This window comes from Callorhinus ursinus, unplaced genomic scaffold (genome assembly GCF_003265705.2).
Source record: "Callorhinus ursinus isolate GAN/ISIS: 27379988/994484 unplaced genomic scaffold, GSC_fseal_2.0 scaffold6, whole genome shotgun sequence".
Taxonomy (NCBI): Eukaryota; Metazoa; Chordata; class Mammalia; order Carnivora; family Otariidae; genus Callorhinus; species Callorhinus ursinus.
This window is the reverse complement of record NW_027397068.1, coordinates 61,318,452-61,390,540: the sequence shown is the minus strand read 5'-3', so window position 1 is coordinate 61,390,540 and position 72,089 is coordinate 61,318,452. Positions and strand designations below refer to the sequence as shown.

The window sequence follows — 72,089 nt, the reverse complement described above, 5'->3', positions numbered from 1 at the left end:
TTTCCCCAAAGCTCCTTTAGAGTTATGAGCCTTCAACGTGGATTAATTATAACCATCATTGACTAAGGTTTTTTTTTATATTCAAAAATTCTGTTGCAACCCTGTTATAAACTCTTATTTAATTATTGTCATTCATTCATTAAATAAGCATTTTTGAGTGTCTGCTATGTACAATCCAAGAATCACTTGATTCAATAGTGTATAAAATAAAAAAAGAAGAAGTTCTGTCCTTATGGAACTTACATTCTAACAGGAAGATATATAAATAAATATAATTTTTAAAAAGTAAAATATATAGTATGTTAAATGAATAAGAATTTCAAGAAAAATAAAGAAGCAAAAGAAAATAGGGAGGGATTTTTTTGTCTTTCGCAAGAAAATAGGGGTTGTGATTTTAAACCAGTTGGCCAAAGAAGCTGACACAAGAAAATGACATATAGGTACACACCTAAAGGAGGTGAGGGAGAAAACCATATAAAAATCTGGGGGAAGAACTTCCCAGCAGTGGAAATAGCAAGTGCAAAGGCTCTGAGGTAGGAACAACACAGGGATGTTCCAGGGAGTGGAGACTAGTATGGGAACAAGGGAGTGGTAAAGTTAGAAGAGTAATAGGGGTCTGATCCTATAGGGCCTTGTAAGACTTGGACCTAGAAGAATGGAAATCATTAGTAAATGTTGAAATGACCAGACTTATAAGATCTTGTTAAAAATCACTTATATATGTAATATAGTGCCTGGAATTTAAGTTAATAAAGTGAATGGATCATCTGCCAGGTAGGTGGAAGCCTGCTTATGAACAAAGGCAGAACTGGAAACTAGAGAATCAGGAACATGAGGGTGCGTGTAGGAAAGGAGTTACATTAGTAACATGAACTATATATTTATAACATAAATATATACTTAACATGAACTTATATTTAATTATATGTATATAGTTAAAAAGTTCTAACGTTTTAAAATTGTTTTACTTCTGATGTCATGTGGTAAAAGTTCTTTAGTTGTTGGACGAGGCCGATAGAAACTAGGGACTCGCCATTAAGCTTTGAGGTCAAAGTTCTTTCTGTCTCTCCAGCTCTGTCTCTGTCTCTCTCTCTGTCATTATTGGGGCCAGGAAGATGTGACCCTAACTGGACATCCTTTGAGCTATGCCTCTTTCGTCTGGCAGCTGCACCCCAGGACGTGCCTGGGTGGCCTATGAAGATGGGGAGGGGTGGGAAGAGCGGGAGTTTCACTGAGGGAAAGCAGAAGTGCAGCTGGGTACCTGAGGCAGGGAAACCAGGGGCTCTGGGAAGGGGGCGGATGGAAGCAGGCATGCGGAAGGAACGGCAACAAGAATCTCCCAGAAAAGACAGAGAAGCTGCGAGGAGGCCAGTCCCACGCCCACCCTGGCCGAGCTTGCGGCAGGGAAGCAGCCCCATTTCGAGTGGTAAGGCCAAGGGTTAGGCCAGGGGTGGGACGGGCAGGCAGAGGTCCCTTACTCTTTAGATTTATCCGATCCGTGCGCCGAGTTGATACGATGCACCTCTTTCTTTTTGGTTTGTTTGGAGGCCATGGTAGAGGCGGCCCCGGGCCCCGGGCCCCAAGTGTGGACTGAACTGTGAGCGAGGAGCTGGCTCCGGGACGCGCTCCGCGTCTGCTGTTGTCAAGGAGACGGCGGCCGCCGGGCCGCCGCCGAGGGGCGGGTCCCCTGCGGCTCTAGCGCCGCGGCTCTGGGGGCGACGACTGGGGACGCCGGCGGGGCGAGCTCGGGTCTGCACATCCAGGTGGCCTAGGGGTTGGGTGTCTGGGGAGGAATCCGGGGGGGCCGGCAGCTCTGATAAACTGCAGCTCTATCAGGTCCACTCTACCTGGCTTTGCTCTTCAGTGATTTGAAGACGGCTTATGATGCGATGTCGCCTCTCCCCAGGTCTTCTCTCCGCTGAACCAGTTCTTTCAGCTATAACTAAGGAGGCATTATGGACGCTCTGAATTTGCTAATGGCTTGAAAAGGGCGGGTCCAGAAGAATAGAGTGGGTGCGGGGGATCCCTGCAGGGAAGGCAAGATCATGACACCTTTAGTTGCTCAAGTTTAGCTAATAATGAATGAAGTCTGTGATGAAAAAGTCCAGTGTCTCCATTGTTCCTGAAAAAGAATAAATCCCAGTCATAGAGTGGAGAGGCTCTTGATACCCTCACTTGGGAAGGCACTGGAGCCAGAAGAAACAGAGCCAAGCAAACCAAGATCTATTAAGGTTCAAGCCTAATGCTCAGCCAGTCCATAGTGGTATTTATTAGTTGCCTTGGGCAAGTTTTTCCTTTTGAGCTTCATTTACTCATTTGTAAACAGGAGGTGCTAATATCTAACTCACGATTCTCTCGTGAAAATTAATATACATGTAAAATGCACACAATGAAAGCACGGCAAATAGGGGGCCCCTGTTTCTGAGATGAAGCTTAAATGCCAGCAAGGAGCAGGCAGATGCCCTGAATGAATGAAGCCCGGCGATGCTTAGACTGGAAACACTTTAAAACTTATTATAACAGGGTGCCTGGGTGGCTCAGTTGGTTAAGCGACTGCCTTCGGCTCAGGTCATGATCCCGGAGTCCCGGGATCGAGTCCCACATCGGGATCCCTGCTCGGCAGGGAGTCTGCTCCTCCCTCTGACCCTCTTCCCTCTCGTGCTCTCTATCTCTCATTCTCTCTCTCTCAAATAAATAAATAAAATCTTTAAAAAAAAAAAAAAAACTTATTATAACAAAGCAAAATATTGTGTGGGCCCAAAACAACCTCCCTATAGTGAGATCTGACCATGCACAGACCTGAGGTTTAGAACCCCTATCAAGCTCCTTGGACGGCTCCCATGACCCTAGAAATAATTAACTATCTTTAAAGAATGCCCTCTGCTCTTGGGACTGGGCATTGCTCAGAGTCCCAACTCCCCACAGGGGAAAACCAGCCTCTTATAAAGCAAATCTTTCAACTCTTTTGACAAATGAATGCCCAGCCCTCTGCACTCAGCATAGCCTTTGCTTGGCAGACTGTCCCAATCTTAGTGTTATTGGGGGTTACACAGATGACAATCAGACAGCAACTTTATTGTATTTCTATATGCAAGATAAATAACTTCAGAGTCCGTAGTGTTAATGTTGTGATTGAAGAAGTGCCTTATAAACATCTCCTATATACGTGAAGAAAATAAAGACATCTTGAGGGCTCTGCCTCATTTATCTCAGGATTGAAATTTCCAGAAAACTCTCCTGAGTGAAAATACACGACCAAACTTTGAGAAAATATTATTTAATACCAAACCTTATCAAAGTAATCAAATGCATAGCCAGAAGCATATACAAACACTGTTGGGTAAAAACAGCACAATTTTAAGCAACCAACCCACAAATGGGTGAGTTTCACCTTTAGCCTAGGTCATCCTTGAAGTCATTGTTAATGGTTCCAAGATGCCAAGACCCTTAAAAAAGAAAAGTCTTAGAAATCAAATCATCTTGGGTGCCTGGGTGGCTCAGATGGTTAAGCGTCTGCCTTCGGCTCAGGTCATGATCCCAGGGTCCTGGGATCGAGTCCCGCATCGGGCTCCCTGCTCCTTGGGAGCCTGCTTCTCCCTCTGCTTCTCTCTCTCTCTCTCTCTCTCTCTCTCCCCTCCTCTGTCTCTCATGAATAAATAAATAAAATCTTTAAAAAAAAAAGAAATCAAATCATCTTCAGCTCACCCATATTTTATAGATGAAACCCCTGGACCAAGAGAAGTGTCTGGCTAAAAGTTTCACAGCTACTGGTGTAGTCTGGATCAGAGGCATTAAAGGGAGGAGCACAGGTTTAAGCCAAACATATCACTACTCCCACTGAGACTGCTTTCTCATCTATTAAATTAGGACAAAAATAAGGGAGTTGACATAAGGCTGAAATGAGATAATAAAAAAAATTGGGGGGGGAAATATAAAGTGCTTATTGATTCTTAGTCCAGTGTTCTTTCTCCTTTATCATGTTATGTAGGCAGCATGCATAAACAGAATTTCTCTTCTTTCTGGAACTAAACTCTGATCAGGCCATGATTCTAAGAGGCAAATATGCTCCATAAACCATAAGATGGTATTCGTATGTGCCAGTGCAAAAAAAAAGAAAGAAAGAAAATTGGCCCTACATCTTTTTTTAAAAAGAAAATCAATATTATGTACAGATGATAATCATAGTCAATGCCATTTTGAAATATCATAATAACTGTGATTTATTGCATTCCTGCTACATGCCTGGCTTAGGGAGGGGTGCTAGCTCCTTAGGACATGTATAGGCTTTAGAGGGAAAAATGAATTTTAATGCTGACTCTTACTAGTTAAGTTACCCTGGGTAAGTTATTTATACCTCTGGATTCCATTTTCTTTGTTTGTGAAAAGGGAAAGATAATACTTAGCTCAAATATTGTGTTTGGGGACATCATAAGCACTCATATGATAGCTCATATCATATTTCACAGGTAAAGGAACTGAGGTGCAGAGAGGTAAAGAGATTTGCCTGACATGGGGTAGGTAGCCTTTGCTCTCTGCAGTGCTCTGGGCTAACTACCCTTGTTACAATCTTCCACAGTCACAAATCCAGATGATTGCCCTGCAACCCGGCTTGCGGATTTCCAAGTTCTCTGACTGTTGAATAACTTTTAAAGGCTGAGAAATAGGGCTTATATGTTATTAGAGTGACCCACAGCGCAACCTCTCTCCAATCTATACTTACCTTTTTGAGGAAGAGTTATTTGGCTTCAGGGAGCAGTAGCGCTACCCGGCTCCACAGGGAAGTCGTTAGAAATACTCACTTCCCCAAGCCCGCAGAAACAGAACAGGCAGGGCTCTCTCTTTGGGCTAGTTGGGGATCTGCTGAAATGGGGAAGGGAACTTTGGTAACCACTTCTCCACCCACTGTGGGGAGTCGCAGATGACTGGAACTGGGCGGGGTCGGGCAAAGAGAGGGGCAGCGTTCCCGTTTCTTAAAGCCTTAGCTCTGGGCGGCTTTCCCGTTGACCTCATTTTCCTTTATTTGCCACAGAGCTTTATGTGTCTTAAAATTCTCACAACACTCTGCCTTCTTTTTATCCCTCCTTATGCCCTGGCCCTTCTCATGCGCTAGCCTCCAAGGGCACGAGAGCAGGACCTGTTCGAGTTCTGCTCTTCCTCACCAAATTCAGTTCAAAGTTGTAAGCCCGCTCAACATCTCATAATCCGAGCTCAGACCTATTGAGAACTCGCTGTATGCTTGGCACTCTACGAAGCTCTTTTCCTGCATTAGCTCATATAATTCATAGAAACACCCTAGGAATTTGTTAATATTACAATCTCTTTTTTGTGTAAACCAGGAAACAGGCAAAAAGGTTAAATTAAATTACTAAGTGTCAGGCAGGATTCTTGCCCATGCAGTCTGGCGCCAGACCGATGCTCTTTACAATCACATTATTCTGCCTCGGGCTCAGTGATCACAGCCCTGTGAGGTACACAATCAGCCCATTTTACAGAGAAGAAAAGTGAGCTTTTGGCCAAAGTCCAAAGCACAGAGGGAGTGGACCCATAAGGTAAATGTGAGGAGTCTGGCTTCAGAGTGCACACACTATTATATCATGTTCTATTGCATTGTATCATATTGTATTTCTTTATTGTGGTAAGAATGCTTAATACAAGATATTAACATATTTCTGAATGTACAATACAGTATTGTTAATTGTAGACACAATGTGGTACAGCAGATCTCTAGAACTTACTCATCTTGCAAAACTAAAACCTTATACCTGTGGTCACTCTTCAGCCCTCTGCTACACTGCCCCCTTGGAATGGTTACTCTATGTCATGGAAAATATTATTAAAAATTGCAACTTACATTCAGTTTTGTCCCCTAATGTTCTGTCTCTCCAGAGCCCACTAGTTATGAAGGATTTGAATCTTGTAGATATGAAGCCAAATGTCCCTGCCTGAGATAGTCTCATTAGTCTGGGTAGACATTAACTTAGAGTTTTAATTATCTTTGAGAGGAAATTCTGAGTAGGGATTCTTTAAAAAAATGGGAGAATAGGGAAAGAAGATATTTTCATGATAGTGGCTGAAAAATAATTTCCATTTTGATTCATTGTTTAAATACGAAGCAATAGTTTTCCTGAGTGTAATAAAACACTTCATGGGGTTGCATACGAACCTGAAGGTGTATAATGTTGCATTGGCCTCTGCCGTGGGCTCACTGGTACTAATCCAGATCCCCCTTTTGGACAGAGGCATTCACACCCCCATGAGAGGAAGCTATGTCACTCAGGCCGAGGTCATGCCTTCTCCTGGACAGCGGCCTGCATCTTATTAGTGTGTGTAAGGGAGGGCATATAACCGTGACACCTCTGAAAGGTTCTTCTCTCCAGAGTTCCATCTTTATTGGTGGAGATCTCGGTCACACCAGCATTGCACTTTATCTTCTTCTGCCTGACCCTCCTGGCCTTGCATTCAGAGATGTTACCCAAAACACTCACTAATAAACATCATGCATGCAAATCTCTGAGTGTTAGAGTTCGTTTCCTGAAAACTATCCCAGAGCGGTCAATCTCAGGCATGATTCTAGGAAGCAGACTCTCCAAAGGAGAGTTAGAAAGGTTTCTGCTCCCAAACAAAAGGCAGTAACAGGCAGTGCATTTACCTTCTTGTGTGCAATAACTAATACACTGAATGAGATAGATGAAGACATTGGCAATGAAAGGCAGAGTTCCCCCAAGAGGTAGAAAACAAAAAAGACAGGCTCTATAATGGTCCTAGCTTACTGTGAGGCTCTGACACAGGGCAGGGAACCCTGGCAGAGCCCAATTGATGGTGCCCTGATTTGGGAAGACAGAGCTGGAATCCAGGGAGGCTTTGTGGCTAAAGTTCCCAGCACAGAGTAGGTGGAGGAGTGAGCCGTACAGAGAGGAAAACCTTGAGGGCAGGCCCTCAGGGTCCGTCTGAGTGCCAATCTGCACAAGCACATGAAGAAATGTTCTGAGGCCACAGAAAAACCACGGGAGACAATTACAAGGAGCAACCTCCTCTGAGTTCACATGGGGCCTGTTCCCACCAGCATGACTGGAGACACCTCATAATTCACAGGGAATGGGTCATGGCATTTTGCCTCAGTAGGGGTGAGAATTTCACCCTCTACTAATACTTCATTGTCCCATCTGACAAACCTTAGAAGCAGAACCTGAAATGATCACACTATTTCCAGCTTCCCTGAACAGATCTTAAGAACGTTCAGAGGAATACAAAAATAACCAACACCCAACAGGTAAAATTCAAACTGACTAGTATCCAATAAAGATTGCTAGGCATGAAAAGAAGCACAAAAATATGTCCCATTAAAAGGAGAAAAAGACCAACCAATTGAAAAGGACCCAGGGAAAAAAATGAATAGAGGATGTTAAAATAGTTATTATAACTGTGTGCCATGTGTTCAAGAAGCTAGCAGAAAAATTGAAAATGTTAAGTTCAACTTAACAACATCTAAAACTGCAAATACAATGTCCATGTTGAAAAAAGTACATATGGGATGGCAGATTAGATACTGCAGAAGAACAGATTAGTGAATTTGAAGACAGCAATAGAAACAATCCAAAATGAAACATAGAGGAAAAGACTTTAAAAAGAAGAAGAAGAGGCGGAGGAGGAGAGAATCAGGGAGCTGTGAAACAACCTCAAAGAGACTAATATATGTGCATTTGGAGTCCCTGAATGGTGGTAGGGAGGGAGGGTAGGCAGGTGGGAGAAGAGAATACAGAAAAACTTAAATGGAGAAATAATGATTGAAAATTTTCCAAATTTTGTGAAATCCATAAATTCTAGGAACTCAAAAAACCCAAAACCCAATACACATGAAAATTTCTATACCAAGGGACATCATGATCAGATTGATTAAAAATGCAAAGGGAAGATCCTAATTTGGAAATTGGGAGCTGACCAGCAGGCAAGGCGGAGCCCATCACAGGGGACAGATGGAACATCAATAGCCTGACATGGGTTTGCAGTGCAACTGCAGTAAACTAGAGCAGGATGTTTGTGGAAGAAAATGCACCAACAGGTATTTCTCAGGCCTATGAGAGGTTCCAGAAATAGTTATTATAAGAAAAAAAAACTAGAAGGCTGTTGCCATCTTAAAATATGAAATACAGTTATAATAACTGTTTTAATATATCCATCTATTGTCACCTCTGTCATTTCTGGGTCAATTTCAGTTGATTTAATTTTCCCCTCTTAATGGGATCTATTTTCCTCCTTATTTGCTACATTTTTTTATTAGCTACAAGACATTGTGAATTTTACCTTGTAGGGTGCTGGCACTATATACTACAAAAAATATTTGTTTCTTTTGTAAGCTTAACTTAATTGTGTTTTATCTAGAGATTTGGTTTACTTGGAGATTTAATTTTTATGCATTGGGTATTTCTAAGGAGATGAATAAGATTCGGTTCTGCTCCTGAAGAACTCATGACCTTGTGGAACAAACAGAAACCAGAACAAATACAAAATGATGCAATGAGTCCTATAGGAAAGATGTGAGTCAGGCACAGTGGAAGCCCCAAGTACAGATATCCAAGGGGATGTCCTCAGCATAGGTGACTGGAAACATGCATCTAATGAAAGTCAGTGACACGTGGGCACAGACACAGGAGAGATACATGGTGATAGTGGGAATGACGATTCAGATCTGGATCATGGAGCTGCCCTGAGTGACTTGCTGCAGCCAGAAGTTCTGGATGGTGAGAGGTGGTGCTTCGAGAGCCTGGGAAGAGTGAACGAGATGAGGAAATGGTACTTGTGCAGAGAAATGCTACCAAGTTAAAGTACTATAGACAGACAGCAGAGCATGAGTTTATTGGTGGGCAGACTTGAGCTTCAACCAAACTCTGGGGGAGGGTAAAAAATAAATTAGCTTGAAGTATAATTTTAGAACATGAGAGTTATAAGGAGAAAGGCAAGGCTTCTTGATTATAATAAATGTATATATTTCCACAAAAAAACCTTCATGTTATATACCTGATTAAGATAGTTAAAATTTAATTTCAATTTAATTTTTAGTAATTCTTTTTTTAAAGATTTATTTATTATTTATTTGAGAGAGAAAGACAGAAAGCACAGGTGGGGGGAAGGGCAAAGGGAGAGGGAGAGAGAGACTCCTCAAGCAGAATCCCCTGCTGAACGCAGAGCCCAATGTGGGGCTCAATCCCAGGACCCTGAGATCATGACCTTGAGCCAAAAGCAAGAATCGGATGCTTAACCAAATGAACCACCCAGGCACCCCTCTAGTAATTCTTTATATTCATGAAGCTTGTTCAGTTTTCCACACATTTATGTCTCATACATATTGTATGGATGCTATTTATAAATATATCATAGTGTTTAAAAATAATACACCTTTAAACTAATCAGAAGTGTGGTGCAGGGGAACAGTTTAAAATACCCTTTTATTCTGAAAGTATTGATTTGGAATCATAAAGTATAAAGACAAATAAAAATACTTCTAATCCCACCTTGCAGAAATGACCACAGATTTGATGTATAGAGCCTTCCCGTATATACACAAATCATACACACAAAATTGCGATTATACCACTTATTTTTTTTCACTTCTCTATGTTGCCAACGTTTACCCTTGTTATTTAAGAATCTTCTACATGATGATGTTTCATAGCTGTGTAGTAAACCATCATATGAATATGCTTAGCCATTGTCCTATTGTTGGACTTTTAGTTTATTTCTTATATTTAGTTAATGTGAATAACAGGCTGCTGAAACACAGTGCAGTCAAGACTAACAGGAGAGAGGACTGAAGCTTAACCTCCAGGGCCAGTTCTGCATGGTTTGGGGTAAGTCATTTCACCTCTCAGGGTTCCAGTTTTCTCACTTAGGTAATTGTCAGAGTGAACATAGATGCCAACACGTCCAGGATGCAAGAGCACTTTGGTGGGGAAGGTCTTAGGCTGGGTACTGAGGTGGAGAACTCTCAGCAATGGGGAGGTAGCATAAGGGCCTACACTTTGTGGGTTGTTTGCGGAACTACAACAGCAAGAAGTGAGCAGTGGCACTGGGAAAAGTGGGGAAGCATCACAATACCCCTGCTTCTGCTAGCCATTTCCTTTCCTCTGAGAACTAAAGAGGGCTGACATCCATCCAATCTTGCCATCCCTTCGAGATTCCAAGCATGCATGGGTCTGTTGGAGGTTGATGCTTACACGTGTGCTTGGGCATTTTACCCTGTTTGCATTTGTGCATATTTTCAGCTTCATAAACAAGTTTTTGAAAAACACAGTCTAAAAATACATGTTAAAGAGAACTCATTTAAAGTGAGTTTGCTTTATCAAGGAGTCTTTTTTTGTTGTTTAATGGAGCTGAAGACTAGAAGAGAAAGAAGAGCATTGGATAATAAAAGCTTTGTCAAACAAATGGATTCACTCATTCTCTCATTTCACAAATGTTTACTGAACATCTACTACATTCCAGTTCCAGTTCCTAAGGATGGAGAGATACAGGGAGGGTACAAAACAGACAAAGCCCTAGACCTCTTGAGCTTACATTCTAAGAGAGAGAGAGACAGACAACACATACACAAAATACATTATGTTGTTACAGTATGTCAGATGAGGCTAATTACTAAGCAGGAAAAGGAATTAAGGTAAGGAAAATAGGAAATGTGGGAACGAGGAGAAAGTTGCTATTTCACATCAAGGGCACAGCAAAGACCACTCTGTTACTGTGCCTCTGAAGAGAGACCTGAAATGTATAAGAGATCAAACCATTCCTACCTCCTAGGGAAAGCTGATCCCAAGGAAGTCAATAGCGGGTAATCTTTTGAGGTAGGAAGGTATGTGGGGCATTCTATTGCCACCAATGAGTAGAACAAACAGAACAAGGAGAAAAGTAGTAAAAGATGAAGTCAGACAGTGACCACACTCAATGGAGCACTCAGTGAGTCATGTATGGAATTGTTGAATCAATATGTTGCACACCTGAAACTAATATAATGTTGTATGTCAATTATACTTCAACAATAAAAACAATTCATCAAATTTACACTTAAAAAAAAAAGTTCAGAGAGACAGTAGAGTGGCAGATCCTATAGGCCCCTATCAGGAACATGACCTTTATTCCGAGTCAAGTGGAAACAATTTGAGGACTTGGGACAGAGAAGTTACATGATCTGGTGATTTAGGTTTTAAAGTGATCTTTTGGGATGCTTTGTTGAAAGTAGACATGGTGAGTATGGAAGGGTGAGGAGGGCAAAGGCTGGGGAAAACCAGTTAAAATGCTACAGTGGTGATTCAGAGAAATGTAGTATGGGAAAAGTTGTAGGAGAGAGAGACCCGTCTGATCCTTGGTGCATTTCAATGGATAACCAAAAAGGTATATGGGGTATGAGATAAAAGGGGAATCAAGGATGGCAGCAAGGATTTTGACCTGAGCAACTAAAAGAATGGAACTGCTTTCCACTGAGAAAAGAAAAATTGTGGGAACAGAAGGTTTGGGGAGAAAATTTGGAGTTCAGGTTTGAACATGTTCATTTTTAGAGGCCTACTCGAAGCATAAGCAGAGAGTTCACAGAGAGAACTGGATATGAATTTAGGGGACAGGTCTGGGCTACAGATAGAAACTTGGGGGTCATAATCATAAAATGAATTCCCTAAATAACTTCACCCATACCATAAAAATATGTTTTAATATTATAAGAATGTATGGAAAAATTCAACTAGGTCAGAAAATGATTAATATGATTTTATGCTGGAGACTTTCTGCAAGTAAAGTCATTCTGGTTTTTATTTTTAAATCAGTCTATACTACTTAGACAAAATTCCACTTTAAAACAATGTCTTTTATTGCTTCAGATGACTACTCTAGCTTATGAAGAACACTGCTCTACTGTTCTCCCTCTACGCAAAGCAGCTGTTGACTTAAATGAAATTTGTATCAGGTTTCAAAAGCAGTCATTACATTTTACAGCCAGAATGGTCTTAATGACCTCATTTAATGTAGGACTTCATTTTACAAAAAGTTTCAAAAGCAAAGTCATTCAGCTTGTATATTTACTAAATATTTACTTAGGACAACCAATATTTACTGAGTGCGAGGTGCTGGTGATGCTCTAAGGGTTGAGGGAAAACACTCAACAATAAAAATAAACACTATCACATGGAATTTACAGTCTCTTTGGGGGAACTGGAAAACAAACATGCAAATCTATACAATGACACACAAATGAAAAGTACCATGAAGAAAAATGAATCATGATAAGGGTAGGGTGGTAAGCAATTTAATGTCCAAATTGGGACACATTTTACAATAAAAGCAGTTGAAAACTAGGTGGGCTGCCAGGGCGACAGACATAAGCTGGCATGTCCAGCCTGGGCAAATGAAAATGTGAGTCACCCAGATAAATTGGACTGGGGGTGCAGAAGGGGTGAGTCAGGTTTATTTCAAGTACAGTAGTCAGGGGGTCACATGATATGGTGACATCTAAGGAGAGACCTGAAAACAATGAAGGAGAAAGGCATGGATGTACCTGGGGTAGACTGTTGCAGCCAAAGGAAACAACAATGAAAAGTCTCTAGAGGAGAGAGGCATCTGGAGAAACAGCAAGGGGGTCAGTGTGGTTGCTGGAGAGGGAACAAGGGAAAGAATTGTAGGTGTTGAGGCAGGATGATGTAGAAATTTTTAGTTATTAAAATAATTTTGCGATGTGGATGGAACTGGAGGGTATTACGTTGAGTGAAATAAGTTAATCAGAGAAAGACATGTGTCATATGCCTTCACTGATAGGAGGAATTCTTCATCTCAGGAAACAAACTGAGGGTTGCTGGAGTGGTGGGGGGGGTGGGAGGGATGGGGTGGCTGAGTGATAGACATTGGGGAGGGTATGTGCTATGGTGAGCGCTGTGAATTGTGTAAGACTGTTGAATCACAGACCTGTACCTCTGAAACAAATAATACATTATATGTCAAAAAAAAAATAATAAGAAGAAGATAGCAGGAGGGGAAGAACGAAGGGGGGGAATCGGAGGGGGAGAAGAACCATGAGAGACTATGGACTCTGAGAAACAAACTGAGGGTTCTAGAGGGGAAGGGGGTGGGAGGATGGGCTAGCTTGGTGATGGGTATTAAAGAGGATACGTACTGCATGGAGCACTGGATGTTATATGCAAACAATGAATCATGGGACACTACATCAAAAAGTAATGATGTAATGTATGGTGATGAACATAACATAATAAAAAAGTTCCAAAAAAATAATAATTTTGGTGTTTATTATGTTTCATAGAAGAAGTCTTTGTTGGTTATGAAATGGGGAGTAACATTGAACTTTCATTTTAATAATAATAATCTGGCTGCTCTAGCGACAGTAGATTGAAGTCAGGACAGGGGATCAAAAATAATACCATTTACGATGCCAGCAAGAAAAATCACTTAGTAATAAATTTAACAGGAGCCATAGAGGGCTTTTACCTGAATATTTTATTGCTAAAATTAAAGAAGACCTAAATAAATGGAGAAATACATCAGATTCATAGATTAGAAGGCTCAAATTATAAAAATGTCAATTTCTCCAAAATTCTATAGATTCAATGCATTTTCAGTCAAAACTCAAGCAGGTTATTTTTTGGTACTGATATTAATATAGAAATACCAATGACTTAAAATAATTTTTAAAAGTTTTAAGTAGAACAAATTTGGAAGATTCGTATTATTTTAAGAATTACCATAAATCCATGATAATTATTGATACGGAATAGAAAAGCAGATTAATTAATTAAAATAGGAAGCCCAGAAATATATATATATATATATACATATAATGAAATGTGATAAATTTATTTATTTTTTTTTGTGATAAATTTATTTTTACAAAAGTACCAGTGAAATTTAATATGGAAAAAGATTATATGTGTTTTTCAGCATATAGTACCAGAAGAACTGGATGTCTTCATGAAAAAAAAAATGCAGTTTGAACAATACCTCACTCCATATACAACAATTTACTCAAGATAGCATGCAGATCTAAACATAAAGAAATCTTGTCATTTGCATGTGGCAACATGGATGGATCTAGAAGGTATCATACTAAGTGAAATAAGTCAGTCAGAGAAAGACAAACACCATATGATTTCACTCCTATGTGGAATTTAAGGAGAAAAAAAATCAATAAAGAAAAAAAGAGACAAACAAAAAACCAGACTCAACTATAGAGAACAAACTGATAGTTACCAGATGGGAGGTGGGTGGGGAGACATGTAAATAGGTGCAGAGGATCATGGCGAGCACCAAGTAATGTATGGAATTGTTGAATCACTATATTGTATACCTAAAAGTAATATAACACTCTATTTTAACTATACTGAAATCAAAATTTTAAAAATCAGTCTAAAAAGCTCATTAAAAAATATTGGAGACTATCTTTGCAAACTTGGGGTCTTTAAAAATTTCCTAGAACGCACAAAGCCATAATAAAAAGTTTGATGAACTGAACTTTATTTAAAAATTCTGTTCAAAATAGTCATTATTAAGAAAATTAAAAAGCAAGCTTCAGTGGGATAAAATCATTGCAATATATTTCTATAACAAAGACTTTGCATTTACAATGCAGTTTCTAAAGTACAATAACAGGGGTGCCTGCATGGCTCAGTCGTTGGGCGTCTGCCTTCGGCTCAGGTCATGATCCTGGGGTCCTGGGATCGAGCCCCACATCTGGCTCCCTGCTCTGCGGAGAGCCTGCTTTTCCCTCTCCCAATCCCCCTGCTTGTGTTCCCTCTCTTGCTGTCTCTCTCTCTGTCAAATAAATAAATAAAATCTTTAAAAAAATAAATAAAGTACAATAACAAAAAGACAACAAACATTAAAAACCAGCACAAAACTTGGACATTCACAAAATAGGATATATGATAGCCCATAAGCACAGTCATTAGGGTAATATAAATTAAAAATCAAAGAGATATAATGAGTAGATAGAGATCTACTGTAATGCTGAAATTTAAAACTAATAATAATATATTGGATTATTCCATGTCAATCTAGTTAAACTGAGCACTACACTTCCCAGAATTCCATTTTCTTTTTTAGATTTGGCCAAAAGAGGAACTTGTGTACTATTTAAAACATATAAGGAAACAGTGGCCACTACTCTCATTACTCTCTATTGGTGTCAGATTTAGTGTCAAACAGGTGCAGATGTGTCCACTGGGTCACGGTATGACCTCATTTTGCCAAGTTGTTTAACTCGTCTTCCAGGCTGATCAAAAGCAGCCCCAGTTCTACCATCGGAAGCTTGGGGGGGGGGGGGTCGCTTGGCTGTGGACCCACAAAGATGGTAACTACACAAAGGCAACAACTTCCCACAGATCTCACCATGCACTTCCTCTTCTTAATCCTTCCACAGTGACTGGATATACTGTTTCTCAGATTTCCCTGCATGCTCTAACTTGTCTACCTGCAGCAGTATTTTAGGTAAACTCATTAGTAACTCCTTCTGATCTTCCAACATCCTTCCATTTACTTCATCTTTGTTAAGATCTAATTCCTATAACAAATCCCTTATTTCAGGAATACTCCTGTTAGCTCTGCTTCCCTGAGTAACCTTTGATTGCTATAGTTCTTGACACCTCCTCTGCACTTAGATCTGATTTAGAGAGCTAGATCCTAAATGCTGAGTCTAATATCATTATTAAAATAAAACTTTGGGGATTTCTGGAATAAGAGTGGTTCTATTTTTTTTTTAAGATTTTATTTATTTATTTGACAGAGAGAGACACAGCGAGAGAGGGAACACAAGCAGGGGGAGTGGGTGAGGGAGAAGCAGGCTTCCTGCAGAGCAGGGAGCCCGATGCGGGGCTCGATCCCAGGACCCTGGGACCATGACCTGAGCCGGAGGCAGACACTTAACAACTGAGCCACCCAGGCGCCCCCATCTATTTTTCATGTGAAGGGACTACAAGTGATTTATGGTCAAAGGGAAGATTCTGGAAGATTACCAAAAGGTCTCAAATACTTCTTAACCCTGTAGCAATACTTTTTTCCAATGTAACTTTTCAGACTTTCCATTAAAAGTGGAGTCTATTTCTCTACCCCTTAAGTATGTTGTCAGCCATGACTTTCTGTGGCTCCTGGGATATTAGCAAACATCAACCAGGCAGAGGATCAGAAAATGAAAGTGTATTGCAACTTATCTTCTCTTATTGATTTTGTAGCCCCGTGGCCATGTGGATGAGTCCTGACTAGTTTCTAGAAGCCCGTATAAACCAGTTGGCCATGAGGTACCCATCAAATATACAAGTGAGGCTATCCTAGGCCACCAAGTTCCAATGAACTGGCTCAAATCAGTGTTGTTTAATGGCTCTAAGTTATGGACACATTTGTTATGAAGCAAAAACTAATTCGCATATCAAATGTTGAGAGGATGACAAAGCAACTACCAATTTCACTGATGATGGGAAATGACTCTGGAAAACTATTTACACACACCTACCTCAATATCCAGCAATTCCAGTCTTAGGTATTTACCTAAGAGAAATGAAAACATATCTTCACACAAAGATTTGTACAACAAAGTTACAGCAGCTTTATTATTGAATGCAACAGTTGGAAATAACCTAAATGTCCATCAATAGGAGAATAAACAAAATGTGATATATTCACTAATACCATTCAGGATCAAAACGGATTGAACTACAGATACATACAGGGAATAAATCAGAAAGAAACTTTAGGTTAAGAAATTAAGCAAGATACAACAGTGTTTACTATGTAATTCCATGTACATAAAATTCCAGGAGAAATATATAAGAAAAGAAGAGGAAGGGAGCAATAGTATATGCAAAGGTGTGATTATAATGACAAATTGTGGAATCTAAGCCATTGTGGAGAGAAACTGAGGACACAGGAGCTGATGATGGTCAGTAAAATCTCAGGATTCTAAAGTATAGGTCCTGGATGGGTTAAAATGAGGTAGAAAGAAAGGAGGTTTTAGTAGAGGTTTAAATGCTTGAAATTGTCATCTTAGTTCTTATTTTCTGTCTACAATTTGTTTTTCTCTTCTCTCCCCAGTATTTCTGCCATGGTTTATGTTCCAACTAAATATCAGTTAACTTTTGTGAGGCCTTTATGAGCAAAGCCGGTGAAGGTACCGCAATCTGAAAGATGATCAATTAGGGAACTAAGAAAAATACAATAAAATAGTTTCCAGAATTGACAGAAAAATATACACAATTACTAGAAGCAGAATTATCAAGAATAACAATAAAACAATTTTAGTTTAAAAAATAAACAAACTTTTCACTCCTTAAATAGACGCACACACATATAGGATCACTTGATTTTGAAGAACAATCCTTCCAGGTAAATGTTAGGGCAAAGATGTTTATTATTTTTTCCTGATTCAGATATTGAGGGGAGAGTGTGTTAGGCACTTACTCAAAATTATACAGCTAGTAATTTTTCCTCAAAGCCGTCCCAGAAGACAGGCCTCATTCCATGTACCCTGTGTTTCTTAGTGGACTATACTAGAAAACGTGTTTTGTCAATCCACAGCAGCATGTACTGATGACTGACTCAAGTGGGGGATCTGAGGTAAAATATAACAACCTAACAGGGAAAAACTAACTCAATTTTATACCACTGATTCATTCTGACCAAATTCGGATGAGAGACAGAAACCAAATTCAAAAATTAACTCAACACATAGAGATTTCTATTTACAGTTTACTGAATCTGAAATTTTCTTTTAGGATGACTAGGTTGATTGTCTCTTGAGGTGGTTCGCTTTTGTTTTGTTTTATTTTAATCTCTTTTAAAAACATATCAGTGATAACATAAAAGTTCAATCTAAAATTTCTTAACATCTTTCTGCTTTCACCTTATTAAAAACAAACAAGTGAACAATCTTAACTAAGATAAAGTCCTGAGTAAAAGCCTTGTCTCCATGCTTGAACTTTAGAGAAGACGTAGCCCTTTTGATGTGTTAAGTTGGAGGTACTGAGAGGTCTTTCACAGACTTTTTGTCTAGGACCCAGTGGAATATAAATTTGTTTTTAGAAAAGAGATCAGGTCTGAAGGTAGTCTATCAAGTTGCTAAAACTCCCTTAAGGAAGTTTTGAGGAGACCACTGGCTTGCAGACACAATTGTTGATATAGGTCAAATTTACTAATTTTTTTACTATGCCATCTGTAAACCTAAGTTTTAACACAACTTAACATACATCTTTATGTAAGTGATTGTTTTGATTACCTATTGCTGCATAAACAAACCAGCCGAAAGGTAATACTTTAAAACAACCATTTTATTACTCCTCACCATTCTCTGTTTGACTGAGATCACCCAGGTCATTCTGGTCTTGTGATGTCACTTAGGGCCACAGTTATTGGGTGGCTCTATTGAGCTGAAACATCCAAATGACTCACTCACATAGCTCTCAGCTGATGCTTGCTGGAGGCTGGGAGCTCAGCTGGGCCGACTGACCTCAGCACCTCACATGGCCCTTCATGGGGCCTGGGCCTTTCACAGGATGGCGGATAGCTTCTGAGAGGGAGAATCTCAGGAGTCAGTATTCCCAGAGATCAAATGCAAAAGCTGCCTGTCAGTCCTTGAAGGGTTAGAACTAGCATGGTGTCACTTTACCATAATCTACTGCTGAGGCAGTCACAGGGCCAGACTAGATTAAGGCTGGGGAAAAATAAACTCCTCTTCTCCAACGAGAGAGTTATAAAGAAATTGTGACCATCTTTACACCACCAATTCTTTTGTCAAGAAATAAATCTATGGGGCACCTTCATGGCTCAGTCAATTAAGCGTCTGCCTTCGGCTCAGGTCATGATCTCAGGGTCCTGGGATTGAGCCCTGCATCAGGCTCCCTGCTCAGCAGAGAGTCTGCTTCTCCCTCTCCCTTAGCTGCTCCCCCTACTTGTGCTCTCTCTCTCTCTCTCTCTCTCTCTCAAATAAAGTCTTTTAAAAAGAGAAAGAAAGAAATCTATGGGTCACATAAAAGTTTTTTTTTTAATCATTTTATATGTCTTTCATCTCTGCAGTGTTTATTCAATGATGTGGTAGCTATGTGGCAAATAGTGCCACAGTCATAATCAGATTGTGGTCTGCATTCTGTGCTTTTCTTTACTGGGGCTTGTTTACTTCTTTCTTTTGGGTACCACTTTAAAGGCACAACTTAAGCAACCATATTTGTTCCTTCACGATAGGCACTTTTTTCCCATTTACTTATGTGAAATTAAAGTCAGAGCTGCCAGAATGTCTTTCAGATCATAAAGCAATACTTTCTATCACCAGGTCATGGGTCCCCTCTCCAATCATCAGCTACATCCCACACAGAGCATTATATGTGAACCTGCATGACCTCTTTCATTATTTATTCCCAATTTCTAGCCTCTGCATGGTAAAATTATAACTGAGTGGGAAGCAATTTCTGTTTCAGTTCAAGAATCTGTTGAAATCATTCAAGTAACTTGCCCATAGCAACCAAAAGAAGCCCAGTGTCATACTTGCAATTTAATACTGAGCTCTGCAAATTGCACAGATTATTTTTTCTTTTTCATAAAGATGAGCAGTTCAAGTGTCAGAACAGGTATGTTCCTATATGAGCAAACACAGTATACAGTTATAAGCTACAAATTTAATTTGAGATTTAGTGTTTTCTCTTTCCTTAACATAAGCTCTTATTGGAAAGTTCATTTTTAAAGGTTCCATCAAACATGTTCACGTGTTTAGCACATAAGAATTTACTTATTATATTACCCAGCACCTATTCTATGATTCTATGTAATGTAGCAAGTTTTGAAATCAGGAGGTGTAAACACTTCTTCGAGATTATTTTGGCTATTTGGTGCCCCATACATTTATGTATGAATTTTGGGATCAGTTTATCCTTTTCTGTGAAAAAGCAACTGGGCTCTGATAGGGATTGCTTTTAATCTATAAGTCATTTTGAGGACTATTTTCATTTTAACACTCCAATCAGGTGTCTTTCTATTTATTTAGATCTTTCATTTCTTTCAATAATGTTTTATGTTTTCAGTATACAAATCTTACACTTCCTTGATTAAATTTATTTATTTTATTCTTTTAATAGTACTATAAATGGAATTGCTTTGTTAATTTCAGATTGCTCATCACTACTGCAGAGAAATACAACTAATTTTTGTATATTGTACATTGATCTTGTAGATTGCCACTTTGCTGCACTAGCTTATTAAAAACTAAAGCTACTAGTTTTGTGTGTGTTCTTTAGGGTTTTCTATATGTAAGATAATGTTTTTTACAAATAGAGATAATATTACCTCTTTTTTTACGATCTGGATGCCTTTTAATTCTTTTTCTCAACTAATTGCCCTGGCTAGACTCTCCAGTACAGTGTTAAGTAGAAGTTGCAAGAGCAGACATCCTTGTCTTGTTCCTGAAGGCTTTTAGTTTTCATCATTAAGTGCAATGTTTGCTCCAACCACTATGGAAAACAATATGGATCCCTCAAAAAAAAAAACTAAAAATAGATCTATCATATGATTCAACAATTCCACTGCCGGGTATTTACCCAAAGGAAATGAAAACAGGCGTTTGACAAGATATATGCACCCCCATGTTTATCACAGCATTATTCACAAAAGCCAAGGTATGGAAACAACCCAAAGCCAACGACAGGTGTATGGATAAGAAAGATGTGGTACATACACATAATGGACTATTATTCAGCCATGAAAAACGAGGATATCCAGCCATTTGCAGGATGGACCTTGAGCACATTATGCTAAGCCAAGCAAGTCAGAAGAGAAAGATAACTACTATGTTATATCACCTATATGTAGAACCTAAAACAGTGAAACTTGTAAAAAAAAAAAATACAGAGAGTAAAATCATGGTTACCTGGGGATGGGGGGTGGATAAGATTGATGGTGTTTAAGGGTGCAAACTTGTAATAAGTACTAATAAGCCATAGAGATCTAATGTATAGTATATGGAATATAGGCAAAAATATTATAAGTATGTAATGTGATCAACATTGTTACAGTGGCAACCATATTATAATATATAAATGTATCAAAGTAACATACTGTATAAGAAGAAAAAAAGCATGATGCTTACTGTGGATTTTCAACAGATGGCCTTTATCAGATTAAGAAAGTTCCCTTCTATTCCAAATTTGTTGGGTGTATTTATTAAGAAGTGGTGTTGGATTTTGTCAAATGTTTTTCCTGCATATATTTAGATGATCATGTATCTTTGTTCCTTTATTCTATTAATATGATGTATTATATTTATTTTTGTAGGTTGAACCAATCTTGCATTCCTGGGGCAAATCCCACTTTTCATGGTGTATAATTACTTTTATATATTGCTGGCTTTGGTTTGCTAATATTTTTTTTTTTTGAGGATTTTTGCATCTCTATTCCTAAAGGATAGTGGTCTGTGGTTTTCACTTTTGCGATGCCTTTTTCTGCCTTCAATATCGACGTAATAATAGCTGCATAGAGTAAGTTGGAAAGTGTTCCCTTTCCTCTGTTTTTCAGAAGACTTAGTGAAAAATTGGCATTTATTCTTTAAACGTTTGGTAGAATTCACCAGTGAAGACATCTGGCCCTATGCTTTTTTTTTTTGGAAGTTGATTACTCACTCAATCTCTCTACTTGTTGTAAGTCTACTCAGATTTTATATTTCTCCTTTAGTTTAGATTAATGCCAATTGATTTCAATAATATATAAAAATTTGATCCTGTATTTCTCCAACCCCCCACATTCATTGCTGATAATGTCAGAAATTACAAGTTTATACATTACATGTCAGTTAATACAGATTTGTAATTATTGATTTATGCAGCTGTCTTTAAAATCAGATAGAAAAAAATGAATCACAAACAAGAAATATATGTATATACTTTTACACTTATCTAAGAAGTTAGTGACCTTTATCAGTGTTCTTTATTTCTTCACATGGATTTGCATTATTGTGTAATGTCTTTTTGATTCCACCTGAATGGCTCTAGCAAACAAATGCCCAGTACTTGTTATGGGATATGTCTGCTAATGACAAACTCTTGCAGTTTTATTTATCTGGGAATGTGTAAATTTCTCCTTAGTTGTTGAAGGGTAAACTTGTCACATGTAGCATTCTTGGTTGAAAGTTTTCTCTTTCAATACTTTGACATGCTATCCCATTGCATTCTGGCAGCCATGGTTTCTAATAAGAAACTACTGTGAATCTTACTGAAGGTCCCTTATGAGGTCACTTGTCCCTTGCTGCTTTCAAGATTCTCTGTTTGCTATAAGCCTTTGGTTAATTTCATGGCTCCAAAAAGAAGTAAATTCTCATAGTTTTAGCAGTTTTTTTGTTCCTTTTATGGAGGGGCAGAACTTGGGAGTTCCTTACTGGGCTGTTTTTGCTGACTATACCTTTTTAATATTAGTATTCAGTATTTCACAAATTACCATTGACGTAAATATAAGTTCTTATTGTTTTTACTTGGATTTTTGAAATAGATTTCTTGATGGACCTCTCTGGTCCCAATTACAACTTCCTCTGATCCAGCCATAGCACTTCTCAATCTGTAGGATAATGTCTAAATTCCTTTGTATGGCCAAAAAAAAAAAAAAAAAAAGCCTTGCTCCTGACTCCTCCCCATCACCCCATGAGCCACAGTGCCTTTACTACTCCACCCTGGGTAGTCTTCAGGTGTGCCACTCTCTCTGCCTCTCCGACTGTGCTAATGGAGTGCTGTTGCCTAGAATTTTAATTCTCCCCTTCTCCTCCACTACTCACACCTATGTGGTGTCTCCCACAAAAGGCTTTCTACCCACACATGATAGTTTAGATACCCTTCCTGGGTATCCAGACAGGTTTATACCTCTATCATGTACCTGCCTCAGGGGATAATTATAAAGATTTAATATGTTAGCACATATAAAGTGTATATATAAAGAATTATATAAATATATATTATTTGTATCATCACACTGAATACTAATTGTTGGCTTACTTGTCTACCCACACTAGGCAGTTAGCAGCAGGAGGGACAAGACTCTATTATTTCTTGGTATTCCAGTTCCTAACCCTGTGTTCGACACAAACCTTTTTTCATATGTTTTAACTTTTTTCCCCACATTTTAAGATCCTTGAAATCAAGACGTACCTTATAATTGATGAAGTCTTACAATTGCTGTCAGCCAGACAGGAGACCAAATGTGATTGTCATTTCCTGAACATAAGAGAATGTGGTCACAGTCACCCATGAATTCCTCATTCATATCCACGTTGCATGGGTTGTTGCTACTAAGTGTGCTGAATTTAACTCCTATTTAATATGTCTTCAAAAAGGTTATAGCATAATTTGCTTTGAAATAAAAGGTTACTGTGTGTGCAAAAAATGCATTGCAAAAACAACAGGGCATAAGATTGATATTGATGAAACAATATATGTCATTTGAGAAATAACAATTTCTTTTTTTCCTTTTTTTTCTTATTATTGTACCTAAGAAAGGAAGACACTCATAAAGAGTTGAAACTGTGATGTACCTTGTTATTAAAATACATTTAAATAGATTGCCTATATACCTGAAGCCTCAGAATAGTAGAAATTCCAGGATAGTAAGAAGCTGATGTGATCAATTTTTGAAGGATTATCATTAAGACATCAAACATCAATTTGTCAGCAACATTGTTATCCTCAACTTTTATTCACATGCAATTTGGTAGAGGATAGTATGGTATAATGTGCATATTATGGTATGATTCGCAAAGTTATATTTTTTCAGCAGAACATCGAACAGTGATGTGTTTTATATCTCACAATTGATGAGATATTACAATAGCTACAATTGTTTCACAACAATTGCAATAGCTATAATCGTTTACTGGATTTGTCAATGAGTGAGTTAATCAGAATTGACTGCCACATACTAAGTTGTCTTTGACAAATGTCTTAATCTATTTGAGTCTTTGCCTTCTCACCTGTAAGGATGTTTTGTTTTGGGTATTTTTTTTTATTACTATTATGTTATGTTAGTCATCATACACTACATCATTAGTTTTTGATGTAGTGTTCCATGATTCATTGTTTGCATATGACACCCAGTGCTTCATTCAATAAGTGCCCTCCTTAATACCCATCACCAGGCTAACCCATCCCCCCACCCCTCTCCCCTCTAGAACCCTCAGTTTGTTTCTTAAAAGTCCTCTTTCCAGCATGGTTTGGATAGAGTCCTGACTGGGACATGGCATTACCTGACTGTTGGGACTTGTTTGTTGCTTTTCCAACACAAGGATGGGGCTCAGTGTTGTTTGTCCCCCCTGAATGAGAACTGATAGAGAAAAGGCTAAGCATCTTTTCAGAGCAGAGAAATTTTTTTTTTTAAATTCATAGAGCAGTAGGCAGTATTTTTACTTCATAGAGCAGGAAGTTAGCATTTCAGTAACAGGATCACAATCTAGAAAGCAGTTATTAGAGTGTCTGTTTGTCTTAAAAGAATTCCTTGGAAAAAAATATGTAGAGTCACTGGCATTGAAAAAGTCATCTTAGGGGAACATATTATTAAAAGCAGGTTAAATAATCTTTTCAAATGCTCAGCAGAGTTTATGGCACATAGTCACACCGACAACCACCGTCACAACCAAGCCCTCATTGCTAAATCAAGGACATACATTGCATAAGAAAGGTTTTACTTCTACTATACCCAATGGGCTATAGTTGCTTTAGCACTTAATTTCAAAGGACTTCGGATAACTTATGAAATTGCCATGTTCCTATATAAAGGATTTGTACCTTTTCTGTAGCCATGTTTCATCTGATTATGAAAGGAATATCACAATACCGTTCTGCTTCTAATCTGTTCTTTCCAGTAGTTTTGCTTTCATTAAAATTGCTGCAGTGAACATCCTTGCAACATGAATTACATTTACAAATGTTCAGGCATATCTGTAGAATAAATGCCTATGTGCAAACGTGATGCAAAATGACAGGTATAATTTTCACGGTTATTGTCCACTTGACCGTCATAGAAATTTTGTCAAGTTCTACTCCCTTTCAGCAACATGAGACCCTGTCTTACTACACTCTAATCATTTTAGCAAATACATTTTTGGCCAACCAAATAGAGGAAAAATGGTATCTCAATGTGGTTTTGAATTTGCATTTTTGTGAGTGTGTTTGAGCATCTTTTCATCTGTTTAATAATCATTTGTATTTCCTCTTCAGTGAACTGTTTCTGCTTATTCTTTGCTCATTTTTCTATTTGGCTGCTAGTTTTTTGTGGGTTTTGTTTTGTTTTGTTTTGTTTTGACTTGTAAGAGTTCTTTAGAAATCAAGGACAATAGCAGTTTAACTATAACTTGGGTTACTTTTCCAGGATTATCGTTTGAGTTTATTTATGGTGAGTTTTGGCAATGTATTTATTTATTTTGTGTAGTTGAATATATCAGAACTAGTCTTTGTGTCATCCTTAGACAGGTTTCTCCAATTTCAAGATATCTTAAAAATCCCATGTTTTACCTTAGTAATTGTTAAATTTAAATGATTCACATATCTGAAATTAGTTTGAATCAATAATGAGAGGTAGGGAGTCAACATTTTTCCCTGTATGACCACTCTCTTCTCTCAACATGTCTTATTAAAATAATCAAAATTTTGTTTGCTGATTTGAAATAACACCTCTTCATATTCTACACTTTCAAATGTTCTTATATTCATTTTTGGACTTTTTGACTCTTTGATCTGCCTGGCTATTCTTAAGCTAATACCAAATTGTTTTACAACTTAGAGGTATACAGAATACTTATTTCAGCAGGATGTTGAATGACCCAAGCCTACATAATCATCACAGAAGGAACTTTTTAGTATACAGAAGCAAACAGAAAACTGCATCAAAAATTTAATGGTCACAGTTATTAAAAAAATATTTTAGTAGCCAAATTTAGAAGCAGTATTTTCCCTGGAGTTGAATGATAAAATGTTAGCATAGCAAATACTGCATAAGAAATAGATGCACTCTTTAGCATATTCATTGGTTACTTCATTAACAGGTTCCAGCAAACTAATCACATTTTGTGCAAGCAACAATAGATGAGCAACAGAACTTAGATTACTTAATAATTAAAGATTTGTTTGTAGTTTTTATTCAGATTCCCTTTTACATGTAATGGCTTCTGTTCTCCATGTTTAAACATCTATGTTCAGAACAGACAGTTCCAAAATGAAGTGTTAACAAAATACTAAACCTTTCATAGTCTACAACATACTTGTTCTGTTGTCAATGACGATTTTATGTCACTTTTCTTTATAGTATTCTACTCTCTAAACATGTCTTCATTCCCTTTCACTGCATTGCAGTGAGACCTAGAAATCTTTCTGCAATTAAGTAAAAAAGCATTATTGAATTTATTATTAACCTGTCATGCTGTCAAACTTACTATTCCCACATGTCCAAATGCTTGAAATATAAGACTCAGAAGACTACACTTAACAACACTAACATAAAAAAAAATTTTTTTTGAACAACAAAATGTAATACAGGAAAAAAATGTTTTTCAGTAACAACCTCTAAAATGAATTTTTACAATTCATAACTTGAGAAAATCTAAAAAATTCTCCCCTTCATGTATTGAAAATTGTTGGAAACCCATAGCAATCTTCTCAATGACATTGTTTGTTAAATTCTTAGTCTCCATAGACCCCAAACCAGAAAATTGTTTCATTAAAACACCCTAACCAAGTCTTCTGTTTTGAAGTTTGAGCAATGGAAGGAAATATGTTTTGAATAGTTTGTTTTTCCTAAGACTTATTTTTTTCCTATTGTTAGATTCACCACAATGTCTGGCTTACGGATAATCTAACACAGATGTTGTTGTACATGATTTTGAAGTTTTTGTCACCTCAATTACACAAGAAGAAAAATTAACATTCTTGTTTTATCTTAACCAGATTTAAAGATTTCTCAAGAGGAACTTTTTCTTGAAGGACGCTTATCCTAAAGAGAATCAAACCACTCAACTGACATGCAACTCTTAAAGGAGAGTTAATTATTGTTATGAACACCAACCATTTGGTTAAACAATTCTGCAATGATCAGAAGTCTATAGCTTAGGAATCCCTTCTATTACTAATGGCAATGTTCTTCGGTCCAAATCGAGAAATTGTGAGACAAAGTAGGCTTTGAATGGCATTGAGTTTCTTTCTGTAGCTTTAACAAAGGCTGTAGGATAGGTAACCACACAGAGTGCTTGCAAAGTCATGACCATGGTCTTGTAACTTCCCGGAAGTTTTCACTATCTAGTCACTCAGCACTCAGAGGATCATAAGAGAGGAGGCTAAGTGAACCTGCTCCATCTTATCTCAGAAAGCCCTTCAGCCTTGATCCCTGCATGGTCATGCAGTCCTCTCCGGAGTTACTTACCAGACCTCATCCTTCCCTGTGCTGCCTGATCAATACTGATTACTCTTTATGAAGAATACTGACAAAGAAGTCTAGTTGCTTGACCTCCTAGATGATCCTCAGTCTGATTCCAATTTATCTTGGATCCAGTAGAGGCACACATTCTTACAATTCTTTGAGTTAGTGTTTCAAGGAGGATTTGACCAAGACTAAAATCATTCACCGAGGCTGGACAAAAAGCTACCAAAACAGCAGTTAATACTTTCCTTCCAATAATCTGCTGAGTTTTATACTAAATTTGTACAAACATTAATAATTTTTTGCCTTATACTACATTTCTCTAAATGCTCATTACTTTAAAAAGGACACAACCCTATTATCTAAATATACCCTCTTAATATTGGCATTACCTGTCAATCTATTTCTATATTTAAAGACATTTATTAATAATTGTTTTTCTCCATAAAATTATTTTCACAATCACTAATTATGAGATGTTTAAGCAAGATAAAATGGAAGCTAGGACATGCCAAAAAGGGAAGTTGAATGAAAACCACAAAAAAATCCTTAATTGTCAAGTAACCTAAGTTTTATTAATAACCAGTGGTTGCTTGCAGAGAATATAATTAGTTTGCTGGAATCTGCGGAAGGAGTAACTGAACTAATATGCTGGAGAGTGTCTGTATTTCGTACATGATATTTACTAATCATTTAATGTTTTAACTTCAGGGAAAATACTGTTTTCCAAAATAATAAAATTGTCTCAATTTTTATCTGCATCTCAGGTATTTTGGATCCTTACCAATGTTAGTATTTTCCTTGGATGTTAACTTTTGGGCACAATGGATAAACTTAAAAAAAAAATCATATTTAGGAAATAGCCACTTATCCCAATGTTTGCAAGTCACAATCAAATTTTATAAAATTCTTTCACAGCATTTATGGAACAATTACATTGTCCTCTTGATTTGTTTTCATGCCAAATTTCATTAATAGCTTTCCTAACAGGCTTAATAGTAACAAGTTTATAAACCCCTACTGAACATCTTACCTTGATCTTTATTGTGCTGTTGGTTTCATTTGCTAATTATTTATGTGGGCTTTTTTCATTGCTATAAGATTGGGGCTAGTTTGCTATTTTTATGCAGCTTTGTCAGGTTTCAGTATATATATCATGTGGACGTCCTTTATTATGCTTTTAAATCCTAGAAAAATTTTATGGTTTGATCGTTTTTTTACTACAAAAGTTTCTTTTTTCCCCAAGCAAACAACCTTTCTTTTCTGGGTAAGAATTTCAATATTTATGTAATCATCAACTCGGCAACAGTGTGCTGTTTCATTCTTGATAGTAAGCCTGGGATGGTAATGAGACACCAGCTAGACTGAGGTCATAGAATTTACAGAATTTGCTTCTCTTTCCCCTCATTATGGCAAGTCCACTGCCTTCCTCTGCCTCCAACATATAATACAAGCGTGGGTGTACAGGAGGTCAAAGTTTCTCGGAGCCCTTGGGACTCACTTTCTTTTCATCCCCCAAATTACTCACCTCACAGCACTTCTCAGATCCCTAATCTCTAGTAACTAGTCTTGCTCTGGTTATAGGACGACAGAAGCTATCCATGAACAGGCTGGGAAGTCACTGTCATCGGCTGTGCAACTTGTTGAGCAACGAGGTATTTGTTACACTTCAAGCTAACTTCGGTAAAATGGAGATTTTCCTATGCTCCACCTTTGAAACCATTTAAATGGTATTGAGAAGGCCAATTCCTTAGATGTTTTTATTGAGTTCCCTGTTACCTATTCTAGATCTGGTGTATTTTTGGTGATTGTAGTTACAAAGAGGGCTGAGTTCAGTAAAGGTTAGCTATTTGACCACTTATTTCTCAAATATAAAAATTAGATTATTTTTCTCCCTGGGGCAGTTTAGGAAATGCATGTTTTTCTTTGAATTCATTTGCATGGTGTTGAGCGAAGTTTTCAATTAGGATTTTTTAACTTTCTCACGTAAATGTGATTTTCTTTTCACCATAATTGTCAAGTTTACCTATCTCAAATTCCTCCTCCAAAACACTTCACAATAATTAATGTGTTTTCTAGTAAGCAATCTTCTGCTGCTAGCATTAATTTTTCCTTCACTGGTCTTCTAAATTTTTGTGTTGGAGGTTTATTCCATTCACTTGTACTCCTTAATCATTTAGAAGTAAGGCATTTTGATTTTGGCATTGCTATCTGAAGCTCAGTGGTTTCTATCAGTGGTATCTTCATCATAGTGATTTTCTAGACATTCTGTAATTTTAGGTACAATTTTCTCCTTGGCCTAAGATACCTGTCCAGGTTAGTTTTTCTTTAGTTGGCTTGGTTGTGTACCTTCTGTTATTTTCTGATCTTATTGCTTTGTGATGAATGTTGCCAACTCTATTTTTTTAGGAATTTGAGGTTTCTTTATAACTAGTCCAGGTGACTTGTGATTGATTTGATTTTTCCACCATTACTAGAAAACAAGATATTTCCTTGGGGGAGGGGGGGCGGGAGAAGTGTATGTGTGTTTCCAGAGGATCTACCTTATGTTATTTCACATTTGTTTGAGGAAAACTCAACTGAAATCTTGTACTACGATTTTTCTTCCCTGACCCAGAAGCAGAGCTGATGTTGGGGTGTGTATTCCTTTCCTATGGTTACCATAACAAAGTGCCCCAAACCGAGTGGCTTAAAATAGCAGGATTGAATTGTTTCATCGTTCTGGAGGCCAAAAGTCTGCAATCAAGGTGTCAGCAGGGAGGGCATTCTCCCTTGGAAACCTGTAGAAGAATCCTTCCTTGACTCTTCCCCCTTTCTGGTGGTTTGCTGGTAAACTGTGCTGTTCCTTGACTTGTAGACCCATCGTTCCAATCCCCGTCTTCACATGGCATTCTCCCTGTGACTTCACAAGACCATCCTCTTATGAGGACACAGTCATATTGTTTTAGGAGCCCATCTTACTCCAGTATGACCTCATCTTAACTCATTGCATCTGCTACCACCCTATTTCCAAATAAGGTCACATTCTGAGGTGCTGGAGGGAGGACTTCAACATACCTTTTGGGGAGACACAATTAGACCCTTACTTAACAGGATGTATCTGCCCTGAGTTCCTGATTCTGACCTATGTCTTATATTTTAATAATTGTTTCATTTAAAAAAAAATCTTGGAAATGTGTTTGTTTATATAGCTGCTCCTTGGTAAAAGTGTTTATCATTTTTGGGTCCTGTGCCTATCCTTTTTTTTTTTTCCTGATATCTTTGTATAAATTCTGATCTGGCTATAAAGTTGAAACATAGCTAACAATGTCATTTCTCTTCAAAATGCAAGTGATCTTGTTATACAACAAAATGATTTTTAAGAAGCAAATGATCATTTTTAGTAAATAGCACAGTGATTTTGAATTCAGTGTATAAAACCTCATCTTTACTTCAAACTCATTTTTTTAAAGAGGTAATGTTAATTTTCTAACATCTAGGATATATACTAGCACTGCCTTAGAAATAAGGAATTCCAACATTTTCTAGTGACTCCTAAAACCAATGTTAGAACAGTTAACCAACCAGGACATGTTGGATATTTTACTTAAAACTTGGGGCTGGTAACAGAATGAAAGATCACATGTAAGGACCTGATGGGAGTTGGCTAAAACTTCTCTAAGCAGACTGAGTGGGCAGAGAAGCTCATAGGTTATTCCATTAGATGGACCTGCTTCATTTTCTTATCAAGTTCTCCATTAGCGTTGGTTTGAAAAGAACAAAAAGCCCTCAAAAATATACTTACAAATATGTCATTTAGTAAAGGTTAAAAGACAGACTCACTGTTTTATAATATGCAGTTCCAAAAATATCACTACTAGAAGAGCCATTTGGAAGCTTCTCCAACTGGTTAAGGGGGAAATAAAAAGTCTCCGCTTCCCTTCTGTATCTGTTGACTTAATCTATGACATGGGGAATTAAACAAAGGAGAAAATCTTTACTCATCTCCCTTGAATCCTAAGCAGAGGATTTTGGTTCATGCCTATGCATGGCCACCATTTTGAGTAAAGGGTCAGTTATCACATCAGAGTCTGGCATCCATGATTCAGGACAGTCTTAAATCCTAATGAGTCCAAGAAGTAGGGTACAGGAGTGGATGTCATGTACTCTTGATTCAGCGGAGTTTGACTCAGCCTTGAGCTATCTTAAAATTTACGTGAAGAAAATTCTTCTTTAGGGTCTGAGTTGTGAAATGTCTTTAAAGCCTGCTACAGAGTGAAGTATTTGCTTTATGTTTCCTGATGTGGGAAACAAAGGCAGAAGAAAAATTATTAAATTTCTTTACTACCTAGAGCCCACTGACAAGTCCTTGAAACAGACAGAGTGGCATTCCTCTAGGGACTCAACTGCCTCGATGTTAATACTTTGCTAAGGACAAAAGGCAATTCTAGTCTGACCCCCCACCCAATCCTGTAAGTCTACTTTAACATATAAGAATTCCTTTGGAAACTTCCTTTATCTCTAAACCCTCCAAGGTACATATTGGCAATCATCCCCCAAGCATATGACCCACCGATATACATCTGAAGGGTCTCATGACTAAGGTTTTATTAGGTGGTAATAAATGAACTTTTCCCGACAACACCTAGCCCCCCTCAAGGTCCTGGAAACCTTGTTTCCAAATTCCTTAGAGACTTCTGCTATCCCTAACCCCTTCCCAACTTGAAAGTATATGATGGGCCCCTCCTCATGACCCTGGTGCAGCTCCTTCTGCCCATGGGTCCTGTCCCCGGGCTTTAATAAAACCACCTTTTTGCACCAAAGATGTCTCAAGAATTCTTTCTTGGTCCTCGGCTTTGAACCCTAATAATGTCTTTCCTACATCATTTCCTTTACAGTTAAACAGAAATGTATGGTAAGACAATATTGGAATATTCTCACACGCACATTTAAAATATCAGAGCGTGGTATTTTCAACCTAATATCGATTTAGCATTCCGTCTTCATCTTAGACTGTGACATGTCTTTAAATGTTTCAACGTAAGCTGATTTCTAGTTAGCAGTGACTATTATTTCAGAGCACGATGCGCTTAATATCGTATATACTCGAGGAATGTCTTACATTTCTACCCTGTCATCAGTTCCTGTTTTAATCATAATTCATTTCGGTATTGTGTCCTCTATACAAACTACACATGATTAGTGACATGTATTGAATTTATAATTAAATCATCTCCTTGTTAAATAGCACTGGATAGAAATATGCTCAAGTCGTACCACAAAAAGAGTCTAGAGTAAAAATATGTATTTGATTTTTAAAGGTGTTTTGCTATGAAAAATTAGATCCCACTTCCAGAGATTAAAACCATTCCAAATCAAACCAGAATGAAAGTACTATGTAGAACTTCGCTAAAACTTCCAAAAGAGAAAAGTTTTTGGAGATTACCTCAGTTTTGTAATCAATAAAAGAAAAGAAATCCACAAAATTTCATCTTTAAATCACAGATGAAGTAGTATGTTGAATTGAAATTGAAGTCAGGTTATTATAAGACTTCACTTAGAGCAATTACTGTATTCCTTTAAAGTTCTGCAAGCTCTCAAATCACAATTTAGCAGCATGACTAAAGCTATACTAAAGACTCAAAAGCAGAGTTTTCCTAAAGGGAGGAAAATGGCAGCTATAAATTTAGTGGGGTTCAAAAAAATCAGCAAAATAATCATACCACTAAAAGACAGCATTACATGTTAACTTAGAATGAACATAAACAAAACTTATTTAAATTATAATATATAAACATTTAAACCTCAAAGCAGGTTTGGCAGTGAGAAGATTGAAAGATAATGGGTTTGGTTTGGGAAATGCCAACAGACTGGCAGAGCTATACCACATGGTATTCAGGTTTGGGGGGGCAGTAGATGGAATTACTGCCACGTACACAGTCCCAGCAGTATTTTATATGCAACTTGAACCCATATTCCTACCTCCCCTCCACCACACACACACATGACTTGGAGAATCAGAAAAGAATGGTGGTTTCATATATTCATAGGATATATTATATTCATAATATATATAAGATCTCAGAAGGGTAAAAATCATAGGTGACGCTATTAAGTGTAGTATAAAGAAAATTCAGTGTTTTTTATTTTTTAAAGTATTATCTTCCAAATGGGAATGCTGCTTAATTTCCGTGATAGTGTAGGAAACATACTGACTGGGGTAAAATAAATTGCACCATAAAAATGTAAGCATTAACTAAAAAGCCCAAGTCAGCCTTAACTGACACCCACAATTCTAGCCTTTACCTGAGGCAGTTACAATCAGGAACTTGGTATTAACCTTTCTGAATGGCTCACATAGCCTTTAAATTTTTTTTTTTTTTTAGATTTTATTTATTTATTTGAGAAAGAGAGAATGAGAGAGAGCACATGAGAGGGAAGAGGGTCAGAGGGAGAAGCAGACTCCCCGCTGAGCAGGGAGCCTGATGTGGGACTTGATCCCGGGACTCCAGGATCATGACCTGAGCCGAAGGCAGTCGCTTAACTGGCTGAGCCACCCAGGCGCCCTAGCCTTTAAATTCTTAATACTTTTTTTTTTAAATATTGCTAAACTATCTCCTTGTATGGGTATACAATTTTCCATTTTATTTTCCCCCTACAGATGAGCATGTAATTTTTTTTTGCATGCATACCTGCATGCATATCCCAACAATGCTGCAGTGAACAGGCTTCTATTATTCCTTGTACACATAAGCAAATGTTTACCCAGGCTGGACAGTAAAGGCAAATAAAAAAATAAGCTTAAGTCTCCTTGTGGAAGTTAAGGGAGTTAACTCCTCGCATCCATGTCCCTTCCCCGTTTTCTGTGTTTACATTTAAAAACTTGTTAGTTCTCTCTTTGATATGTATGTAAATGTTTTAAAGCTAAAGAAGCCTCTCTCCAGGCTTTCTCAAGGACATCTTTGGGAGCCATCTCTTTGCAATGTATTTGTGAGGACAGACAGGGTCCCTATCTCTTAATTTCTGTGGAAGGGGAGAAATCTCACACCAGCTTGCACAACTACCTCCTGCCATGAAGATATGAGAAGTGATTTCTCCTCTGGATAAAGAAATACAGACAGTCACCCCAACTATCAAGTGCATTTAGGATGAACCGTGTGTGACAAAAGGTGCCGCCAAGGTCTCTTACCCGAGAACGACTTCTGGTTTACCTTGAGAACAAGCATGACATGGGTTTTATCTGCTGAGCTATACAAAAGGGCCTTTTAATCTCTTAGCTATTGCCCCTGAGGCAATCATTCTGGCTCATGCTTATTCAATAAACATCATTTTCTCTCTCTTCTAAATTTGTGGAGCAGTCTTCTGGATGGGATGACATTTTGTTTCTGTTATTTCCCCAATGATAGCAGTTTGGCCTCTCAGCAATATGTGGGCACAGAGTCAGGTACACAGGAACACTGGAGAGAAACTGGGAGGTACCTATCAAATCAAATCCGGTTGAAAGGCAGATTGTGAACACTGATTTTCCTGTATGTTCACCAACATCAGGGATACACTCAAACTTACACATTTCTTGTGGAATCTGATAACATCTTTTTTTTTTTTTTACGTTTCCTGGTTACCAAGATTTAACACATGAATTGCTTCTTCTGAAAACACTGGTTTTACATTCTTTGCCCATTTTTACTCATTGTCTTAGAGTTTATTATCCTGCTTTATTGACCCTCACCCAATTAAATGGGTTGCAAATATTTTCTTTTGTCTGTGGCTTGTTATAATTTTACTTATAATCTGTTAGACATGACATTGATGCAACCAAATATATCTATATTTTCCTCTTTGGCTTTAAGCATTTGGGGATTTAAAAAGGAATTTCTCAGCCTGGTGTCAAAATTTTTTTCCATACATGCCGAAGTTTTGTAGTTGTATTTCTTGTTTTTACATTTAGGTTATTAATTTCCAGACTGTATCACTGTGAGGAACAGCACAATAGAGATAGGACTTTTTTTTTTCCAAATATATAATTGTACAAAGCTACTTGGAGATTAGTCCAGCCTGTCAGAATCCTTAAGCCTCCATTTTTTTTCAGTGGATGAAAGCAGATTTATACTGCTTGTCCACTGTTTAAGCCATTCAGACTCTTTAATAACACTGATGTATAAATGGAAATAGAAGTGCTATATTTTAAAAATGTTCATGTTTTGGGTAATGCCATAGATTTCAGACTCAAAAACACTTTGACTATTACTGCTCACTATAAGGGATTTCGAAAGGACCACCACCAGATTTTTTTAAATATGTATTTATTATTAGAGAGAGAGAGAGAGAGAGAGAGAGAGAAGGAATAGAGGAAGGGAATCTCAAGCACACCCCCCACTGAGCGGGAGCCCAATGCAGAGCTGGATCTCACGACCCTGAGATCATGACCTGAGCCAAAACCAAGAGTCAGACACTTAACCGACTGAGCCACTCAGGTGCCCCTCACCAGATTTTTTTTTTTTTTTAAACAGATTTCTGAGCCCCATCCCCAGAAAAATATTTAAATAGTCTGAAGTGAGGCTCAGAAATTTTCATTAAGCAATTAAGTGAATAAGGAAATAAGTACTCTTTCCTTTAGCCATTTATGTAACTTACCCTAAATTCAAATTTTATGTTCAAGTTACAAAAACAAATTGTGGTGAGAATTTAGGAGTGAAGCAAAATACTCGGTTTTACTTCTAAAGTGTAAGAAATGATAACTAGAATAAACTATCTCACAATGACAAACAGAACCTTCAGTGTTCATAGAGAAATCATTATCTAAGGGACTCTCAATCCTTAAAATTATCCTCAGAGAAGGTAACAAATGTGGTAAAGGTGGGCACAGAGAGTGCAATACTCCTGATTTTGCTCAGTTTAAACACAATGAATTTCTTGTAAAAATGAAAATCAATAATGTTTTTAAAAAAAGAAAATTCCAAGAAGACTTGTCACTTTCAGTGACCACCCAGAATAAACTTTAGGTTTCTAACATTTAGGTTTTGGCACCAACTTTTCATACTACTTACACAATTGGACTTTGGAATCAATATAAAGAAGTTGTACTTTGGGGCGCCTGGGTGGCTCAGTCGATTAAGCGTCTGCCTTTAGCTCAGGTCACGATCCCAGGGTCCTGGGATCGAGCCCCGCATCGGGCTCCCTGCTCCTTGGGAGCCTGCTTCTCCCTCTCTTCTCCACTTGTGCTCTATCTCTGTTGCTCTTTCTCAAATAAATAAAATCTTTCAAAAAAAAAAAAAAAAAGTACTTGGTACCTAAACCAGAAAAAATTTTAGAGTATGACACGTTTCTTAGAAAGATTTAATATATTTTAAAAACTAAGAGGGGCTATATTAACTAAATGGTAAGTGATATTTAAATAAGGGGCTTCTTTATATTCCTTAACTTCAGAAAATCTAATTCTATACAGAATACATGTCCCAACATATCAAAGAGCTTATTTTTAAATGCAGAACATATAAACACATTTGTGATTCCTAGGCAAAGCTTAGATTTAACGAGAAGAGCAAGCTACATTTTATGGCCCATGATAACTATTTATTCCCAGAATACACCTGTCAGAGCAGATGCAATTCCTGCTAGGTTTTTTTCCCCCTGCTCTCAATAAATGCATGGATCTTTCCTACCCACATTCATAATGATGTATAACACAATTTGATCAATGCCTCATTTTGTATTAGCTCTGGCTTATGTCACAAACACTTTTAAAATTCCTTTGAAAGAAATAGGTTGGTAATGTATGGTGATTACCATAACAATAAAAAAATTAAAAAAAAATAGGTTGGACCTTTCAGATGATAGCAAGTCCCTTAAAAACAAAGGGAAAAAGTGAACAGACACAAAGTTTTGTAAGGCAGAAAAGTACACCCTATTTACCTTTCTAGAACCATATTAATTCACAAAAACAAGGTTTCAGTCAAAATATTTATTTTTTTCCTTAACTGGGTTAAATGGTAATACAAGTATTATGAGGCTGCCTTAAGTTTCTCATGTGCTATACTTTAAATGTCCCAAACTTTACAGAAAACCACACATGACCTATTTTCTTTCATAATTCATAATATAGAACCTCAGCTTTCATTGTATATGCTTTGAAGTGACTTCTCTCTGCGACCATTACTAATACAGATTTGAAAAGACTAGCTCCAGTTGGAGAGAATTGCAACAGTAATACCAGCCAGGCTCTCAGGTACAAAAATAAACAACCAGGAGGAAGAGGAGGGGAAAAAAAACTGGAGTGAGAGAGAAGGAATATTCATTTATATTGTTTCCAACTGCCAGCAACCAAACCAGAGCTAGAAACCCAGCGCCATGTGTGTGCTGAGTCCTTCGCAAGGACATGCCACCCTGGGTAGGGCTCTTGAAATTATAATATTTAAGGATAACAATTTTACATGAAGTATCAAAGTTTGAAGTAGGAAAAAAAAAAAAAAAAGGAAAAACTGCAAAACAGGAACTTCAAGCCTTCTGTGACTACCAGAGTCTGCAGCCTCCCTGGAGAGTGAGACTGGAATGTGGAGACAAGACAGGGACCCATAGCCTTGCTCAAAGACTGCAGGTCAGGTTTCTTACCATCCCAGCACTGCCGCTACAAGGCACAACTTGGAATTGGTAAGGGGGGGGCCACCATTTAAAAAGATGTTACAGAGGATGTAAACATTATCCTGAACTCATGGCGACCACCAGAAAACCCCCCTGTGGGCGCAGGCTCCCAGGGGTGCCATCACTGTCGTTCTGAACAGGGAGAAAGATTCATCCAACCCGAAGAAAAACCAGAGCATTCATTTAAAGTGCAGCCCCGGGAGGACTCACAGAACAGCACACCCGCCACCTTATCCATTCTCAGGACTGGCTCCAGCCCAGGCAGACTGCATTCTGCACGCGGGACAGATGCTGAAACCATGTCAGCAACACTGGGACTTGCTCTCTGCGGTCAAGGTCTCCTGATCCAGTTTAACTTTGTCCACGTCGTTTTCTTCATTTGGAAAGCTTTGTTGGTTTGCAAGAATATTCTCCACGAGGAACCGGGCTGCTTCATCGATGTTTACATTATCCTGTAATGCAGAAATGATGAACGAGATGAATTCTAAGGATTAATGCTTAGAAGAAAGCATGAGGAGTATTAATGGGACAAGATGGTGGACACCCCCTCTACATCTTCTCCCTCACTACAGGGTATACACCCTCAGAGGTCAATACCATTGAGTAATGTGGCCACAGAACTCTCTTCTTTTCACAAAGGATTCCCCTTCCTGATGTTCCTGTTTCAAACTTTTTGCCCCCGAGGTTCAATGAACTATCTTCAATGGTTGAAAAGGAATCATCATCCCATGCTGGGTTGCCACTCACATAAATGAAAGCACTAAGATGAAAAATTTCCTGCCCTTGAACATTTAAGTCAAGCATTCAGGATACATTATGAAGAGGAATGTCAACGGGCTCACACATTAAAATATGATAAATGCATCATGTCATTTCTCCGAGTACAGATTATTACTTCTAGTTGTCATGTGTAAATTAACCTGAAACAATGTTGTAGGTGTGATGTCCATTAAAAATACCCTAAGGATTCACTAGCTTTAACATTTGTGTGACAGATTTATTAGTTGTCATTAAATACACGAGTAACACATAACAAAATCTGAGCGTTTTAAAAAAATATTTAACTTTTCATTTCTAAATAATTTCAGATTGACAAAAATGTTGCAAAGTAGCAAAAATTCCTACAGACCTTTCACTCATATTCCTAAAATATTAACATCCTGGATATCCAGATTTCCAGATAAAATCAGGAAATTCGATAATAGTGTCAGCATTAATTATGAAGCCTATTCAAATGTCACCATTGTCTCAATGTCCTATCTGTGATCCAAGTGACCAGCTGTATTTCGTGCTCATGTCTTCTTGGTCTCCTTTAACCTGGGACAGTTCTTCAGTCACCTTGCCTTTCATGACCTTGACATTCCTGGAGCAGCATACTGGCCAGAGATTATCCCTCAGTTTAGGCTTGTTTGAGGTTTCTGTATCATTAAACTCAAGTTATGCATTTTTGACAGGAGTAAGCGATGTGTCCCTCTCACCGTCCGAGAGGCACACTTGCTTAACGTCATGTCTGCCAGGCTTCTCCACTGAATAGTTACTATTTCTCCTTTGTACTTAGTAAGCTCAAATATGGAAATATTCTATTTTTCACCATAGTTTTCCCCATTAACTTTAACATCAATTAATTCTTCCCTAAAACAGCTATTACCATGGTGATTGAAGGTGACTATCTGGGGCGCCTGGGTGGCTCAGTCATTAAGCCTGTGCCTTCAGCTTGGGTCATGATCCCACGGTCCTGGGATCAAGCCCCGCATAGGGCTCCCTGCTCGGTGGGAAGCCTGCTTCTCCCTCTCTCACTCTCTCGGCTTGTGTTCCCTAACTCTCTGTCAAATAAATAAATAAAATCTTTAAAAAAAAATTTAAAAAATAAAGGTGACTATCTATTTCCATGATTGCTTCTGCATTTATTAGTTGGAACTCTACTGTTAGGAAGAGTTTCCTCTTCTCCCCTACTTGTTCATTGGTTTATTCCTATCATGGATTATTATTTTATTCTATGGAAGAGATCCATTACAATAATTATTTACTTTGTTGCTCAAATTGTCTTGGATTTTTGGAGCTCCTATAAGTAGGGTCCTGTTTCGTTTTGATGGGTCTCCACCATTTTGTGTTTCCTTAATTTCTGGCACCACAAGATATCTCTGTTGCATCTTTACTTTCCTTGTCCCACCAATCCTGGAACCAATCATTTCTCCATTAAACTTCTGTTCTTTTTGCAGGAGAACAGTATTTAAAAACCAAATTCTGGGGGCGCATGGGAGGCTCAGTCAGTTAAGCATCTGACTCTTGATTTCGACTCAAAGTCATGATCTTAGGGTGATGAGATTGAGCCCCACATCAGGCTCTGTGCTCAGTGGGGAATCTGCTTGAGATTCTCTCTCCTTCTCCCTCTGCTGCTTCTCCAGATCATGCTATCTCTAAAATACATAAAATCTTTTAAAAAATAATAAAAAATAAAAACCAAATTCTGGGGATTAGAAAGCTCATTGGACCTGTGGTGTCATTGCTCCTGAGCAGGCAGAGCTAGTAAATATACATGTGCCCTCCACAGACACGTACACATCAATTTCTACATTTATCAGTTTATATATGTGTATATAGACACACATATAAACACAGAAACATATATATTTATACATACATATAAAACATTAAGTTCATATTGATCTCTCCAATTTCGATCTAACAACATGAGGTTCATTCTAGCTATCTCCCTTATCTGATATACTTTCTCAGATAGTGAGAAACCGGCAAGACTTGGGCTATTCATTTGGGTACCTTTTCCAGCATCAAGGTTTTTTTTTTTTTTTATCTCCACTCCCACGATAAGTATTAACTTTAAATATTGATCTTTGAATGTCCAAAAGTCATTTAGCCCCCACCATTCCCATTATCTCAAAGAATTATAATGCTCTTTAACCGCATTTAGTAGCAATTGATTAGGAACAGAAAATCCCATATTGTAATTAGTCACACATTTTCGTATTGGAAATCCATTATTTGCCATAAAGGTGAAAAGATGAAGTTCATGAATCCAAGACTGTCTTTTGGCTGTGTTCCCGTTAAAATTCAGATCACAGGAATTCAAGCAGAAATCAGCTGGGAAGTCAGCTGCCGGCCAGCTCAGAAATACAGGCATTAGTGACACTCGGCCAGTATTTAAGCCTCGACTAAAATTTTAACCTAAATTTCATATTACTGTTATTCTCTTGGAAAATTCCTGGATTACTACTGAAGAAATTCTGCAGGTGTTGCTAATAGATTTGTAGGAAAGCGCAGAACAGACCTGAAACTTCTACGATGAACCAATGTTTTCCCTCTCCACTCCACATGTAACTGTCTATAAATGTTAACAAAGCTGATGACTTCCAGTTTCCAGCTACACGCCACGTGACGCTGTTTCTAAATCTTCCATCTAGATTCTGGGGATGAATTTGGATTTATTACCTGAATGATTAATTCAAATAAAACTTAGAGAAGAAATTTTATCTGTAATACATGCGACTCTTCCCACAAATCTCATGCTCTAATAAACATTGCATGTACCACGGATTATTTCCCAACAAAGCTGGGAAGTCAAGCAAATCACCTGACACACACTCCGCGGTCGCGGACGGAGGGCGTGGCTTCCCGGACACGCGCCCCCACGAGGCGCCTCCCCTTCCGCCATTTCTTCCTGCCCGCCTGCGAAAGTGCTCACGCGGCACCCGGCCCCGCACTGCAACTTTCTTCTGCCACCACTTTTTATTCATGAAACTAGATCTTAAGAGTCTAGGATGTATTTATTTAAACAAATAGCCTTTAGCTTAGGAGTAAAAACTTCTGCCTCCAGCAGACACTCGTTTTTCCGATGACTCCAACATCACTCAGTTCTCTCCAGAGCCGCTTTTCTGTGCAGTCTCTCATAGCTTTGCTTTCCTTATTCTGATCATCAGCGGCACCAAATCATCTTCTACTTTTAGGGTGGGTTTCTGGTAAAGCTAGAAGTAACCTAGCCGTAAGTAGGTAATTTGACCAGTGGATAAACCTGGTCACATTTGTTAGCTAAGAGGAAAAGGCTTTTTTAAAAAATACATACCTACAAGAAATCCACAGAAGGCATCCCAAATGCTGGGACTGTGTTAAGATGCACAGTCTTATGGTTTGGACTTTGTCATTAGAGAATTTCTCCAACATTTCATCATTCTGACATAAGTCCAATTGTTATTTGACCTCTATAATGTGAAATTTCCAAAGCACATTAACGAACTCCCTCCCCACCAATATTTTGCGCTTGTGATTTTTCCCCTTTGCTTTCTTACATATCTAGGCTGGCAAGATTTTTAACAACCAACTTAAGTGTTTTTTGTTTTTCTTCATAAAACACTGTATCCCATAATAGATGAAAGAAAAAATTCTCACTCCACTATTCATGAAGCATGTCACAAGTGTTGATACTTGCCTCTTGTTCAAATTCTTTCATACACAATTAATCTGAAACTCTTCAAACATCATCTGAATACATCTGATACTTTCAGTGTCCATTTTGGTTAGTACTGCACATGACCCACACATTCACCAGGGTCATCTATGTCCCTATATTTCGTGAAGCCTTCAGTAAAAATCAAAAATGCCTGGGCTTGACAAGACACTTTATCTCCCCATAAACTCCAGTTGCAGAAGTGTTTCATTTAAAGGCTCCAACTCAGAGAATGTCATTGTTCTTTGCTCTAAATAACAACTAATTTTTATTTTGATGGAAAACCTGCCCTTCTATTCACCTCCACATTAGCCAATTTTGAAAGCGTTCCTGCTGCCCACTCAAAGAAACTATAACATGCTCTACTTTGGCTTTTTCTAGGCTCCCCAAAACCACTCACATAAACCCATCTAAATATTTTAAAGTTACAGCTCAGATTTACAAGAGCAGAGCAGATACAAACACAAAGCAGACCTCACCTTTGCAGAGGTTTCAAACCATCCAGTGAAACCATGTTCTTTGCAGAATTGGTCCATCTGGGGAGGATTCTGGCCACCATCCTTTTTTTGGTCACATTTATTAGCTAAGAGGACAGCAGGAATAGGGCTGCCATTTGGAAGGTGGACTTTACTATCCAGATCACTTTTCCATTTTAAGACGGCCTCAAATGTGGAACTTCTCGATATATCAAAGACTACAAAAGCACCAACAGCCTCTTTGTAGTATACTCGGGTCATGTTGCCAAACCGCTCTTGCCCTAAAAATAAATAAGAGATTAAGAGCTCATAATTCAGACAGAGTCTATATTTAGATATAACCCCTCTGACCCTAGGCATAGTGCTATAAACACGTCTCCCATTCCATAGCAAAGAAACTGGTGGGATGAAGGATGCACAGAACCACATGACTGATCATGGGGTCTGAGTACACAATTAACTAGCTTTATGTTCTGCGCATGTCCAACACATGCTCCATAAACATCCAGATGACAAGGGCGCCTGGGTGGCTCAGTCGTTAAGCGTCTGCCTTCAGCTCAGGTCATGATCCCAGGGTCCTGGGATGTTTGGGCTCCCTGCTCGGTGGGAAGCCTGCTTCTCCCTCTCCCTCTCCCCCTGCTTGTGTTCCTACTCTTGCTGTCAAATAAATAAAATCTTTTAAAAAAATAATAAAAAAAATCCAGATGACAGTGCTTAAAGCTACAGGGCCCATAGCTCCCCCACCTCCCACTCCCTCTGGTTTAAGAGAAGAGTTAATAAAGGAAAAAAGCAAGCTGGTGGCGGAGGGGGAGAGGAGACAAGAATAGAAGAAAATGAAGCTTGCAGGAAGAAGATAAGTATGGTGGGTAAAATGCAGTCAAAAAGACTAGAACTGGCTATGAGATAAAGGAGCTCATCTTTCCTCCCCATCTCTAGCCTGCACCCACTTTTGACTCTGCACGCAAGATTGCTCTCCTCCAAGAAAGCATACACATGCAAACCTACAAACAAAAAGTGGCACATGTGGCTGTGTGATTAAAAGAAGGATCAACTATAGAGTACTTCAAATATCATACTTTTAAAATAATTTAACATGTTAAATACTTTGGAGAAAATTCTACTGCTTCACATGCTACATGGGACTTTGCAAAGCATCCCCTTTCTGTCTGGTATTGCTCTTTGACACAGGAGCGACCCTAATCTTCATCTGACAGATGAAAATCCATGTGGAGAGCTGCTTGGCCAGGATGACGGTGGCACGGACAACATAAGGCAGGACTACAGCCTGGGTCTCCTGGCTCCCATGGACCCATGTTAATACGATGCTGGCCATTCTGAACCATCCTGTAGTCGCCTTGACTTCTAAGGCATTTATTTATTTATTTTAAAGATTTTATTTATTTATTTGAGAGAGAGAGAGAATGAGAGATAGAGAACACGAGAAGGAAGAGGGAGAAGCAGACTCCCTGCCGAGCAGGGAGCCCGACGCAGGACTCGATCCCGGGACTCCAGGACCACGACCTGAGCCGAAGGCAGTCGCTTAACCAACTAAGCCACCCAGACGCCCGACTTCTAAGGCATTTACCTTCAGTCTGTCAAGTTATGGACTAGAGTGCTCAGGAAAAAAGGCAATCAGTGCAAATCTAAGATGGGTAACTCTGACCAATGATAAAAACAAAACTGATAGGACACTTTCCTGTTAAAACACATGATGTAAAACACACGTTATCTACATTTTATGGATAGTAATAAATGCAAAGCTAGCCACAAAAAAATATTCCTTCTTCTCCAAATTCTACTATAGCTTCAGAGTTTTAGGTACAGCTTAGTGAAATAATGGAAGAAAAACACAATAGGCAAACTTAAATGGATACGCTTGCAGTTCATTTGGTTTGTGACAACTCCTCATACGGGCTTATCTGAAGTGTACTATGATGGTCCAGATGTCTGAACTTCATTGTAACAAATGGTCACATATGAAACCTATCATGTTCATATTTTATTGGTAAGGTAAATCTGACCAGCCAATTATATAGCTTATTTAATCACAATGCTGACATTTATAAGAAGTTAACATTGTACCATTTTCCATAAACATACACACTTAATAATCATACATGGCAAAGTCACAGAGGATATACCAACTGGTCAAAGTCAATATCACTCTTCTGCAAAAAGATGACGTCGATTGCATTAAAGTGGTTCTGACTTCAATTTTAACTAGAGAGTACATACTACTTTTAGTTTTATAAATCTTAATTATTAAATATAAAATGACTATGGCAACAAGGGAAACTAGCCTCATTAAGACAGTCCAGATTATAAGATTATTTCACAGTTATAAGAAAGTACTCTTTTGGACTATCCCTTCAATTTAGAAATGAGGGTAGGGTGCCAAACTAGTAAAAGTATAGAAATCCAGATGTTTATGAAGAACCATTAAGCTTTACTATTGTTTTGTTTACTGAATCATTTATAAATTCCTAAAAATACTACTTTCAACCAATCATACTAAATCATATTCAAATTTGTCCTCATATAAACTTCCTGGTAAAACATAAGAAAATCAGAAATGTGTATGACAAGTAATTTTTTAGGTGGACCCTGTGGCTTAGAAACCTCAAGTTATTTTCCCTAGGTTCCAAGGTTAGGATTCAAAACTCTGATAGTCTCAGAGTGTGCTTTCTAACAACCACACCATACGGCAACTCAAAATAGTGTCAATTACCCTATTAAGCAGATGAAAAGGAAAGGTACAGCCTGGGAGAAAAAAGATGCAAATCCTAGATCTAGTAAAGGACTTATACCCAGGACATATAAAGAACTCTCAAAACTCCAAAGAAGATAAAAAATCTAATTAATAAAGTAAGCAAAAGACTGGAACAGACACTTTATCAAAGAACGTATACAATGACAAATAAGCAGAGGAAAAGATGCCCAACATCATTAATTATTGGAGAAAGGCAAATTTAAATCAGGACGAGCTGCCCCGTCATGCCCACAAGAATGGCTAAAACAAAAAGTCTGATTATACCCAGGACTGGTGAAGATGTGGAGCAATCAGCTCTCATACACTGCTGGTAAGAATAAGAATTTTAAAATAGGGCATCCACTTTGGTAAACAATTTGATAGTTTCTTAAAAATTTAAACATTTAACTACCATACAACCAACACATTCCACTCCTAGGTATTTGCCCAAACAAAATGAAAGCACATGTCTACACAAAGTCATGTTTGTGAATGCTCATAGATGTTTTATTTTTTTAGCCAAAATAGTAATAAATAAAGTATGGTATATCCATACAATGAAATATAACAATAGAAAGGAAAGGAACAAACTATGGATACAAGTAACAAAATGGATGAATCTCAAAATAATGATGCTGAGTAGAAGAAGCCAGACCAGAGAGGGAATAGGTTATTACTCTATGAAGATATTTATATCAAATCCTTAAAAATAAAAACTATAGTGACTTAGTAAGAGGAAGCACATCAATGACTGTCTTCAGCAAGGCAGAGAGATGAGTTATAAAGGGGCAAGAGGAAATACCTTTGGGGTGATGGAAATGGTTGCAATCTTGATTACAATGATGTTTCGCTAGTGTTTACATATGGCAAAACATCCAATTGTACAGTTTGTTGTGTGTCAATTATATATCAATAAAGTAATAAAAATAATACCTACCTCGGAGGCTCACTGGGGAGGTTTAATGTAAAATGCCTGCCTGAGAGTCTTTTAGGGCAGAGTACGACAAACTATAATTCATGGTCAAATTTGGCTAAAGTTTTATCGGAATCTTGTCGCCTTCATCTGTTTATGGGTTTCTACATCTGTTTTCATTCTACCATGGCAGAGTTGAGTAGTTGCAACAAGGAGTGAATGCCTACAAAACCTAAAGTATTTGCTACTTCTGTTCTAAGGGGTGAGGGATGGTCTATCCCTTGAACTGGAAGTGCTATATAAAAATTCATGAAGGCATGTACTTAAAGTATAATTTACATGCACAGACCTTAAGTTCAAAAAGTAAAATGTCAGGCCCATAGTAAGCACTGTGTAAATGTTAGCTAGTATTATTATTAAGTGCTCAATAAATGTATTATATGAAGAAAGCCTGAGCATCCTCTTTAAAATGGTGCAACTAAACCCGGCAAAGCCTTAAACTAGTTATATGCTGTAGTGGTAGTGTAGTGGTGAAAACAGTTTGCAAAGGACAATGAACTTGAGGAAAGTACAAATATACTAGAGAATCAAAATATCAAGCACTAAAGGTCAAGCAACCCCAGGCATGTAACTTTCTCTGCCAAATAAGTGAAGTGTCTTTAAGGATCTTTAGGGATCTTCTAAGCCCTCCCAGCTCTCCCTTCTGATGTTTTAAGTTTCTCTGTGATAACTTTAATATAATGATTTTCTAAAAATTCTGCAATCACTGAATCCAGACAGCAATGGGGATCAAATGTAAATCATCCAGAATCAAAAGGCCATGCCATGCATTTAGGAAAATAGCTTACTTTCCAACAGAATAGTAAAGTATACTTCCTATTTTACTGAGTTCATCATCTCCTTTTTTAAAAATTCTGAAGTAATCCACTACTGCTTCAGAAATATTCCTGAATTGGTCAAAACAAATAAAAAACACACATTTCTAAAATACATTAAATTTAATTACAGAATAGAAAAAGATACAATGAATTCATTTAAAATAATCTTAACATAAATTTAAGAGCTGTTCTCCAATTTAAACCTAACAAGGTAAAATCTAGATTTAACTATGTTGGTTTCAAAGGTTGGAATGCATAGATATGCTAAACTCTTCCAGCTGTTAAGCTAGAAAATAAAGGAAACTTTGCTACTAGAGTAAGAGTTGCATCCCCTAACTTTGTTATTATTACTCTCTGGGTAATTTTATCTATTTCCTTATTATTGCCTAAAAGAACTATAGTGGAAAACAAAACTACTGTTCACAGATATTCCATTCTCCTCTACTTCTAGATGCATGAAGGATCACACTCTTCTGCCCCCACTAAATTAGGAGTGGCTATGAACTAGTCTTGGCCCATGAAATGTAAACAGAAGTGTCATTTCTAAGCAGAATCACTTGGGTGACAGTGTCCTTGTCCTGCTACAGCAGGCTTGAACCCTAATTTTGAGATGACAGCGTCAAGAGATGGTAGAGCCTCTGTTAGCCTGAGTCTTCTGGTAGCTCCAATGCAAACCTGCCCTCACATCCTTCCCTCCACCCCAACCTCTGCCTTCACTATGGACATGTAGAAAGAGTGAGGAATAATTATCTTAAACCACTGACATATTAATGTTGTTGGAACCCCAACATAACCTAGTCTATCCTGACTGATACAACTCCCAAATATTTTTTTTTTTTTTTTTTACCTCATATCTAGATTTGATTTCCACTAAAAAATATGTATTAGGTTCCTTCCATGTACCAGGCACTATGCTGGACACTGGTCAACATCACAGAACAATGAATATGATTTCCTCTCCTAAGGAGCTCACAGTCTATTTGAGGACACAGACACACTGATACCATGGTGTGTTAGGTGTAATCAGAGATATGAAGAGTATATTATGGTAGCATACAAAGGGATGGTATTCATAGAGGTATGTAAGCTAATCTTATTAGTTGTTTCTTATCAAGAAATGCCATTCAGATGCTTACTTGGACACAACAGCTTCACATATTTAACTTCTAGATACAACTTCCAACGGTGCTGAGTCTTCCCCATGAGGATGATGCATTCTGAGGCAACTGGGTACCTCGGTTGGTTAAGAGTCTGTCTTCAGCTCAGGTCATGATCTCAGGGTCCTAGGATAGAGACCCAGGTCGGGCTCCCCGCTCAGCAGGGAGTCTGCTTCTCCCTCTCTCTCTGCCCCTCCCCCCTGCTCATGCACAAGCTCTCTAATAAATAATCTTAAAAAAAAAATGATGCATTGTACTACTTCCCTCTCACAACACTTTGGGAGTTAGCCCTAAGTTTAAAAAAGGGCTAAGGACCAAATTAATGGAAAAAACTTTCATATTTACATTAAATTGCACAGGAATTCTGAAGAATCCTAGAATTATTTTTTCTTAATTTTAGACAAAAAAATATAAAGAATAGTCTCTGGGAAGTAGCCAATCAGCCATTCTAGGTTCAGTCCAAGAAAACTTTATTATTCTTGGATTCTACTTTACATAAATATGTAAATAAAATGCAGGGAATTCCTACCATGCTGACTGCTCCTGGGTTGTGTCCCAGGACAGGAGAGGAGAGGGTAGAGATGTTATTAAATACAAAGACAGATGCATGAGTTTTATTTCATGGAGTGTGTGTGTGTGTGTGTGTGTGTGTGTGTGTGTGTGTATAGAGTTAAAGCTTATGGCAATATAAAAACTCAGCAGGACCTGGGAGATCTTCCTCTAAATAGGAAGTAGCTCAAACAGGGTGGGGAGATTCTAAGCAACACCACCTTCTTTAACCAGTGCTGCAGTCATTTCTTACTGGAGGAGGAGGGACCCACTTTCATGCCTTCCTTACTAACACTTAGATGGACAACATTGTAACTGAGAGAGGATACCCCATATCATCTAGTCCAACCTCTCTTGTTTTATAGATGAGAAAATAAAATCCCAGGGAGAAAAAATTACTCCAATTCCCAAGTTATCTATTATCCAATGTGCTGTCCAATCTGTTAGCCAAAGACTTTCTGGAGTACATGTTGCTCCATATGTCCCATGTTTCCAAACAGACCCAAGGCAGTGCCATGGGCCTAGGACGACTCTCCTCAAGGCTAGCACAGCCCTATTGCACAGGGTAAACCCTTTCTCTAAGTCTCCTAGGGCTTTACCATAGCAGCTATGGGCAGTGCTCCAGTGCTGAATGCTTTAGTTACCCCATGTTGGGGCAGCTGCTGTGGGCAGACTGCCAAAGTATTCCAAAGGACTCTAAAATGTTTTATCTTTTAAAAAAATTGTTACTTCCTTTTCTAGAAGAGGGAACCTTTATTATAACTAGACATCATGGCAATGAGAATGAAGAAAAAGCAGTGCTAGTCATCTAGGCTCAAAGATATTTAAAGATGCACAACTTATATACCCAAATGGATGAAGCTTAAGGTATATATGGTGGCAAAAAGATCAAAATGCTTATGTAATATTTGGGAGTATCCAACACTAATGACTTGAAAAGGAGCTGAGGTAACATATTTCCAAAAATACATAATGGAATTAAGGAAAAGAAAACCACAAAATAATTTGCCTTCTTTCTTTATATGTAAATTTCCAAAAGGAAGGTATTTCCTTTCAGTGTTTGAAAAGGAAAGGACTACATTCTGAATGGTTATCGGAAAGAGAGGCCAGAGATACTCTCTTTTGTGATTTTAATCACTCCCTTTGTTTAGTTTTTTAATGTTCATCTCAATATTTTATGTTCATGACCTCATTTGATAAATAACCTAAATATTTCCTCACATTATTTGAAACTCAAAATATAAATTTCACCATGAAACACAAATCAAAGTAATGAGACAACTGGTGTTTAGTATTCCAAGTAGAAATGCTTACCCTTTCCCACCGACAATCACTGAGCTACACAGTCTTACTCAAGGTGATCCAGTGGAAAAGTATAGTTTCTAATTAGTGCTTGTAAACTCCTTTAAAAAAAAAAAATCCTTAAATCTCATTGTGCGTTTTAGAGATGAAGCACTGCTAACAAACATGTTAGAAGGCCAACAGATCAATACCAAGTCAAATTTCATTAAATCCAGTCATCAGGGGCACCTGGGTGGCTCAGTTGCCTTTGGCTCAGGTCATGATCCCAGGGTCCTGGGATTGAGCCCCACATCAGGCTCCCTGCTCAGTGGGGAGTCTGTTTCTCCTTCTCCCTCTGTGCCCTCTCTCTCTCTCAAATAAATAAAAACCTTTAAAAATAAATAAATAAAAATAAATCCAGTCATCAGTTCTAAAAGGATAATTATCCATTAAAATTTTTTATACCATGATATAGGCAACAATGTGATGTCATAATGGGTCTTGGGTTTGTCAAACAAAAGAGTAACAAACTGAATACAGAAACAAAATAGGAAAACACCTAAATTAAAAGGAAAATAAACTGCTTTCGAGACGGTAGCGGTGGTAATACTGAGTAGTTCTCAAAATTACCTATTCCCCGATCAACTCAGACTCTGGATTTCTTTTTGCTACCTTAAGATGACTGGGCTTTTGTGGTATTCAGTCACTGTGTAAGGTCTTATTCTGTGGGACTATAAAAAGAATGGCTGACTTTAATCAATCTGAAACAAGTAATAAAATCAAAATATCTTTTTGATTTGTGTTCAAAGTCATAGTAGTTTTAAAAGTTTAAGATATTAGCTTTTTCCTTTCCTACCTAGTTATTCAACAAGAGCAAGCAATGTGCCATCTCTGTTCTGTAAATGCTCTTGTGTCCATACACTACCCTCAGAAGGATGCTCTTGAGATAGGCACACAGACAAGGAGGAGGTGATGTGAAATCGAGAAGAACTCCAGGGTCATGGAAGGTGAGTGTGAGGGAGCACGGGGAGCAGGCAGGTTTGCCCCGTTAAGTGGAGAACTCCTTGAGTGAGATGAGAGGATCAATCTATCCTCAGGGCGCAGCAAAGCCAATGACAGAACAACTTCTCCTCAACTTTAGTAGAAATCAGATTGCACGTAGTGCTTGGTAGTTGCAAATCTCCAGGCCCTACCTCTAGGAATTCTAATTTGGTAAGTATGGAGAATTGGTAGTTGTCTATTCCATTATCCCCTCACAGAATTTTATTTGGGGAAGCAGTGAGTCCAATTAAAAAAAAAAAAAAAAAAGGCCCTAAATTTCCCAGCAGTCCTCACAGCAAGGCATGCCCGTCTGCTTGGACCACAAAGACTATGACCAAGGCATAGGTGGGCGGTGCCATGTCAGCTTCAGTCCGTGAGGACTTTAGGATTCTGCTCAGCAGCTGTGGACTGCCCAACCACAGGCTTACCAGGTGAGAGAATTAAACTCTTTGTTAAAATCACGATGCATAGGGATGTTTGTCAGAGGTAGCCAAATCTATTGACACAGTTGATGCTAAAGAATCTGCATTTTATGGGGCACCTGGGTGGCTCAGTCCATTAAGCATCTGTCTTAGGCTCAGGTCATGATCTCAGGGCCCTGGGATCAAGCCCCACATTGGGCTCCTTGTTTGGCAGAGAGCCTGCTTCTCCCTCTCCCTCTGCTTCTCCCCCTGCCTGTGCACGCACTCTCTCTGTCAAATACATAAAATCTTTTAAAAAAAATAGAAGTGAGTGGAAAGAATGGGGAAGAAGAGAATGTAAGGCCAACTGTCAGAGATCCTTAAACTAAACCCCTACTACCCATTTATTTTTATGTGGCTCTTCTTTCTCAAAAGGAGAGTGAGGAAATTACATGTGTCTAGCCTCCTTGGTTATAAAAAGCACTTTTGAAAATATAATTGAATAGAATTCTAAAGCACTTTTATCTTGATCTTTTACCTCACCCTACAGAATTCCACCACCCCACTCCATTTATATGTCTGCACTGTTCTCCCCCTCCAGGAGATCTCTGCAACCACAACACAACCTAAACTTGTCGACTTAGTCCACTCTCTACTACTTAAGTGTTAATTAAGTGTGAAATCATCACCAGTTCAAGGATATGCTATCCTCAGGCTACAAATATAAGGCCTTCAAAGTTTTCTTCTTTGGAAGAGCACTTTCTTTCATCTCTCAATCTCTTCTAACAAATGCCTAGAAACATGGATCAATCATGTTTTTTATTTCCTATATTTTATAATGCTTTGACATCTTGGGGCCTTGGGGACCAGTGGAGGGACTGCCCCTTCCAGCTAGCTAGTTCTTAGAGACAGCAAACCACTTGCTGAAAGCCTATCTTTGATAAGCAAACCAACCAATCCAGAGTCCTCACCACCCATCTGCCTCCCTTTTCAGGCTCCTGCAGTCTAGCACACTATCCTCCTGCCCTAAATCACCCATGGCCAGGTACTAAACAACCAGAGACCACCCCTCTAGCCCAACGCCCACTCAAATATTCCAAACTAACCAATCCTAAGCTTACTCAGCTTGCCTATGCTGTCTTGTCCATTCCTTCCTGCAAAAACTACAATAAAGCCTAGCGCATGCTCTTCCCTTGCTCCTTCTGCCTCTTGACCAACCCCGGTGCCTCCCCATGTGACCCTGCATAGGGCAGCATGCTCCCTTCTCTTGGGAACTATGAATAACAACCCATCTTTTCAGTGGTGATGATCTGGTGTGTGGGCCTTACCACACCTGATAAAAACAAAATCCTGGGTATGCTTTAAAACAGAATAAGAATCACTGAAATTTCCATATCAGAAGCTTAAGAAAATCAGAAGGTCAAGAAAACATACACATAATGGATAAAATTTCTCCTAAAATACATTTGAAAGTAACGCTGCCTCTCTAGAATAATGCATGGCTTAAAGGTTTAAAAAGGTTTAAAAGATCAGAGTAGACCATGCAAACATCTGTAATTACCACCGTGCTTTTCCAGGGTGTGCTCTACAAGTATCTGTCAATAAAACGGCATTGTTATCTCCAGAAAGTCCACACTGTGGAAACAGTCTTTCCAAAATGCCCCCCAAAAATGACGGAGTCGATCAAAAGGTAACTACGCTGGAAGTTCTGTGTTAATTAAGAAGAGTGTAACTGGGGGCGCCTGGGTGGCTCAGTGGGTTAAGAGTCTGCCTTCAGCTCAGGTCATGATCTCAGGGTTCTGGGATTGAGCCCCATGTCGGGCTCTCCGCTCAGCAGCAAGTCTGTTTCTCCCTCTGTGACCTCTTTCACTCTCTAATGAATAAATAAAATCTTTAAAAAAAAAAAAAAGTATAACTGGAAATTCTGGATTGATAACATAGAGAGATGGTAATTACTACAATGGGTATAAAGTAGGAGTCATATGAGCTACTGTAAGAATGACCAGAACATTTGCAAATTTAGACAAGAGTCTGTTAAACTGTTCGACAACAATCTTTAGACTGTTTTGACACCAGTGAACCCAAAATCCGCTGCACTATTAAAAGCTTGTTTTCATATCTCAGAGTCATGAGACGTGTCTCTGTACAGTGCCATTGATTATCTGTGTTCTCTTGGTCAAGTTACGACACTTCTCGGTATTCAGACTATGGGATCTCCAAAAGCCTTCAAGATCATTTCAAACAATAGAATGATTAGGAAAATGGTTGGGAAGAAAGGTCAAGTTTTAGCGTTTTCTATCGATGTCCCCCTCTCTCTACAGCTGATGTGGGCACTTTTCAGCCTATGTGACAACTGAGGCAACCGAGAAAGGTAACATATTAATAAAAAAAAAAAAAAGGAAAGGCAAAAAGCATATCATTATCAGGAGAATTTCCACGTGCAGCAACAGAAATATGCTGTTAACGCTGCCCATCCTGCCTGGGCAATTGTGGATGCAAAGTCCAGACAGGGGCGCCCAAAGATGTCTCCGGATCTACGAACTGAGGAAGATTTAAAGATGTAAGATGGGACAGACTTCACTTGTAATTCAGCACAGCAGTTGAGTCTGCATAAGGCTGAGGATGGCAAGATTGTACAAAGTCAGATATAACGAAGATTTTAAAAAATCCCTTTAAATGAGTTAATTGGAAAGTCATTGTAATAGTCGGTGTTTGAGATGGAGATTACAAATCTAATTCCTCAGAGCACTGCTTCTTCATACTTAGAAGAAACCCGAATATTAATAATTGTTGACTAATAGATACATTGAAGGTCAAGAAAGCATCCGAGATAATATTCCAGATTCTTGTTTATGTGGGTTATAGGAGAGTTATGAAGGCAGGCAAGAGGCCATGAGGTACAGGGGCTGTCAATGTAGAAGATGGAACAAGGGAAGTAGTTCTAATTTGGGATGGGAATCAAAACAATAAAAAGTGAATCTAAGTAGGCTTTATATAAGTTATAATGTCTTCCAACCAAGCATTTTATGCTCTAGGTAAATAATACTTAGAGGAACTTCTGAATAGAAGGTTCCTGATCTGTTCTTGGGCCCAAAGGAGTGTTATCCATTCAGATTATTTTATATAGAAATACTGATTCTAAAAAGTGAAAGGTGGCAGAAGAGATCAGTTCCTCAAAAAATGCCACTTTGGCATAAGGATTATTTTGAACTAAAGGCACTTGAAAAAGAGGTTTAAGAAGAGTGCTCTAATCTCTTTTTCTCCCTGAAAGCAGATAAGAATACTCTCATGTGAGAGATGTCCTCTCTTTTCTAGGAGGAAAGAAACATTCTTATCACCAGGGATGGGAGTCAAAGCGGAGAGACGTCTCTACAAACAGACTTTATAAAATAACGCTTATTTTCCTTTAGCTTCCCCGTATTAGTTATTTTTCCACAATTCCTTCTCCTTGTTCAACATGGTATGAAAGCACTTAGGTTTTGCCACTTCTTTGGGTGTTCATTTTCTTATGAGGGCTCCCGTGTCAGAGAAAACTTATGTGAAATAAATTTCTGCTGTTAATCTGTCTGGCATCAATTTAATTTTCAGGCCCCGCTGAAAACTCTAAAAAGGGAGGGATAAAATTTTGCCTCTCCTGCAAAGGTAAATCACTTCAACAAATACAGGAAGACTACACTGTATTAGATCTAAATGGACAAACTGGTTTCTTTCTTTTAAAGATCTAGTCTAGACCAGCCATTCAATCAACCTGGAAAATTCTATAGTTGCTAATAAAGTTATAATAAGTAGTAAGCCAAACACTACTTCATTTATGATACATATGAAAGGGCGGATCATATTCTGCTCTGGGAAATAACCTAGTTTGCAGTGACATGGCAAACAAAATGCACCAAGAAGGCTGAAATTGCTGGTAAATAAGGGGGCCATCAGGAATATGGTGAAGAAAATTGAAATAAGCCAGGACGCCAAGTACACTTGCTCCTTCTGTGGCAAAACCAAGATGAAAAGATGAGCTGCGGGCATCTGGCACTGTGGTGCCTGGACCTATAGCCCAGGAAAGTCGACCACCAGACGACCGCAGGAATTGGGAGACCAGTAGAAGCTCCACCATTTAAGACATTGCTGGCCTATGATAAATGGGTTAATTTATGTAACAACAAAAGGAAGCTTAGAGACATCTCTTGCTACATCTTAATTTAGTAGTATTTATTAAACTTCTTAAAATTTTATTGACGACTTCAGTAACTTAGTATATTTCAGTTAATGTGTTAAGAGCAATCTCAAGGGGCGCCTGGGTGGTTAATTAAGCAGCTGCCTTCAGCTCAGGTCATGATCCCAGAGTCCTGGGATCAAGCCCCATGTCCGGCTCCCTGCTCGGCAGAGAGCCTGCTTCTCCCTCTCCCTCTGCCTGCTTGTGTTCTCTCTCTCTGTCAAATAAATAAATAAAATCTCAAAAAAAAAAAAAAAAGAGCAATCTCAAAACAGGTGTAATGTAAGGGACAGTTGCCTAACACAAAAACTGTACTGAATTACATCTGGATTTTAAAGCTACATTCATTTCACGCAATAAAAAAGCATTCCGAAGGCCTGTACCCAAGAGTCACCATGGTTCCTGATCTGAAGAGTTCAGCTGAAACTGCTTGGCCACATTTATGGGAAATGTCTGGACAACTCCCACCTGTTCTACTTGCCAAAGTTTCCAAGTATAGAGACTCAGTGTAATTCCTTTACCAATTTTCTCATCTCTGAAGCCAGTTCTACCTACTGTTTTGCAGTAAAGGAATATTTCTATCCTTTGAGGATTCAGTATGATTTAATGGGTTACTACATAAGGCAAATATGTTAGCCCTGGGGAACTTTCTGGAGTGGCCTTCAATTTGCCTTCATTACATCATTATGACTTAATTCAAATGGTATGAGCTAGGATTCACTAACAGGTCAAATATTCAAAGCAAACGTACTCTCTAAATCTCAAGTGAAAGCCAAATTATTTTTATGGCAGCTTCCTTATATATTAAGATCTCATCTCTGAAAATCTTATTTATAAGGTGAGCCTAGTAATTTCTAATTACCTCATAGTTTACCTCAAATCTTATTAACACCTGGTGTGTACTTGCTGAATGGTCTTGCAACCAGGAATCGCCGTTCGAGATCTTAAAATCTTGCCTTCCTTCCTGGCAAAGCTCAATCTTTGGATTTAGGCAAAAGTGCAAGCACATTCCATCTAGGCCAATATGTACCAGAGTCTGACAAGACTATGTCCCCTTCCTGGCTGCATAGGTCTGTTCAAGGTAGACAAAAAAAGGGAAGAAGTGATACCCAGGGAGAAAATTACTCATGATTTTGCTTTCCCAAGTCTCCAAATATAAGTATTTTTGCGTGAAGCTTAAAAACACAAATGTGCCAATAAAATCTTTTATTTACCTGCAGTGAGGCCCAATGAAAATTTAATAGCTAAATATATTATTTTACAAGAAGAATAAGGCAAAGTCAACAACACTCCCAGGTGGGGGTTTAAAATCATCTTCATGGAAATCTACAGCTACACTGAAGATTCCTGGAGAATGACTATCACATGGTAAGGCAACCTTCAGAATTTACGACCTTGTCAAGAAGCAATACTAGTATTCACAAGTGTTCTGTGAAACTGCAGGAAGTATTTCGAAAGAAGCCTCTGGCTTCAAAAGATGACTCTTCAAACGAACTTTTGGTTTTCTGTAACCAAAAGAAAAAAAAAAGCTGAGCCCAGGGCTGATCATCCCCCTTTCTCTGAGGAACTGACATACATAAATTTATCCTCATATCTGAGGCAGAGAAGTCTGTTCTTAAATAAGTGAGTATATAGGTTATAATTCTTCAATACTTTCTCGTGGAATAAGCTGTTGATGAAAAGAGCACTTACCTAGCAGACAGACCTATGTCGTCATCCCCCTCCCCCACCAGCTGGGTGACCAAATCGTCTAAGGTTGATGCATCTGCAGGATGGTCTCTCCAGCTCTGTACTTTCTCCCGTAAAAATTCTCTATCGCAGACTGAGCTTCTTTCCAGCAATGATTGAACAGGGTAACTTTTGGTATCACTTCCATATTTAAGCTTTCCAAAGTTAACATCTTTTTAAATGCCCACCCCGCCACCCACCCCACCAGAGTTCAAGTTTTCAAAAATTAAAGCAAGGAGATAAGTACCCTCTCAAAGAGGGGTATTATGCTCCTAAATGGCAACTGAAAGCAAATGACAGAGAAACAATATATAGGGGTGTAGGGTGGAGAGGGGTCCAGGTGTTGGTTTAGGGAAGGAGGAAGGATTCAAGAGCAACCTTCGCAAATCTTCACCTTCGGAGGAGGGGCATGGAGGGGCCTGGCCTAGGAGAAGAGCACCCTATCTGAAAAAGGGAGTTTCACTCACAAAAAAGGGTCTCAGATCCAAGGTACGTGATGACAAACATCTACAAAGGAACCTGGGGACGCCCGGGTGGCTCAGTCGGTTAAGTGTCTGCCTTCGGCTCAGGTCATGAGGACAGAAAGAGGACAGCAGACTGAGCGGTGCCCGCCGCCCGCCGCTTACCCGCGATGTCCCAGAGCTGCAGGCGCACCAGCGTCCGGTTGTCCCAGTTGAGGACCTTGAGGGCGAAGTCCACCCCGATGGTGGCCCTGTAGTGCTGGGAGAAGAGCTGGTGGACGTAGCGCTTGATGATGCTGGTCTTGCCCACGCCGAGCTCACCGATGACCAGCACCTTGAAGAGGTGCTCGCGGGTCTCGGGCGCAGCGGCCCCCGCCGCCCCCTGGCCCGGGTCCCCGGGTCCCCCGCCCGCCATGAGCGCCCCCCCCCCGGCCCCGCTCGAGCCGGCCGCCCCCCTCTCCCAGCGAGCTCGGGCTCCGCGCCGGGGCCCCCGCCCTGTCGCGCTGTCCCCGCGCGCCTGCGGAGCCCCCGCCGGCCGTCGCAACGTCCCCGAGGCCGGCCGCCGTGCGCCCTCGCCACCGCCTGACGGGTCACAGGACCCGGAACCAGCCGCGCGGAACGGAAAGAGGGCCGGGGAGGCTGGCCTGCGGGGGAGGACCCGACGAGGAGGCCGCTTCCCGCCGCCGCCGCCGCCGCCAGCGCTCCGGGCGCGTTGGCCGGAGTTCGGCACTTCCTCCGCCGGGGGCGTCCCCTCCTGGCCGGGGCGCGCGGAGCCCGGCCGCCCCCTGCTGGCGGGAGGAGCCCCCGGGCCGCGCCAGGTGGGCCTGATAAAGTGCGGAGGCCCCGAGGCAGCTCGCGATCGCCGGGGCCGAGCGCGGAAGGGCGGGGTTGGTGGTCCCGGGCGCGGCGCTGACCGGGGGCTAGACCTCCCTCCTGCCTCTGCCCAGAGAGGGTGCAACACCTGCAGATTTCTGCCTCTGATTTCTTTGTAGCGGCCCACTTTTGAAGAGAAAGGGAATGGCGGATTGACTCTGAATTTGACAAAGGACTGATAAAACGCTTTAGTATTTAAGTGAGGGACTGGCCCTGAGGAAAAAGACGTTAAGATCTCTAAAACAATCTTATTGAAGTCTTCAGCTAGTAGAGACTCGGAGATAAATCCTAGGAATTGGTTGAAAAGTAATAGGTAGTTTTGAGCGGTTTTATTTTAAAGAACAAAGCTTGCCCTGCTTGCTGCGTTTTTTTTTTTTTTAAATCGTGGGATAACCTCCCCCATAATTAGAAACACCTGGAGCTGACGTACTCCGGTAGCATCCTTAAATAAAAAGGCTGTGCACTCTGCTATAATCTGAGTCTTTGAAAAATGTTTTTCAGAGGTGGAGGCGTTTTAAAATTTAAAACTTGGACTTCTCGGATTCCAGAACTGTGAGAAATAAATGTTTGTTGTTTAAGCCACTCAGACTAGGGTAGTTTGTTATGGTAATTATTATAGTAACTTGTTACATCAGCACAAACTAAGACATCTGGGGAGCTAGCTGTCTAACTTACCCAGACATTCTGTTTTAATCTTCCAGAAGGAAAGCCCAGGAAGATCTATTTAAAAACAAACAAACAAGCAAGCAAAAAACTAGGTGAGCATGACCCACACTTGACATACAGAACCACTGATTTAAATAATACCAAGTAGTGGGGCGCCTGGGTGGCTCAGTCGTTAAGCGTCTGTCTGCCTTCGGCTCAGGTCGTGATCCCAGGGTCCTGGGATCGAGTCCCGCGTCGGGCTCCCTGCTCCGCGGGAAGCCTGCTTCTCCCTCTGCCACTCCCCCTGCTTGTGTTCCCTCTCTCGCTGTGTCTCTCTGCGTCAAATAAAATCTTAAAAAATAATAATACCAAGTAGTATAAGTAAGCGCCGAGTAACATCTGCTTGTGCAGTCCCAATTGGAAAAGGCTGGGAGTTGGGTCGGGCGAAAGCACAAATCTTCAGTATCATGGGCTGATATATCTCAGTCAGGAAGCAGGTGTTTATATATAAAATGAAGAGAAAATCATACAATCTGAGATTTGTGACTGAATAAGTGACTCTAACATTTCCATTTGCTACGTATAGGAATGGCCTGCTTAGAAAATCCCCTTGTGATGCTCTCACACGTTCATCACACCTCTCATCCCCTGCCAAGCTCTCTACCTGGAATACGTCCCAGACCATGACCTCACCCAAGGCTCTCCCGTGTAAACCTCTCCTCAACATTCAAGTGCTAGATCAAGGGATCACCTGCCCTTTTCACCTCGAATTTCCCTGGCAGATTTACACGTTCATTTATTTATTAGAAAGCTTATGATTGTGCCAAGAAATGTTCTCGATACTCCAAGGACAATGATGAGCGGTATAGACAAGATTCTTGCTCTCAAGGACTTCATACTGTAGTGGAAGCAAGGCAGAATATTAAAAAGCAATCAAGTAAATGGGATAATTTCAGATAGATATAGATTTTACGAAGAAAATTAAATGGGAAAATGCCATGTAGTGAATGATCATTGAACGAAGAATAAAAGCTACACTAATCAGCAGGCCTATCCTAAAGAAAATATTGAAAGTAGGTATCAAGTGTCATATGTGTCCCACATGAATAACCAACTGACCCCGAAGTATTTACCTCCTTGGTCTTAATTCAGGTGCTCATATGAGAACGGTCTGTTTTCACTCTTTTTCTTTCCATTGGTCTGTGAGTCTGTACCATACCAATTCTTACCTGCTTTAACTACAGCAGCTTTCTATAAATCTTTTTTTCGGGCAAATCAAATCCTCTCATTGTGTAATTCTTTTTCAAGTTTGTTATAGCCATTTTTGTTCCTTTGCATTTCCATGTACATCTTAGCACAGACATATCAATTTTCAAAAATGTACGTGCTGGGATTTCTATTGGAACTGCATTGAATTCATAGATTAATCTGAGGGGAATTGAAAGCACTGAGTCTCCAAAAATATTGATGTGGTATATCTATCATTTATGTAGATCGTAATATCTTTCAATAATATGAAAAGATCTTGAATTGTTTGTAGTTGGTATATAAGAATAAAAATAAAATGATTGGTGTAGAATTAGTTTAGTTTCAATGACTATGATAATTCTAGAAGTTAATTTATAAAGTTGCATTTTTATGTATAGAAACATAGGGTTTTTTTTTCTTACTTTCCAATCCCTATACATTTTATTCCTTTTTTTTTTAATTCTTTTTTCCTATTTTGTTTCACTGGCTAGGACTTCCAACATAATTTTGAATAAAAATGGAGATAGGCAATCCAATTTTCAACATATCCCCATTAATTTATTTTAATGGCCTTTTTGTTTTAGAATTGTATTAGATTTACAGAGAACTTCAAAGACAGTACAGAGAGCTCCTACATACCTCATACCTAGTTTCCCTTGTTGCAAATATCTTATAGTAGTCATGGTACCTTTGTCACAATTAATAAGCCAACATTTATACAATTAATAAAGTCCCTGCTTTATTCAGATGTCCTAGTTTGACCTAATTCAGCTGTCTGTCCTTTGACCGAAGGGCATTGCCCTAATGCCCTCTCTCTATTCCAGGACCCCATCCAGGGTACCCTATCACATTTTACTAATATATCCCCTTAGGCTTCTTTTGGCTGTGACAGTTTCTCAGACTTTCCACGTTGCTTATGGCCTTAACACTTTTGAGGAGTACTGGCTAGGTATTTTGCAGAATGTGCCTTAATTGGGCTTGTCTGATATGTTACTAGTGATTACAGTTACAGGTTTTGAGGAGGGAGACCACCGAGAGCACGTTCCACCCTCATATCACATCAAAGGCATATACTGTCAATAGGATTGATGTTCATCCCGAACACTTGGCCGAGGTAACCTTTGTCAGGTTTCTCTACTGTAAAGCTCTTTGTTCCCCACCCCCATCCCTTTCCATATTGTTCTTTTTGGAATGAAATCACTGTGAACAGCCAGCACTTAAGGAGTGGGGAGTATGCACCACATCCCTGAGGATATAGTCGCTACATAAATACTTTGGAATTCTTCCACACGGTAGATTTTTCTCTTTTCTCTCATTTGTTTATTCTATCACTTCTTTATATCAGTTTATCTGGATTGATATTGGGATAATTCCAGACTTATAGAATGGGATAGGAAGTCTTCCCTCTGCTTTTATTTTCTGTAAAAGATTGTGAAGACTTGGTGTTATTTTTTCCTTAGACATTTAGTAGAATTCGCAGTGAAATTATATGTCTGTGCTTTATTTTTGAAAGTTTATAAACTATTGATTCAATTTCTTTAATAGATATTCAGGTTATCCAGTTCTCCCAGTGTGAGGGTTGATATAAAGTACTGGTCCATTTCATCTAAGTTATCAAATTTGTGTCCATAAAGTTGTTTATGACATTCCTTTCATGGGCTCTGTAGTGATAGTCATGACTCCTTTTTTTTTCACGTATATCAGTCATTTGCCTATTTTTTTCCTTGGTTAGCAAGACTCAATGTATGGATTTTGTTTGTTCTAAGAAAGTAGCTTTGGTTTTTTAAAATTTTTCTCCATTGATTTGTTTTCCACTATAATTTTTATTATTAATTTTTTGTTTATTTTAGGTTTACTTTACCTAGTTTGCTAAAGTAGATTAGGTTTTAGATCTTTCTTCTTTTCAAACATGAATTTAATGCTATATATTTACTTCTAAGTGCTCCTTTCACTGCATTCCACAATTTGATAAATTGTAGTTTCTTTTATTTTGTTCACAATGTCTTAAAATTTATCTTGATACTTCTTCTTTGACCCATGTATTATTAGGAATTATGTTAATATCCAAATAGTTTGGGATTTCCCAGCTATCTTTATGTTATTGGTTCCTAGTTTAATCCTATATAGTCTGAGGACATAACTGAATGATTTCTATCCAATATGGCAGCCACTGGCACATGTAGCAGTTTCCATTTCAGTTAATTAAAATTAAAGTTTGAAAGGATTCCCTCAGTCACAGTAGCTATATTTTAAGTGCTCAATAGCCACGTGTATTCAGTGGCTACTTTATTGTTTTGAAACAGATTAAGAACATTTCTATCATTGCAGAAATTTTTTCCCACTTTTATGGAGATAAAGTTAACATATAACATTGTGTAAGTTTAAGATGTACAATGTGCTGAGTTGATAAACTTACATATTGAAAAAGGATTACCACTGTAGCATTAGTTAACATCTCCATCACATCTTATAATTACCATTTCTTTTTTGTGGTGAGAACATTTAAGATTTACTCTTAGCAACTTGCAAGTATATAATACAGTATTGTTAATTATAGTCATCATGCTGTATATTAGATCCACAGAACTTCTTCATCTTATAGTTGGAAATTTATACCCTTTAACCAATATCTCCCCATCCCCCCTCACTAGCCCTTCGTAACTACCATCTACGTTTCTGAGAGTTTGGCTTTTTTAGATTTCACATATAAATGATACCATGTAATATTTATCTTTTTCTGTCTGACTTATTTCACATAACATAATGCCCTCAAGATCCATCCATATTGTTTCAAATGGCATGATTTCCTTCTTTGTTGTGGCTGCATAATATTCTAGTGTGTGTGTGCGTATCATATTGTTTTTGTCCATTCGTCCATTGATGGACACTTAGGTTGTTTCCACATCTTGGCTATTGTGGATAGTACAGCAATAAACATGGGAATGCAGACATTTCTTTGCTATCCTGTTTTCATTTCCTTTAGAAATATACACTGAAATGGAATTGCTGGATCATATGGTAGTTCTATTTCAGATAGCACTGTTATAGAACGTGACAAAAGAGGATATCTTTATGATTTTAGGATAAGTTAGGATTTTTTAAACAGTCACAAAAAATAGCGATGATTATAAAGGAAATTATGCTAAGTTAAACTAAATAAACCTTTAAAAATTTTCCCTTAAATAAGCCAGTAAGGGAGCAAAAGATAAGTTAACAGAGCAGGGAAATCTATTTACTACACAATAAAAACAAAGTGCTCAAATTTGAAATATGTAAATAATTCATAAAATTCAATAAGAAAATACATATGACAAAATAGAAGAATGGGAGAAAAAGTTGAAAAGATACTTCAGAGGATCCAAATAGCCAACAAACATATGCAAATGTGGTCAGACTCATCAGTCATCAGGGAAATGATCATTTAAACCACAACTCAGTATCTTTCACACCTCCTAGATTAGCTAAAATTAGAAAGTGTTGACAATACCAATTGTTGGCAAAGGCAGAGGACCCAGAGCTCACATGCATTGCAGTTGAGAGTGTGAACTTGTACAACCATTTGGAGAACTTTTATCCACCGAAGTTGAAGACAAACATTTCTACTCATAGGTATATACTTGTGTGTACTGCAAAACATGCATTAAAAAGTTTTATAATAGCATCATGTTAATCAACAACAGATTGGAGAAGTAAATTTTTTAAAGATTTTATTTATTTGAGAGAGCACTTGCACGTGAGAGAGCACGAGTGGGGTTGGGGGGGCAGAGGGAGAGGGAGAAGCTGACTCCCCACTGAGCAGGGAGCCTGACACGGGGCTTGATCCCAGGACCTGGGGATCATGACCTGAGCCAATGGCAGGTGCTTACCGACTGAGCCACAGTGGTGCCCCTAGAGAAATAAATTTTTGTGTAGTAACGCAATGAACTATGCAACAGTTAAAATTATCAGCAATAGTTCTACTCTATAGCATGGACTAATCTCACAGATATGTTAAGGAAAACCAGACGCAGTGTAGTTCATGTGGTTTAGTTCCACTCCTATAAAATGGTAAGACTAATCAATAATATTAGCTTTCAGGATAGTGTTTATTCTTTGGGGAAAAGAAAAGGTGGAGTACTTAGAAGGGACGTTCCAGGTTTTGGTGATGTTCAATTTTTTTAAATCTAGAATCTAAATTCTAAATGATGGTTATATTGGAAGTGTTTAGTGATAATTCATCAAATCCTACACTTTTGACTTTTGAACTTCCTCTTTGTAGGTTACACACTAATGAAGTTTATTAAAATCATTTTTAATGTGCTTTTTTAAAAGAAGTATATATATGAATGACCAAATGGACATATGAAAAATTTCTAAATCAAGGAGTAATAGGGGTGCCTGGGTGGCTCAGTCGTTAAGCAACTGCCTTTGGCTCAGGTCATGATCCCAGGGTCCTGGGATCGAGCCCAGCATCTGGCTCCCTGCTCTGTGGGAAGCCTGCTTCTCCCTCTCCCACTCCCCTCTGCTTGTGTTCCCCCTCTTGCTGTCTCTCTCTGTCAAATAAATAAATAAATAAAATCTTTAAAAAAAAAAAAGAAGTAATAGCAGTGGGAAAAAATACAAATTAAAACAAGATAATATTTCACAATCATCACATTGGTCAAAAATATTGTAATGTGACAAAATTAAATGCTGGTAGTAATGTAAGAAATAATCATTCTCATAACTGCTGATGAGAATGTAAACATCCTAGAATATTTGTAGCACAATTTGGTAAAGTTCTGTGTTTAGGTACTTGATGAATTAAAAGGGTTGTCCAAAGAAATATCCTTAGTAGGATGTGCATGTGTTATAGAGGCCAAGGGCAGACTGCCCCAAAGTGGACCACTTTAGCCTCAAGATTATTTTAAGTTAAAAAACAATCAAAGATATTCCTCCTGAAACCTTTCATTGCCTTTCTCTAATTTGGACTGAAAGCTTAGGCTGGTGGCACAGCTGTTCTGGAACTTTCCTTTGCCATTATTCTAAATTCTTTCTTCGCTTCCCATATTGTTGGAGCTCTCACTGCATTGATCTCAATACCTCACCTTACTGATGTTAGTAACTTTCTAGTTACTAACTAGAAAAGGTGTTTGAAAGTAAATAATTTTGAGTGCCTATATGCCTGAAAATACTATTACTTTACCCTCATATTTGATTTAATTTTTGAGTCATTATATGACTCTAGATTAGAATCTTTATTTTCTCCTTTTAGTTTTTTAAAGTTTTGTTTATTTATTTGAGAGAAAGCACAGGCAGGGGAGCCTGGAAGGGCAGAGGCAGAGGGAGAAGCAGGAGAAGCAGGCTCCCGGCTGAGCAGGGAGCCTGACTGGGGGGGAGGGGACTTGATCCCAGGACCCTGGGGTGATAACCTGAGCTGCAGGCTTTAAGGGCATAACAATGTAAACAACTGAGCCACCCAAGTGCCTTAGCCTTCTCAATTTTAATTTCAAAGGCATTTGTTTACTGAATTCTTGCTGGGGCTCTGCAAGGTTTGGCTTGAATCAGCGGCACTTGGCAGATCAGGGTTATCTGCTCCATGTATTTCTCATCTTCCTTGGAGATGTAAGCCTGATTGCTAGTTAGAGAGTGTGGAACTCTCAATGTTCAGCCTGCACGTGTTCACCCACTCCCCTCTTTCCAGCATGGCACTTTGCCCTTCATTATACCATGCTGGGCATCCTCTTCAGTATAATTCCTCCTGATAAGGAACCGTAGGTATTCTATAGGCATGTAAATGGTAACCTGCCCTACAAGACTGCAGAGAGGATCTCCAAGTAATTGAACTTTGAAGGGACATTAAACTAACTTTAAACTGCTTAGAGTCTACCCTAGAACTCTATCATTGCCGTTAAAAGAATCTTTCTCTCCAGTTCCTAAATTTTTCCAGGTCCGCCCTTTGGATTACATTGTTTCACTTATGCACCTCTCTTACAAGTACCTAGATCTCTGCATTCTCATCTGTGTTATGTCAGATACCATGCTTTGTATGCTTTCCATTTTCAAAATATTTGTAGCTGTTTCTCATTCCCTGTTGTCTCCTTTCTCAGTCTATTTGATTTGGGGTTTTTTAAACTTTTAAAATTCATCTGTTGTCATGTTCCTGGACTTTTAGGAGTAAATGGAGATAAACAAATGCATTCAATATGCCTTGTTTAACCAGAATTCAAACCAAATCATGCCTTAGCCCTATTTAAAAATCATCAGTGGTTCCACACAAAATTCAATTTGCAGTCTAATGTTTGCAAGATGACATTTGTTACTTCTCAACATCACTTCTACTCATACTATTTCTTTGCTCTTTACTAAAATTCATCCTGTTTTCCTAAGATGCCATGTTCTCTTTCATCTTAGGGCATTTGCTCTGAATGCCCCTTCCTCTCTGTTCCTTCGTTTAGCTCCTCACAGCCTTCAGCTTTCAGCATAAGTATCACCGGCTCTTTCCCCTTCCCCCAAGCTAGGATGGATGCCCATTATTTCCTCTGCGATGGTATCCTGTGTGATGCTAGTTACTTGGGCACTGCATTATAATGTAAGTTTACTACTGTATTTTCCACTCCACATTATAAAATCTAATCAGGAACTTGGTCTTCTTCACTGTAAGAACATCAACATTCAGTATCTATGTAGCAAGTATGCATTAAAAATTTGATGAATGAATCTCGAATGAGCACTAGACTCTAATCAAAAACATGAGTTCATATCCCAGTTTCCTCCATTGACCAACTCTGTGATCTTTGAATAGGTAAAGAGCATACTGTTTAGAGGATGTGGTGAGGTCAGTTTCTGGCTCTGCCATTTCTTCTATGATCTCAGGAGATCATCACCTCTCCAATCTACATTTTCTCAGCTTTAAATGGAGTTCAAATACATGCCCTGTTGTCTGCACAAAGTGATACAAAGATAATATTCATAAATATGCAGCTCATTTTATAAATGCATAAAATATGCTAAAATTCAATCATGCTTTAAAAAGCTATTGAATACCGATTACTGTGTGTCCTGGCACATTCTTTGCTGTGCATGTGTAAGTGGCTTTTCTGTTTGTCCTTCTTTTTAAATTATCAGCCTCTCATTTAAGTGTCTATAATGATATAATATAATACAATTAAGAGCAAAAGTACAAAGTGTCCCTGTTATTAACATAATTTTAAGTAATTATAAATTATAAAATATTTTTAAAGTGCCAATTAAATTTAGCAATATTTTTCCATAGGTTATGTATTCCTATTTAACCATTATAATTTTAATTCCATGTTCATTTTTATATAATTTTCAACAGTTAATGTAGAACAGCTCGGAAAAATATAAATGAAATTCTAACCAATTTGGACAATTCTCTTTATTGCCTTCTGTTTCTACATTGTGCAGGATAATCTAATATTCATGAGATCAAATAGCCAAATACAATTATAACATCTCAGTTTGTAGAAGATTGTCTTTTGTGTTATGGACTTGATGTGGAGGCCCCTCTATTATGTGGGGGCAGGATACACTTTTAACTATTTCTTCACAGAGCTGATTGACACCATCTTCTAGAAAATGCACAGTAATCAATGTTATGACTGATTCCTCTATTGAATTGAAAATCCTCTTTAAATCCACCAAAGGCCATTTTAAAATAAATTTATCTGCAATATGATTTTCATGTCTAAACTAGTCATTATATGTTTATTTGATTGCCTGGAAATTGTAAAAGAAAATAAAAAAGATAGGACAAAGAACACTTAACAAAGTCATCTTTTCTCAGAATCATTTAAGAACATCATTTGTGAAGATTTATTTATAAATCTTAATGTTTAAAAAAACTCAAATGTTTTAATGGGATTGTCTTCACAGTTTGTTAGGGATTTTTTCGAAGAGAGGAGTTGAATCAAGGCACATCTCTACATAGATTATGTCATATTTTTAAATGGTTAAATTTATCTGTTTTGAATATATTTTGAAATGTTCAGTTGGTAAAGCATATAACCCCTTAAAGAATATAACTGCTTGTCTAGTTAATGCATGTAACACTTTGAGGAAATTGTGTACGGATACTAGTTCACTAGTCACTGTAGGCAATGTATATCTACCTTATTTATACACATGCTCTGTGGCAAATACTATTTTAAGTCCTATACCTGTATTAACACCTTTAATGGAATAGCCCTATAATATGGGTACTTTTCCTATTCATAGTTTACAGGTAAGGGAATGGGCCCCAGATGACACAGATATGAGGTGGTAGGTCCCAGACACAATCCCACAACATCCGGTTCCAGAGTCCCTGCTCTTCCCCCTGCAGTGCTGCTGATCCCAGCACTCATCAGGTAGTAGCTTCAAGGGCAGAAGACTAGTCTCTTGTTATTCAGGTAAAACAGTTTGTGGATTGGAACTGTTTGGCCGCAAGGGGGCAAGCTTTGCAAATTCAATCCTGCTGAACAGTGACAGAAAAAGTTCTGCACTCCTGACTAATTTACCTAGGAGTTTCCTTGTAGCAAAGACCATCAAGTCTCGGCAGTGGGTTGTCCAATGTATGTGGTTAGGGCCTTCTGAGTCAGTGAGACTATCAAGAGGGTTTCAAGATTTGCTACATACTAATTAAATACACGTTAGGGGTTGAAGGGTGATACATAACAAAAAGACTTCGTCAAAATTTCAGACTTTGGCCCTTTGAAAACAAAACCGTGAGGCCAGAACCAGCATAGTTGTCATACTTGGATCGAAATACTCTGAAAAGCAAGATACTGGGTCAATAATTTCCTTTTCTTCTCTCCCACCAATTCTACATTAATAAATTCATTGAGGCCTGTTCCATTCCAGGAATTGTTCAAGTTGAATATAAAATGTCAATGCAACCAATATTGCTTTTACTTTCATCAGTGTGGTGGTCGAGTAAGTCTAAGTTAAACTTCATTAACAAAAAAACCCTCAAACCTCAGTGGCTTAACCTAGAACACGTTTATTTTTTGCTCACGGAGGATCTGATGTGGATCTGGGCCAGGCCCTGGGCAACTGTCTACCCCATGATGCTTGGGATCCAGGCTACTCCCATATTGTGGTGTCGCTATATCAACTGCTGCTTCTATAATCACTAAACCAGGGCAAAAGAGGACTGAACAATCTTGCCCCAGCTATTAAAATGCTTTGGCCCTGAAGTGACAGGCTTTACTTCTGTTTACAAGGCATTGGTGAGTACTAGTCACGAAAGTCTGTCTGTATATATGCGGGTTAGAAAAATATAAGTCTACCATGTGCCCAGAAGGAGAGGACACTAGAAGTTTCTCCCATATGTAGATCACTGTTTCTTTTTTTTTTTTTAAGATTTTATTTATTTATTTGAGAGAGAGAGAATGAGAGAGAGAGAGCACGAGAGGGGAGGGGGTCAGAGGGAGAAGCAGACTCCCCGCTGAGCAGGGAGCCCGACGCGGGACTCGATCCCGGGACTCCAGGATCACGACCTGAGCCGAAGGCAGTCGCTTAACCAACTGAGCCACCCAGGCGCCCTAGATCACTGTTTCTAAAAGACTAGGCAGAGAGTAAGCAAACACATTTATATTGTGAGAGATAAGGAGTTACTCCAGTAGTTTAAGTGCATTCACATGAGGGTTCCTATTGATGTATGAAAAGCTAAAACTCAGACAATTGTCTAGTGGCAAATATATTAAAGGAAGTGTTTTACCCATCATATGTTTTTAAGCTTGAACCAGGGCTGAACTTTGGTGTTACTGACAACAATTCTTTGTTGGAGGGGGCTTTTCAGTGCCCTGTACCATGTTTAACAACAGCCCTGGTCCCTCCCCACCAGATGCCAATAGCCAACACCCCTCCCCACCCAGATGTGACAACCAAATATGCCTCCAGACATTTCCACATGTCTCTGAAAAGGCAAAATCACTCTTGGTTGAGAACCACTGGTTTGAAACATCCTCCTTCAACACCAAACCTTAGAGTTAACACAGCAACATATGCATGTGTATATGCTTTACATTCTATAAAACACTTTATTTACTTGGCTTTATTTTACTAAAATAGTAAGATTGGAAGAAAATGGTATTATTATATTTAACACAAGGACACAAGTTGAAAAAGGTGTCATGCTCTGTCCATATCCCAAGGTGAGTAAATGGCGGGGAGACAACTCTTTCTAAATCCTCTCACTCCAGACTCATAAATATGCATAAGTGTTTATTGAGTACGTCCTGTAGGACAGGCACTGTTGTCACTCTAGAGGATACAAAGATAAAAGGTCCAGTTCCTGATTTCAGGAGACTCACAGTCTAGTGGATAAAAGAGGCAAATGAACGTAAAATTACATTGGTGGTAATTAAGTGCTGCTAGAAAGGCTCCCAGTGCTTCAAGGGGAGGCATTTCACCCACAGGACCATCGGAGAAGCAGGGGAAACACTGCAAGAGAAAGGAGGGAGTGATAGGAGGCAACGGAACAAAGAGAATGCTGAATTTCATTTCCGACTCACCACAGAGAAAAGGAACTGAAATAGAGAGCACTACTGAGCAGATCAAGGAGAGAGGAAAGCGCCATAGTCTGAGCTGTGAGAGGGAAGAATTGGGAAAAATGCCGCTAAGCCCCAAACCTGCAGGCAGGTGTTGTCTGAATAGTCGCCAGAGAGACACAGACACCCTTCTCTTCACAAGTGTTCTCTGATGTTGATTCAAATGAATCCCATTGAGCGCTCCAGGAAAACATTAAAAATTAAAAAAAAAGGGGCGCCTGGGTGGCTCAGTCGTTAAGCGTCTGCCTTCGGCTGGGGTCATGATCCAGGGTCCTGGGATCGAGCCCCGCATCGGGCTCCCTGCCCAGCGGGAAGCCTGCTTCTCCCACTCCCCCACTCCCTGTGCTTGTGTTCCCTTTCTTGCTATCTCTCTCTCTCTGTCAAATAAATAAAATCTTAAAAAAGCAAAAAAAAAAAAAAATCCACTTATAAAAAAAAATTAAAAAAAAAAAAAACCCTCAGCCCCTATGTTTCTGAAGCAGAAGAAAAGTGAACG

General features: G+C 38.7%; 2 protein-coding genes across 9 annotated transcripts in view; both read right to left on the bottom strand.

Moving 5' to 3' along the window:
- Positions 1-2,132, bottom strand: part of ADGB (androglobin) — a 166,054-nt gene extending 163,922 nt beyond the window's left edge. For all 8 annotated transcript variants that reach the window (XM_073894052.1, XM_073894055.1, XM_025866291.2 and 5 more), the window contains exon 1: positions 1,479-2,132. In XM_073894052.1, coding sequence (XP_073750153.1) covers positions 1,479-1,552 — 74 coding nt within the window. In that variant the 5' untranslated portion in view covers positions 1,553-2,132. The remainder of the gene's footprint in view (positions 1-1,478) is intronic.
- Positions 2,133-37,318: 35,186 nt separating this feature from the next.
- Positions 37,319-59,004, bottom strand: RAB32 (RAB32, member RAS oncogene family). Its single transcript, XM_025866290.2, has 3 exons — positions 58,479-59,004; positions 42,949-43,226; positions 37,319-38,462 (listed from the first exon to the last, which is right to left on the bottom strand). The coding sequence occupies exons 1-3, from the start codon at positions 58,726-58,728 to the stop codon at positions 38,313-38,315; spliced, it is 678 nt and encodes a 225-aa protein (XP_025722075.1). The 5' UTR covers positions 58,729-59,004; the 3' UTR covers positions 37,319-38,312.
- Between the last annotated feature and the right edge of the window lie 13,085 nt (positions 59,005-72,089).

What these genes read in the sequence shown, in the direction of transcription:
- RAB32 (XM_025866290.2), bottom strand. Translation starts at nt 58,728, where the DNA reads ATGGCGGGCGGGGGACCCGGGGACCCGGGCCAGGGGGCGGCGGGGGCC. An exon ending in GCAGCTCTGGGACATCGCGG is followed by an intron (nt 43,227 to 58,478) that starts GTAAGCGGCGGG and finishes ATTTATTTTTAG; the next exon opens with GGCAAGAGCGGTTTGGCAAC. An exon ending in GGTTTGAAACCTCTGCAAAG is followed by an intron (nt 38,463 to 42,948) that starts GTGAGGTCTGCT and finishes TCTGCATTACAG; the next exon opens with GATAATGTAAACATCGATGA.